This window comes from Panicum virgatum, chromosome 4K (genome assembly GCF_016808335.1).
Source record: "Panicum virgatum strain AP13 chromosome 4K, P.virgatum_v5, whole genome shotgun sequence".
NCBI lineage: Eukaryota > Viridiplantae > Streptophyta > Magnoliopsida > Poales > Poaceae > Panicum > Panicum virgatum.
In genome coordinates this window covers 33,236,830-33,308,532 of record NC_053139.1, presented here as the reverse complement: position 1 = coordinate 33,308,532, position 71,703 = coordinate 33,236,830, and the positions used below count along the sequence as shown (strand labels likewise).

Below are 71,703 nucleotides of genomic sequence, written 5' to 3'. Positions count from 1 at the left end.
TCCGGCCGGTTTCAAACCGGCTCAAATTCAAATTTTAAATTTGTATTAAAAAAATAAAAAAATTTCTAAAAATTTCTAAAAATACTTCAAGTTGCGACGAATCTAATAGTGTCAAATTTTTTCAAATATTCGTTCATTTAGTATACTTTGCGAGCATTTGAAGTTAAACAAAAAAAAACGTGCATACAAAAGTATACAAATACAATGTAAAACATGTTATATATTGTATTGGAGGGTTGGAGGGTTCATTTAGGCTAAAACATATTATACAAACATTCATTTAGTATACTTTGCGGGCATTTGAATTTAAAGCAAAAAAATATGAATTTGGCCGGTTACCAGTCAAACCGGTCGGCTAATCGGTGGAAACCGGTTGAACTGCCATTTTTTATTTGAAATTTGAATTTGACCAGTTTTTTCCGATAACCGGCCAAACCGGTCCGGTTTACTGGAACCGGAGAGCGACGGTTTCGTCGGACCCGTCGGTAAAAAAACCGGACTTTCACTAGTGACCGCCATTGAATGCCTTGACGCCGGCCGTTGGAAATTTTAAGCTCATGCAGTCACGCGCGGACCAGGCAATTTTTTAGGCCCTGTTTAGTCCCAAAAAATTTTCTACACTACCTGTTATATCGAATTTTTAGACACATGCATAGAGTATTAAATGCAGTTGAAAAAAATAATTAATTACACAGTCTAACTGATTAGCACGAGATGAATCTTTTAAGCCTAATTAGTCTATAATTAAATAATATTTGTCAAGTAATAATGAAATGTGCTACAGTATTAAAACTCAATTTTTTTCACAAACTAAACACAGCCTTACTTTGACTGTCCTTTGCTGGAAACGGGCATTATGTCATTGGAGAAGACTCAGACTTGACCCGTACAAGACACGGCGAGCTCCTGCCCCGGATACAGCTTCCTCCGCACATCCCCATTTAAAGCCCAGTCCAGACTTTGATCGAAAGCTCCGCTTTATATAGGCCCTGTTTATTTTCGCTTTTCTAGATCTCGCTTTTCTGAGAATCAGTATTTTGAGATAAACCAGCTGTCTGGAGAATCGGCTGTCTGGATAAGTTGGTTGTTTGGCAATTCTGATTATTTTGATTCGATTTTCTGAGTTGAGTGGTAAAATGTCTAAAATGCTCTTGAAGCTGATGATATCTCATTTTTTTGCTGAATACAAGCAGAATTCAATAATTCTTATATTCTTTGAGTATCTTGATTACATAATTAGATCAAATAGATTAATATCATAAATAGACCACTAGATGTAGATGCTAATTGCTAAACTACATAAATAGATCAAAATAGATAAATATTTTTTTGAGTAGCAGCACTAATTGCTAAACTACAAGTACATAGATGCTGTGGAGTGCTGTCATTTGGGCACGCCAAGTCTGCCACGCTAGGTGTTCGCTTTGGTTGCTAACTTCGGCCCTCTCCCAATTCTAAAAAAAAACTCGTGGAGCACAGTGTAGAACAACGATGTCATCAACCTGATGGTTTTGCCTGATTCGGCTCCTGATTGTCGTCCTCAGTTTACTGTTCCTTGTCAGCAGCAGCAGCGTTACTGCACGTAACCCCAACCCAAGTAGTTGTGGTAAGGGCAGTCCCAATGCAGACTCCACTCATAGAGTTTAAGTCTCAAAGACTCCATCACAAGAAACTATATTTCCTAATGCAAAGTGTATTACTTTGGTTTATATGGCTCATTTGTCTCTCTCACATTCATTCTTAATTTGCGTGAAGACTTGGAGTCTAAATAAGACTTGAAGTCTTGATTTCTCTCCCTCTCTCTTCCATAAATATACTGCCACATCAGCAAAACACAATAAATAAAAAGCTTAGACTCCATGGTAGAGTTTGGATTGGGACTGCCCTAAGTAAATACTCTCCGATCATGTATGGAGCAACTTTGGAAAAATGTGAGCACCAAAGTCCTGGTGGGTTGGGTAGGTTTCCCGTTTCCCTAGAAAAGATCTAACTAAGCTATCTTGATTCACATTTCTTATCAAAAAATGAGCCTGTGAATTCCCTATGACCCTATCTGCTGTCCACTTTACCTGTAAGGCTGTAAATGTTAGAATTTTTAGGACCTCCTAGGAGTAGATCGATGGGTTCTTACTTTAACTGAGGAAAAACCTTGCTGGTGGCCGCTGCCGTCGCCTTCGCAGGTTCGTTGGTGAAGCTCTGCGCACGGGCAGCGACGGTTGATGCAGCGGGTCGTCGGAGTCGTAGGGACGACGGTCTCGCGGTGGCGCTGGTGTAGAATGAATGCGCCATCACTGCACGTGGTCGAAGGGGGTGGTGATGGCTTGCTGGTGGCGCATCCCGCCGCTGGCAGCCTCTCCCGTAGATCGGCTAGGGTTTGGAGGTGGGGAAACAGTGGCGGCGACGAACCTTTTCATAAGCCTCTAATCCCACCTCCACTTTATAGGTCTGCGCGACGGGGACCCACCAGCCTCATCTTGGGCTGGGCGTCCCCGATCAGGACGCGAGTCAAGGTTGGCCCAGTCGTTGGACTGGCCCGATGGAGATCAATACTAACATTCTCCCCCTTGATCTCACCTTTGTACTTTAAAATTTCTCAATTTGAACTTAACTCTTTACTTTCTCTTTAGTCGCTTTGCTATTGGTCTCATCTCATTGCAGATCAGTATGTAGGGCGTGCCTCATCATGACGGTTATTAGTTACCGTCAGACTTAACAGCCACAATGCACCTTTCTGTATTGAAACAAGACCTTAACCTTTCTATGGGCCCTTTAGTAATCCAGAAATCGTAGGCCTCCCGTAAAACCCATGTCGACTAGGGCGGTAGGCCTTTGGTAAGCGGATCCGCAAGCACTTGCTTGATACTTTGGTGCTCCATAATTTCATATGATTCTGGATTTTCTCCTTTGCAACATATAACCCATTGTCAATGTATTTGGCAGCACACTTGACATGTTGCAATAGGAGTGAAAACATTCGAATGGTATATTGCTGTTGTCAACCATTATCAATTCCGAGTAATGATTTCCTTAACCATTTTGCCTGTCCTGTAGCCTCATATAATGCTAAACTTTGGGTACACGACCCACAATATCACAACTATTTTGCTTTGGAGATTTTCCACAATAAAACTCCAAACTCGAGTGTTAGTTACTACTATGGGCTTCACTAAACTCGCCAAAACTTGATTCTTTTTACTCACAACCTTTTGAGAGTAAATGTTTCTTTCTTACTTAGCATGAGGCTGACAATATTTTGCAAAATTGCAATACATTCTATAACTCCATTCCAGTGATCTATTGCTGGACTGGACTTCTGCCAAAATGTTCCGAATACTTGCACTATGTCAGGGTAAATTCTTTTGAGCACTAATTTTACTTCCAACAGCTGAAGCACATGGAACCTTTTTCTTTTGATCGATCATATAACGGTTCCTGGAATTCTAAAAATTCCAAAACTATTACCCTTGACAATAGGACAGGCGTAGGCTTACTCGCATGCATACTATATATCTTTAGAACTCTTTTCTTAATATGCTTTCTGCGATAGTTCTGATACCCCCTTTTTCTTTTATTCCGGTGAATTTCCTTTCCTAGAGCGAATGACTCTTTACCGAGATTATTCTTATCAAAACTAGAGGTCAAAATAACCTTTTTTTTGAATCTTTTCAGGAAAAAGATTTCCCATCTTTTGAATTTTGCATATTTGCAAATTGTCATTTTGCTTTGACCTTTACTTAAAACCCAACTTTTCTTTGTTCTCATAAAACTTTAGATACTACTATTCTATGATCTAATATCATCAAGTGGTATCGCAATATTCTTTTCTTTTCACAACAAAACCATTTGGTTATGTTGTATATACTTTCTTGTGCAAATCTCCGTCGGGAGATATTGCTTTAACATCCATCTGATGCAATTAAAAAGCAGTATGCCATTAATTGCATTATGATTCTAAAAGAATCCTTTTATGAGACTGAATAAAATGTCTCATTATAATTTATTCAAATAAATTTGGAACTTTTAGGTCTCATTTTATCTTCCTTTGCTTCTCGCCACGTCGATGAATGAGACAACTCAATTTATGACATTCATACAACGTGAAAACATATGTTCAGACAATTTCAGTGCTTGAATCATAGGACTGAACATACAGTCCCATTTCTCTTCAAGCCTTAGTTCTTGACATACTTTACTCCCCCAGATTATCACATCTATTGCAAAGATGGAATATCTTCAAACTTTTGTTTGGGTTTGTTCTTTACAAGCCTCGTAAGGTGATTCAAGCACCATCTTTTCTTTTTCGGTTGATTTGAGGCTTAACTATATTTTCTCCCTATTTGGAGCTGAAAACTCCAGAAATTTCACTTACTTTATTGTTGGGGTATTAATATTATGACTGTTGTACTCCCTTTTCGGTCGGTCATATTCATTTTAATAGATCATCTTTGCTTTTAAAAATGCATCGCATTTAACTTTGCGGGGAAATTCTTTCTAAATTTTAATCTTTCTTATCTTTCTAATCTTTCTCCCCCTCGAAATATGGCACAAACTTTGCTGCCATAATTTCGAAACTATTTTTAACACTTGTGAACGAGGAGCATTTCATTACTAGAACTTTATTCATATGACCAAGTCATACAAAGTAATGAGAGTATTATTTCCTCGTTTCTTTTCAAGAGCTCCTCAGAGTTCTTGATTTGTTGCACTTTCAAGAACTCATCAAGTTCTTCATTTTGCTATACTTTTGCAAGTCATTCTTGCAATATTGGTTAGCATACAACTTTCTTTTGTCCTTCGATTCTTTTCAAGTCACTATCCAACATGCCACTATAGTAGTGCATGTGAATTGTTGGAATAACTTTAAAAGCTCTCTTAAATTTCTTCACTTTTATGTGATACTCATGTCGCACGTGAGTCATCACAAAAACTTTTCCTGTCATGCAGGATATGAATGGCACAAGTGTCAAAACTTTTCCGACTTGCAGTAATAAACTTTAAATGCATTGGTAACACATGTTTAATTCAACATTGGTCAAATTGAACATGCGTCAAACTCATTTCAACCATTATCTTTACTATTGTTGAAGGACGAAGAAACTTTGATCACAATGACTAAAACATGTATATCTACTTTATTTTCTGATTAAATCTTCTCGTTGGTTCCAATTTAATCAGAAAATTTAACGAATTACAATATTCACAAAACTTTAGTGAGAGAAACCAAAAACTTTTCGAAAACAGTTGCATCTCTTTTCCATAGCAACTAAAAGTCATAATGGAACAAGCACTTTTCTTTCTTAACCTCAAGCTGAGTAACCTCAAAGCTTTATCCGTAGCGGTAATCGGAATCAACTTTTGTCTGTTAATTTCTCTCTACTTGAGAAAAATTGTATGTCTTAATTTAACGTTGGTCAAAATTAAAACATACAACTTTCCTTTACTTTCAATTCTATATCACCGTTGGGCAGAAATAGAACACATGACTAGAATAAAAAATTATAATATTGACATCATCAACTTTGGTCAGAAAATGACAACATCATAATAAATTTTAAATTTCTTTTCTTTTAAGAGCAAACTAATGCTCAACTTGATACTTACAATAGCAAAATGGTGCCAAAACATTCTTTCTTTGACATACAACAGCCGAAGCTTTTCTTAACCTTAAACATAGACTCCTTTTTCCCACAAGGAAAAACTCATCTGAGTCTATCTTTCTTTATTGCAGCGGAAAACTTTTCTTTCTTTTCAGAAACAATTCTTTGTCTTTCCCTTTTCTCTGAAAATTCGATCATTATGATGCAAAAAGTCAGAGATTTATCATTGAACTTAAAATTATAATATTATTATCATCAACGTTGGTCAGAAAATAACAATATCATAAATTAACTTTAAACAAATATCTTTTTACTCCTCTATTTAAATTTTCCCGTTGGTTCCAATTTAAATGGAGGATGAAACTTTTACTTTGCAGCGGAAACATAAAAAAAACATTCTTATTCAGAAGCTATAAAACTGTAAACTTTAATGTTCTCTAAAACAAATTATCCCGTTGGTTCAAATTTCTATAGAGATCAAAACTGTGCAAAATTCATTTGAAGAAATGCTTATGAAAAAGAATAAAACAATTCTCAAACTTTACTGTTAAGCGGCCTATCTTGCAATTCGGCCCGCGGCCTGCTTGCGCGCAACACGCTCCCCGCGCCCAGCAGCCAGCAGCTGGCCCGCTTAGGCAGCTCGGCCCGCTCACGCCCGCGCGGCCCAGCAGCGAGCAGTGGCAATCGCCTGGGGCGTGGGCCGGGAAACCTCCCCCCGACCTAGGCCGTCAATGGGCCAAAAACCAGCCTGACTTATCCTGCCCGTCAGATCTCATCCGACGGTCACCCGTCATTCTCGCCAGACCAAAAAACGGCCTCCGGTCGGCTCCCCCGTAACCCTAGCTTTGCTTTCTCCCTCCCCTTTCTCTCGAGCATGGAACGGCGGCGGCTGACCTGTGCGCGCGCCGGCGGCGCTGCCCGCTCAGGCAGCTGTGCATGGCCACGTCATGGCCTCGCGGCCCCGGGCTCTTCTTTCTTTCTCTCCTCCTCTTGATCCAAGCCGCCGGCGGCCCGTGGCTGTCCGTGGTGAAGGACCTGGCGGCTCTGCTGCAGGCCCTCTCGCCCGCGCGGTCCAGTGGCGCAACATCGCCGCGGTGCGCGAGCTGTAGCGCCGCGCAGAGGCGAGCGCCGGAGCGACGGCTGCCCTTGACTGCCACAGTGGTGGACGGCGCCGCCGCCGTGGGGTCTCTTGCTGGCTCGGTCGAGCGCCGGCTGCGGCGTCACGCCGCCGTGCCGTTCCATCCAGCCAGTGGGCCATGGCCAATCCATGGCCCCTCGCTTTCTTGCGCAATCGGGCTTGGCTCGGGGCGGAGCCATGGCGCCGTCGTGCGCCCTCGCGGGCCTTCTCGCCGGCGCCGTGTGCGATCTAGTCGCGCGCAGTTCCGTCGAGGGGCTCCACGGGGGTGCTCTTGTGTTAGCCCCGTCGGATTTTGTACAGGCGAGCTTTTTTTTTACTTTTGGATCTTATCTTTGAGATTAGTGTTCTTGCTCTGTTTCTTCCTCAATCCAAGATCGAGTTCTTCTGTTTTCTTTCGATTCGCGACCGAATCCATCTTTCCCCTTTCTGATCTACTCACTAGATCTGCTCTGGTACCATTGTTAGAATCTTTAGGACCTCCTAGGAGTAGATCGATGGGTTCTTACTTTAACTGAGGAAAGATCTTGCTGGTGGCCGCTGCCGTCGCCTTCGCAGGTTCGTTGGTGAAGCTCTGCGCACGGGCAGCGATGGTTGATGCAGCGGGTCGCCGGAGTTGTAGGGACGACGGTCTCGCGGTGGCGCTGGTGTAGAATGAATGCGCCATCACTGCACGTGGTCGAAGGGGTGGTGATGTCTTGCTGGTGGCGCATCCCGCCGCTGGCAGCCTCTCCCGTAGATCGGCTAGGGTTTGGAGGTGGGGAAATAGTGGCGGCGAGGAACCTTTTCATAAGCCTCTAATCCCACCTCCACTTTATAGGGCTACGCGACGGGGGCCCACCAGCCTCATCTTGGGCTGGGCGTCCCCGATCAGGACGCGAGTCAAGGTTGGCCCAGTCGTTGGACTGGCCCGATGGAGATCAATACTAACAATAAACACTATCTGAGATTTCACAAAATTACTATAGGAAATGTGTTTCCATTACTTCAATCGCATCAATAATTTTCTTATAGTTAACTATACCATAGGAATACTCCCTCCATTCATAGATATATTACCAAAATTGAAAAATTCATATATGATCGATATATTATATGCGCGCCATGTTCCTTTCCTCCGAAGCTCAATTTTTTTGCCATCTCCCGATCAAAACGACGCGCCCTATGCCTAGGCTTCCAATTTCTGTCTTCCGCCTATTTTTTCTCTTCCACCCTCACCAAATCCTTCTCCTCTCCGTTTGATTTTTTTGGCATCCCAAGATGAAAACGGCGCGCCCTAATGCCCGGGCTTCCCTTCAAAACTTGAGCAATGCATCTATAAATACTCCACCATGGATTAGAAGCAGTATGCAACTTTTCCCCTGCCTTCTTCTAGCCTCGACCAATTTTCAGTAGCAATGATGCCCGATGGGTTAGACCTCAATGCCGAGCCTCCTAGAGACTGGGATGAAATTAGCGAGTGGGAAGGGCCTGCATATGAACTCGATTATGACTTGGTGTGGACTGATGAAGGTATTGGTTCTTGCTTGTTAGGATTTGGTAGATTCTAGTTTCGTTCATGTTTCTAATGACATCTGATGATTTCTTGTCGTAGGTGCCTCGCAAGAAGAGCAGTCTGGTGGTAATGGAGAAAGTGGTGGACGTGCAAGAGCTGCTGGACAACGGAGAGCCAACGTAGCTGCTGGTGATGGGTCTGCTGGACAACAACGATCTGACGAAGCTGCCGGGGCTGTTGGACATGCAAGAGCTGATGGAGGACCTACTGGACATGATGGAGCTACTGACGATGGAATAGCTGCAGCAGGTAACTTAATTCCAGTGGCAACTCGCTGATTCATTAGGATCGGTTTCATGTTTTAAGCTCGATCATGCCCGTTTCCTCTATGCATGAACAGGTTTTGTCCCTGCTGCTGATGGAGAAGGCACTGGACAAGGACGATCTGACGGAGCTACTGCTGGTGGAACAGCTGCAGTGGGTAAGTACCTGCTGGATGTTCATGTTTTTAGCTTCAAAATGTTTCCTCTTTACGCATGAATGTCTTGCCGACTTATTAATCATGTTCATGCTTTCATGATTTTTATTTCTTGCAAGTTCCAATGGTAGAAGGAGGAGGTACTACTCTGATGAATTAAAAATTGCCATTTATCTAGAATTGTTGGCGAAGACAGATCCTCCTGTCTTGCATCATAGAGTGTCTAGGCAAGTTGCAGAGAAGTTTGGTGTGCCTCGCTTGGTTGTGTAGAGAATATGGCGCTCTGGACAGGACTATGGTGGGATAACAGGTGTTAAAACACAAGCTTGTTAGAAATTGTGGTCGCAAAAGAATAGAACTAGATATGGAAGCGATTAAAGCCGTGCGGGCGAGGCAGCGGCGGCGGCAGCAGCGACGGCGACGGCAGCGACGCGGCAGTGGCGGGAAGGCAGCGGCAGCGACACAGCGGCGGCAGGGACGACAGCAGCGGCAGCGACGGCCGCGAGTCGCCGGTGCACTCCTGAATGGGTCTGGAGGGATGTGGGCAACTGATTTTAAACATCACGGAGCCAAAGCGGAGGGATGACAACGTCGTCTCTTCATTCGAGGCGCCGGAGTTATTGCGAAGACGAAGCGGAACAGACGGTGTCGTGGAAACTCGAGGTGAAGCCTAAATATATCGATCATATATGAATTTTTCAATTTTGGTAATTTATCTATCATAAGTGAATGTAGGGAGTATTTTGATTTCTCTATGACATTTTTCCTTTTAAAAAGAAATTTGTGGTGTGGTTTGACCTTCATTGCAGATCCGAACAACCCAGGTGCACCAGTCACTGTTGGAGAATGGCTTATTAGTGCCGGTCACAGGGCGTATTAGTGCCGGTCCCTGTGGCCGGCACTAAATGGCCGGCACTAACGTGACAGACGTTAGTGCCGGCCACTCTGACCGGCACTAACGCGCGCGTGTTAGTGCCGGTCCGAAATACCAGCCGGCACTAACGTGCCCGACCCCGCCCGAGTCCTCACTGCAACGTTAGTGCCGGCTGATATAACTAGCCGGCACTAAATGTTTTTTCTTTTTTATGTTTCTTTTCTTTTCGTTTTTATACGTATGGCTATGCGTATTTCTACCGTATGTGACTGCATAGTCGTACTATTTGCATTGCACAGTATTATTAGAACAGCATATTACACTAACATTATTTATATATATATATATATATATATATATATTTGTCATGTATGGAACACTTAGGAGTTCAAAAGTACATGAGATATTGCAAATTATTAAGCACATCAACTATAGTAACGTATCAACTTTCTCGTCGTCGGATCTTCTTGGGCGACGCTTAGACGGAGATCGCCATGAAATTCGCCCTTAGGATTTATGACTTCATCGAGTAGAAATCCGCATATAGCTTCTTGAATTGCCCTGATCCGAGCGATTTCAATGAGTTCTTCTTTCATCCACCAACGCTGTCACATTTTTCGATAAAAACATGAGAATAAAAAATAATGAATTAAAATAATGAGCAGATGTGATTGTGCTCACGTACATTGAATGCCTCCACTGTCATTTGCCCTTTTTCACTTGCAAAAGAGTTGATCCACTCGCATACGTAGTATCCACATAAGTTGTTTCCTTGGCCCTGTCTCCAACACTATGGACAAATGTGGGTTACGATATAGAATTTTTCTGATGTTTATTGCGAATGACATTAGTAGTGAGAGTATATTCATACCGGAAAATCAGTCACCCAATGAAGAGGCTCGATTTCACCTATGGGCAAGCCTATGTGTTTGTGGAGGTAGCGACTCCATGCAGTATTTACCACCTCGATGATATCTTGGTACTTTGATATATCTTGCCTTAACGAGTCGTACACCAAGACCTTGTGCTCCTCAATCCGAATACAAAGCAATATCCAATGAAAGCTGTGCATATACATACGCATAACCAATTAATGTTGATCATAATAGTTATTAAATAGTATTATTAATATGAAGGGATTGAAAAAAAGAGGCTAACAAAGAACGACTCACTGATGGTTGTATGGCAAGAGAATGAAGGGACACATGCTATTTTTACGCAACCCCCTGTATATAACATTGACTATGTCTCTAGAATTTTGCGCTAACGATTTCTCGTGTATAATATCGGGGTCGAAGAACCCGACGTTATGGAAGTTCTTCTTTCGGCAAATTTGAATTTTTGACCTACGGGACACAAGAAAAACGGGGATCAGTCAACACACAAGGCTAAAAATAATGAAACGAGAGACAATACTTACATGCACCATACACTCATGAGGGACTTGTGAAGGGCATCTTGATGGTATAAATCGTAAAGTGCTGCAAACTCGATATATACATCATCTCCCCCCCGCCAGAAATGCTCATCTTTAATCCGAGCTGGGAACATCTCTAATTCATTAGCTTTAGATTGCACGGCATACCATTTGTGTAACTCGGCCATTCTCGTTGGTAGGAATGGTAGCAACTCTGGCCATATCAAAGGTTCACCAAGTACAAATTTTTTCTTGCCGCGTGCATTCTGTAGGGCCTCCCCAAGCAATTGAGCCCTTGTTAGATCAGTTTGCAATATCATCCCAGCCATGGTCAATGGATCTCTTGATTCATCGGGACATTCTTCACGCGGCACTATCAACGGAGGGATCGATTGTTTGGACTGCTCTCCGAGCTGGGGAACGGTCTTTGCATTAAGCCGCCGATTCTTGGGGTTGCTGTAGCACTTTCTGATCTGACGATCATAATCCGACTCCCTTTCTTTCTCCTTGGTGGGATCTTTAATGAAGTGTTTAATGAAGTGTGCCTTTGCAACCGGATCTATTTCCGGCTTCTTGTTCGCAGCCTCCCTCAGTAGCTTGCGCTTTAGCAAGAAGGTTTGAAACGATTCTTCTGCCTCTTCCTCTTCTGTAGCCTTCGCTTTCTTCTTTCTTTGCTGCTTATGAGATGGTTGGACCGAAGGTACCGTGTATGCCTTCTGTCGCTGACTCTGATTCTGTTGTGCGGCTGGTGATGATGCCGGAATTGGCTCGCTTTGTGCGGCTGGTGATGGCGGATCCTGTGCGGCTGGTGATGGCGGATCCATGCTGGGGTCCCGTGCAGGCGGTGGAGAAGGTGGGCCAACACTAGGATTCCTGTCAGCTGGCGTTGGTGATCTTTGCCTTGAGCACCGAGCGGAATCTGTGGCTGCTTGCACCAATCTTATGTCGCGCTTTGGCCACGCGATCCATGTGTGTACGGCATGTTGTAGTTCTGTTTCTTTAGGACCTATAGGGATCGGGAGGTCCAAATCTTCCCAGCGTTCTTCAATAATTCGGTCAACAAACACTCTGGCGAATCCTTCAGGAATCGGCTGGCAATGTATTGTCCCGCCTTCTTCTTGGACTTCCGCATAACCCTCAGCACAAACTTTGAGTTTTTTCCCATAAAGAACCAGAAGCTCACATTGGGTCCTAACAGTGATGTCATCAATGGGGTCCCTCGGCCTGTCGGCACCCAAATTAGGGTGCTCTGTGGAAGCAACACTGCTACGACGCTGAGAAGAGGGGCTGATCTCCACATTGGCAGCTGGTTGGTCCGAGCGTTGCCCAACTGCTGCCTCAAGTGACATTATCCGGTTTTCTAAGCTATGGATCTTCTCTGCCACTACTGCCTTGCTTCTGCATCGGCTTCGGTAGGTTTCGAGATCTCCGGAAAAGCCATATTTCCATGGAACTACGCCCACGCCTCGGGTCCGTCCAGTGTGTTCCGCATTCCCAAGAGCGTAAGTCAGCTCGTCATTCTCTCTGTTGGGCTGGAAGGTTCCTTCTTCGGTACGCCTCATTGCGTCCTCGAGTCTTTGGGCAGCCTCTCTTAGTACGTCGCTAGTCACAAACATTCCAGTGTCGGGGTCTAGTGTGCCTCCATGAGCATAGAAGTAATACCTTGCTCGTTTGGGCCAACTCAATGTTTGCGGTACGATTCCTTTTACAATTAAATTATTTTCCATCTTTTCCCATTTCGGAATGGCAACCTTATAACCTCCAGGCCCAAGTCTATGGAAGTTTTTCTTTTTGCTAGCATTCATTTTGCCTTGAATCGAGGCTGCCATGCTGTCAGCACTGTGCTTGTAATTCACGAATTCATTCCACCACTCTCGTTGCTTCTTCCAGACTTTATCAAAATCTGGTGTGAGGCCCTTGTTGACAAAGTTTGCCACTAATTTTTTCTTGAACGAGCCGAACTGAGTTGCCATCTTCTTAAATGCCCATCCCTTTACTTTGTCAGCTTTGCCTGGGGGAAAGTTGAAGTGCAACGACACCTCTTTCCATAACAAAACTTTCTCTGAATCTGGCACGATATCTTCAGGTCGATCAGAGACTTTATTTCTCTTCCAAAGCTTGTACTTTATGGGGACGCTTTCCCTAACAAGATATCCCAATTGATTTACAAATGTCGTCTTAATTTGACCAGGGGCTAGTGGCTCGCCGGTTGCTTCGTTGATCTCCGTGATGGTCGTACATCCTACCATCTTCCTCTTGGAGCCACGTTTCCGTTTATGCTTCGTCGATCCTGATGCCTGAAAGAATCGCAAATTTATCAAACGGGTTGCTAGCAACTAGTGGACGTCGCGGCAGATATGCGTAACCTGCATAACCCGCAAGCAAGGGTTCCAGATCGATAATTATTGACTGAAGCATGCATAAGAATTTTTAGCTGGAGCACGACTGCTTACACAAGGACTGAAATCATCAACAAAGCTAGCAACATAACACAAATAGTTCGCAGCTGGGCCGCTTGTGTCACAAACAATATCTTGCTCCTAACATATATATTGACAAAACGTTTATCCTGATGCCTGAAAGAATCACTAAACTTTTATACCTCGGCTTCCTCGACATTTTCTTCTTCCTCCCCACTAATATCTTGCTCCTCGTCGCCATGATAATGCAAGTTTAAAAATTGGTTGCTATCGTTCTCGTCCTCATCAAACTCTGGAGCTATGTGCCCAGTACTACCACGAATGAGCTCGTGCATTAACTCATCCGTAGGATCCATTTCCACTACCTGAAACAATAAAAAAACATATTGTATCAGAACATGGCTGGTGAATGGAACCACACCTCTGGGAAATGGAATGGAGATGCTGAGGACAAAGGTGAATGCACAATCCCTTTAAATACCTTGGAGAGGAAGATTGGTGATTTCAGTTTATTATGTACTGAACTGTGTTTCTTGTTGCAGGTATCCAGACCTCTGAGGACTACAGGTTCTATGCCATTTCGGCGGTGATGTGGACCAGAAGAAATTCGGTGGCGACACACCTTACAGGTAGCTTTGGACTCAATTCTCGTACTCTTTCACCCTATTTATCTTATAATGTAGTTAACTTGGTACTTCTTTATTGCAGCATTCTCATTGACAATGAAGAGAAGCAAACAGGCAGCGTCTACGAGCACTGGGACATTCTTCCCCCAAAGAAAATCAAGGACCCAGATGCTAAGAAGGTATAGCTATGATATTGGTTGCCCTCTTTGAACTTTCTTGTGTTTCTTCAGAAATAACAGTGGTTTTGTATTATAGCATGTCTGCTGCTACTAGCATTCGCAGCCCTTGTATGGAAATGTAAGAGAAGAGGTCCAAAGAAAATAGCTATTAAGAGACTAAGCAAGGGTTCTGGACAAGGCACGGAGGAATTCAGAAATGAAGTAGTCTTGATTGCAAAACTGCAGCACAAGAACCTAGTTAAGCTTCTAGGTTGCTGTATTCATGAAGATGAGAAGATGCTGGTTTACGAGTACTTGCCCAACAAAAGCTTGGATTACTTCCTCTTTGGTACATTCAGTTTCTAATTTTTCATAATGTTTACAAAACTCAACAAATAAATCTGCATATGTGACTTGTTCCATAATATTCTTATCAGACTCTGCAAGAAAATCAATGGTTCAGTGGCCGACAAGGTTCAAGATAATCCAGGGAGTAGCAAGAGGAATTATGTACCTCCATCAGGACTCAAGATTAACTATAATTCATAGAGATCTGAAAGCAAGCAACATCTTGTTAGATAAGGAGATGAGCCCAAAGATATCAGATTTCGGCATGGCTAGGATATTCTGTGGTGACCAGCTCCAAGCAAATAATGCATAAGTGTTTAGGGGAAAGAATTCATTGATGTTTCTACTAGCAGGCAAACAACAAAAGAAGAAAGTCCAAAAGAAAATGATGCTAGAGTACTTGAGATCTACTGATGAAGCAGGGAACAAGAATATAGAGTTCCCATTTGTTGGCTTCAACGACATTGTTGCAGCAACAGATAATTTCTCTGACACCAACATGCTTGGCAAGGGAGGTTTTGGTAAAGTTTACAAGGTACTAGCAAAAAGTTTCACTTGATTGTTATATTGATAGAAAATTATATGGTTTGTAACTGTCTTTTGATGAATGAGGGATCATGCAGGGATTGTTGGGTGGTCAAATGGAAAGCTAGCATTTGCTCTGAAATAAACTTAGCTGTGGCGATTTATTATGATGTAAACCGTAAATAGAAACCAAGCCAATGAATCCTTTGCTCTGAAACTTAGCTGTGGCGAATGGATAATTTACCGTAAAAAGAAACCGTAAATAAACTTAGCTGTGGCGAATGGATAATCAAACAAGGATCGATGGTCTGCTTACTTTGCTCTGAAACTGAGAGCTGGGTGCAGCAATACTGCTTGAGCGGTACAGCACTATTGCAGGGCGCGGCCGGGACGTCGACGGGGATGAGGAGGGGCGGCAGCGCGGACCGGGCGCGGCGAGGGGCGGCGCGGGCACAAGGACGGCGAAGCCGAGGCGGCGCGGGGGCAGCTGGCCGGCCAGGGACGAGCGAGGTCGGGACCGGGCGGCGGCCAGGGCAGAGCGTCGAGGCGGCCGCCGAGGACGAGGCGCCGGCGCGGCGGGGGATGCGAGGACGACCTCGAGGATCCGGGGCGGCAGGGGCAGGTGTCGCGTCGGGGCTGCCGGGGACGAGACGCCGGCGCAGCACGCGCGGGGGACGCGAGGACGATGAGGCGTGCGGCACCGCGGGGCCGGAGGAAGACGCGACACGCGGCAGAGCTCGCGGGGCGAGGGCCGTCGGGGACCAACGCGCGGCCGGGGATGGCGGTGGCGGCGGCGCAGGCGGGCGAGCGCGGGAGCAGGGGCACACCCGGCCGGACGACGTCGATCTGAAATTGGTGAGGTGTCGTCGGAGAGAAGGAAGGGGAATAGTTGGGCGTGGTGGTAAGGTTAGTGCCGGCTGGCCTAATCAGCCGGCACTAATGTGCCCTCGATGACGTCAGCAGTACAGGTTAGTGCCGGCTGATAAAACCAGCCGGTACTAACGTGAAAAGTTAGTACCGGCTGGTTTTACCAGCCGGCACTAACGTGTTCCATCTGGCGGGAACAAAAAATTTGCCCTATCAATTCCCTTTTACAATAAACTTTTAATATTGATTAATTTATTCGTAATAGGCTTAAAAATTAGAATAATATAGAAAAAAATATATCTTAATTTTTTAGCATATTATTAATTATATCAACACAATAAATTGAAAACATTTCGTTTTGAAGTAAATATACGAATATGAAACCATTATCAATTATGTGTAGCTTATAGGGTTTATATGTGTATATGTTTTTGTTATTCGTTATAAATTGAAAATATTTCATTTTGATCCATGCAAAAATATTCAAAAAACTTTTCAATAGTAGCCTATACAATGATGTAATTAATTCGTATATTACTTGATTATTTATTTGTAATTTTATGTTTCAATGCTTCTAGTAATGCAAAATTAGTGAACATAAATAATATTTATACCATGCAAAAATATAATATTATCTGAAGATGATATTGTATCATAATTGGACAAATAGTATCGAGAATTGAGATAAATACGATGCGGTGCGTTACATTACATCACTGATTGAGAGAATTCAATATATAACTTATATAAAACTACTACTCATTATCATTATCTACTGGAACATTGATAATCTTCCTTTTGACGAAAGTGCCTTGAGCGTGATCACGGCGTAAGTAAGGTGTGTCCTCTTTGGATAAGAGGATGCTAGGGTCAACGTCAACTGAGAATGGAGGAAGGTCATCAATCTGGTCATAATCTTCCGAATTGTCCGAAGTATTCTCAATTCCAACAACTTTTCTTTTTCCGGGAAGAACTATGTGCCGTTTCGGCTCATTTCCAGCCTTGTCTGCTTCAGGCGTCTTATCCGACTTCTTCTTCGGTTTGCTCGACATGTCCTTCACATAGAACACTTGTGTCACATCCTTGGCTAGAACGAATGGTTCATCTTTATATCCAATCTTTTTAAAATCGACTATGGTCATCCCAAACCGGTCCTTCGTTACGCCTCCTCCAGCCACCCATTCACAACGAAACAGAGGGACAACTATGGGTCCATATTCAAGTTCCCATATCTCCTCTATAACACCATAGTAGTTGTTCTTTTCTCCATTACTGTTTACTATACACATACGGACACCACTGTTTTGGTTGGTGCTTTTTTTGTCTTGAGCTCTCGTATAAAATGTATACCCATTGATTTCATACCCTTGGTATTGCTGGACAGTGATTGATGGTCCCCTAGCCAGCCATTGAAGTTCTTGATCAACTGTGTTATTGCCCAATAATTTTCGTCTGAACCAGCCGTCAAAAGTTTTTATATGTTGGCGTGTAATCCAAGCAAGATTCTTCTGTGGATTTTCAGACTGTATAATATTCATGTGCTCATCAATATATGGAGCCACCTTGGATGAATTCTGAAGAACCGTGAAGTTTGCTTGGCTGAATTCACTACAAGGGATGTTCACATTACATTTCTTTCCTAGTGTGCCTTTTCCCTTTAGTCGTCCCTCATGGTGTGACACGGGGAGCCCAATCGGATTGAGATCAGGAAGATAGTCAACGCAAAACTCAATGACCTCCTCTGTTCCATAGCCCTTAGCAATGCATCCTTCTGGGCGAGAACGTTTACGCACATACTTCTTCAATACTGCCATGAACCTCTCGAAAGGGAACATATTGTGTAGAAAAACAGGACCCAAGATAGTTATTTCTGTCACAATATGAACTAGAAGGTGTGTCATAATATTGAAGAATGAAGGTGGGAAGACCATCTCGAAGCTGACAAGACATTCGACAATGTCTTTCTGTAGCTTTATTAGATTATTTGGATTAATTGCTTTCTGTGAAATTTCATTCATGAACGCACAAAGCTTTACAACTGCCAATCTCACATTTTCCGGTAGAACACCCCTCAGTATAACCGGAAGTAATTGTGTCATCAGAACGTGGCAGTCATGGGACTTCAAGTTTTGGATTTTCTTTTCTTTCACATTTATTATGCCCTGTATATTTGAGGAGTACCCAGACGGGACCTTGATACTGTTCAAACAATCGAATATACTTTCCTTCTCCTCTTTGCTCAGATTATAGCTGGCAGGTTTTAAATAGTGGCCTCCTTTGTCTCTCTTCTCAGGTTGCAAGCCTTGTCGCCCAGCTAGCTGCTGCATGTCGCGCCTTGCTTCCAATGTGTCTTTTGACTTACCATACACTCCCAGAAAGCCTAGTAGGTTCACGCAAAGATTCTTTGACAGATGCATCACATCAATTGCATTGCGAACTTGTAAGACTTGCCAATAAGGTAGGTTCCACAATATAGACTTCTTCTTCCACATTGGAACATGTCCCTGGTCATCCTTGGGAACAGGTTGGCTACCGGGACCCTTTCCAAATACTACCTTCACATTCTTGATCATCGAGAACACACGCTTTCCATTACGGAACAGAGGCTTAGGACGAGTTTCGGGTTCTCCTTTGAAATGCTTCCCTTCGGTTCTTAGGGGGTGATCGGTAGGAAGGAATCGGCGATGGCCCATGTATACGCACTTCTTACAGTGTTTCAAATAAATGCTATCGGTCTCATCATAACAGTGGGTGCAGGCCATGTATCCCATGTTCGACTGTCCCGAAAGTTTTGCAAGTGCAGGCCAATCATTGATGCATACAAAAAGCAAAGCTCGGAGGTTGAAAGACTCCTGTTTATACTCATCCCACACATGTACACCTTCTTCTTTCCAAAGCAGTAAGAGATCATCCATCAAGGGTTGCAGGAACACATCAATATCGTTGCCAGGTTCTTTTGGCCCTTCTATAAGCACCGGCATCATGATGAACTTACGCTTCAGGCACAACCAAGGAGGAAGGTTGAACATACATAGGGTCACGGGCCATGTACTATGAGCGCTGCCAAACTCACCGTACGGATTCATTCCATCCGCACTTAGAGCAAATCTTATATTCCTTGGGTCGTTGTCAAATTGAGGATACTCTCGGTTAAGGTTTCTCCACTGGGACCCATCTGCTGGGTGTCTGATCATGTGATCCTCCTTACGGTCTTCTTTGTGCCACCGTATCAACTTAGAGTTATCCTTGTTTTTGAAAAAACGCTTCAGACGTGGTATTATAGGGAAGTACCACACCAACTTTGCGGGAACTCTCTTCTTTACCGGCTGCCCATCAACATCACCTGGATCATCTCGCCTGATCTTATACCGCAATGCGCTACAAACAGGACAAGCTTCCAAGTTCTCGTATTCGCCGCGATACAGGATGCAGTCGTTAGGACATGCGTGAATCTTCTGCACGTCCAATCCAAGAGGGCAAACCATCTTTTTAGCTTCGTATGTTGTTGACGGCAGTTCATTACCTTCAGGAAGCATGTTCTTTACAATCTTTAATAGCTCACCAAATCCCTTATCGGTGACACCATTAGTTGCCTTCCATTTCAGCATCTCCAGCGTGGTACCCAACTTCTTCTGCTCCGGTTTGCAACAAGGGAACAATGGCTTTTTGTGATCCTCCAACATCTTCTCAAATTTTAATGCCTCCTTCATAGTCTCACTGTCTTTATGTGCATCAAGCAACGCCTGACCTAGCTCGTCAGGTGGCTCCTCTTGTGCAACATTTGCTTCACCCTCGTCCATTGGTTCATCTTGAAAGCCACCTGCTTCATGAACCCATGCCCAATCTGGAAGATTGTTATCACCATCGTCATCTTCTTCATTATCTTCCATCATAACTCCAACTTCGCCGTGCTTGGTCCAAAGGGTATAGTTACTCATGAATCCATTCAAGGCCAGGTGATTCCATAGAGTATCTCTTTTTCGGAATTCCTTTTTATTTTCGCAAACACTGCATGGACAACACATTAAACCCTTTGGCGATCTATTTGCCATTGCCGCCTTGAGAAAAGAATCTAAACCCTGAATCCATGCCGAGGTGCTCCGGCTTCCGTGCATCCATTGCCGGTCCATCTGTACAAATTAAAAAAATCATGCTCATTATCCCTAAAAACAGGTTACTATGAAGTAATTCAAAAAAAATGTAAGTGTGTCATAGGCCACATATCTAGTAAATTTAAACTAAATAGCAAAATAAATTGGCACAATAACATATACACATGTCACCATAAAATAATTCAAAAAAATCATTCTAAATGTGTGATAGTCAAACTATATAGTAATCATTCTCTAAAAAGCAACAAATAAATTCTACCTTGCTCAAATTAATGAACGAATTAATAAATCATGCTCATTTTCCCTCATCCTTAAAATTCTTAAAATTTTGCATTATAACATGTACACATGTCCCCGTGAAATAATTCAAAAAAATTACTCTAAATGTGTCATAGTCAAACTATCTAGAAAACCTTATCTAAAAAGTAACAAATCGATTCTATTTTGCTCAAATTAATGAACAAATCGGAAAATTATGCTCATTTTTCCTCAACCTTAAAATCACTATTTTCTTTATCTAGAAAGCATGAAACAAAGAATAAACACCGTGAAAGAAGAGTGGAAGAAGCTACTAACCTTTGGTGCACTTGGATGGGTGAAATCCTCACAAATTTGGAGGGAAATGGGCAGCACCTCCCCTCTAACACGCCATGAGAGAGAGGAGGAGCTCGGCCAAATGAAATGGTCGGGCTGGGGAAGAAGGAGTGCCTGATATACAGGGCAATTTAGTGCCGGCTGGTGGTTCTAGCCGGCACTAAGTGTGGACTTTCAGTGCCGGCTAGAACTACCAGCCGGCACTAACTTGTAATTGACCAAGTTAGTGCCGGCTAGACTTTCCAGCCGGCACTAACGTGTCTTATGACCGTTGTGGCATGCGAGCGAACCGTTGGGGGATGGCACGTTAGTGCCGGCTGGTGTTGCTAGCCGGCACTAACGTGCCCGCCTTGTACTGTACATGCACGTTAGTGCCGGCTCCTATTGGACCGGCACTAACGTGCTGGTACCAATATGACATTCTCCAGCAGTGAGTGTGCAGTCCGTACTCATCTTCTTGTCGTCATTAGCACCTGATAGCGCAGCCCGGGAGGTCAGAGTGTGGTTTTTCCAACTGTGCCGACTCGGGCAGGCAAGGTCTCCACCGTTGATCCTGCTTCAAAGTTGGTGCGCCCTGATTCTCCGACTGAGGCCCCGTTGAGGGCTTCACCAGCGGCTTCACGAGTGGCCTCAAGTGAAGCCCTCCCAAACGTTTGTTTTGTAACCGGCTTCACGTGTGAAGCCGGTCCTGAAGCCATCGGCGGCTTACACAGGCAAGGTGAAGCTATGAAATCGTGGCTTCACGCGGCTTACACATCAATCTAACAAGTGAATCTGTTTTGCCAAACATTTTTTAAAACGGCTCCAACTCCACCAGAGAAGCCGCTCCATATGAGGAGGCAGAGTCGGACCTGTTTTTGGAAGAGTCGAAGCCCTGCCAAACAGACCTGAAGCTGGTCCCACCAGCACCGGCTTCCAACCTGTTCCCAGGCAAGTGTTGTGGTCCTTCAGGAGAGACGTCAGGCACAGAGCGAGGCAAAGTTGGTGGGACCCACTTCTGTGTCTGGATTCTACTTCAAGGGCTGTGTTCACTTTCCACAAATTCCTCCAAACTTTACATCACATCGAAATCAAATCGAAACATTAAATTTAGCAAATGATTCATGTATGGAATATTAAATGTAGATAAATAAAAAAAACTAATTGCATAGTTTTGATGTACGTTGCGAGATGAATCTTTTAAATCTAATTAGTCTATAATAGGACAATATTTACCACAAATAAGTGAAAAATACTACAGTATCCGATGTAAATTTTTTTTACCAGATTTTCCCGGATATAAACACAGGCAAGGTACTTCCGCATCTGTTGGGCCAGAACCTTTTTTCCTCACGAGCTCAGCCATGGAGTCGGGTTCCTCTTCCTAGATCCGGTTTTCCCGGAACCTGTTGACCAGCACCTATAGCTGCATGAGAGGCGCGTGGTGACCAGGGCGTGCGAGGAGCACGACTTCTTCAAGGTGACGGACCACGGCATGCCGCCGTCGCTCCTGGCGCGCATGGAGGCCGCCACCGCCGCCTTCTTCTCCCGTAGGAGGAGAAGGAGAAGGGCGCCACGGCGCCGTGGGGCGGCAGCCCGTTCGGGTACGCCAGCAAGCGGATAGGCGGTAACGAGGACCTTGGCTGGGTCGAGTACCTCCTGCTCGGCGTCGGCGCTGCCGGCGCCGCGGCGTTGCCCGGCGCGCCGTTGTCTGCCGCGCCCGCGGGGTCGTCGCCCTGCTCTTTCCGGTGAGTTCCCTCGTTAGTTGGTAAATCACTCGATAAATCAAATTCGACATTGGCGGCGGCATTGGCGCTTTGCTGGATTCCTCTTCGGGCAAGAGGGGCAAGAGGATCATGAGCTGCTCTGTAACTGCTTGTGGATCCAAAAACACACGTATGAGTAGGTACTAGTTCGTGGTGATATTTATTTACTAGAATTTACCAACGTATGATTTGCCCGTATTTTTCTTACTTGTGTACTAAAAAAGTGGTCGATGTTGTTAACAATGGAGAAAATGAACCCTGTAAAAAATTCAACCAGAGATACATTTAGCATTACTAATAATTGTGGAAGAATACTAGAGAAAAAAAAATGATTTTGAAGTTCTTGAACTTCAGCTGTGTGGAGCACTAGATAAAAAAAAGATACAAATAAGAAATATGACATTTTTGTGAACCAGATGTGAAATAAGAAATATGATTTCCAAAGATTTCAGCATGTAGCATTGCACTTTCGAAAAAAAACGTAGCATTGCACAAAAAAGCAGAGAGCCTGATTGGAATTGGGATTGGGAGATGTGAGACATAAACAGCACCTGAATCACAACCATGGACAAAATGGTAAGTACCACATTCCAACATATTGTTTAGCTTACCTTCTCGCAATCTTTTAGCAATTGATTCAGATGTTTGTCGACATGTTGATTGGCCAAAATGATAAATACGACATGTTTGATGCAATTTTGACCGTCTCACATTTTTTTTTTTGCTATTGGTTCAGATGTAAGTTTTATAAAATCAACTGAAATCATGGAACTTTATGCAGTGTATGATAATGCTTGAAATTACAAATCGAGTTCCAAAAGGTATTGATTCCAAGATGTTGCAATGGTACAGTGAGCTGCAATGCTATATTCTTGGCAGGAAAAGGTGGCCAAATGATGCACCTGATGGGCATTGAGAAGGTACTACAGACTTCATCAACAAGGAAGACTAAATATTTGAGCCAACATAAGAAATGGAATTTGGTTGTGTTGCTGAAGCCCAAAATCTTTGTAATATCTATTTTTGGGGAGCTTGGTTTTGGTACTGAAAAGGGAGATTAACATGGGAATACAATGCAAGAATTTCAATGCCAACAGCAGGTAATAACATAGATGCCATGTATTTGCAATTTATAGAATCACAGTTCATCTTGCAATGGAATCTAACACTATAGTTATAACCAGTGAGTAGAAAAGATGCTGCAACTTGCAAACCATTCTAACATGGTTAATTATGTACAATGTAGGCCATGATTCAGCCAGGCATTTCTATAATCTAGCATAGCAGTTCGGCACATAGTAAGTAAAATGTGAATGGCAATGGACCAACAAATAGAAGACGCATCTTGACATAATTAAAGAGAAGATGAAGAATAAAGCAGGGAAGAGGGGAGGCAAAGAAGAAAGATAGGCATCACTTGCGGCCTTGATGATCATAAAACATCAGAAAGCCTCACTGAGGGTGGTGTTGTAACCGGCACTGAGTAGGTTCAGTATCTTGTAATATCAAACTCCGAATGATAGCTTCGTTAACATGTAATATGCATTGGTTGTGCTAGTAGGAAAGTGTTGATATGAGCAACGCTGAAGTGAACCCTGACATTGTAACCTTGCCATGTATGTAGTGTGAGAAATGTTCTGCATGCTGTGGCCTTTTTCATTGGTTCTGTCAGCATCTGGTAGAAATGCATCTCGTTTCAAACCAATGATTTGATTGTTCTAAGTCAGCATTAATTTTTTTTTGTCCAAACATGCATCTAAATTCATGGGTGCAAACATGGAAATCATCTGTCTGAAAGCAACATTTTTCTTTTGCTTCGTGATGAAAAGTGTGATTGAAGACAGATGGTTCTTGGGCATATGAAACCAACGAGCAGAACACAAACAAGCTGAAGCCTTTAGTAAACCTGAGGTCTAGAAGATCCTACCGCAGAAATATTAGCACAGCTGTTACCAAAAGCAAATTGGTAAATAGTTTGTGTTTTGATTGATTAATGATAGCTGAGTTGGTGCGAGGATCTGCTGTTATATATGCATGGGAGATGGTGGTACCAACATTACTTAGCAGTACTGAAGGAACTAGCATGAAGCACCAGCTGGTCTGAACTGGTTGCCCAGCTGCTGATAAAGGAAAGGTAGTAACAGTTCAATGAGTCAAGCATAGTTGTTGACACTTATACATTGTTCAATAAAATAGACCAAAAGAAACCTAACTTGAATGGTGCTGAAACAAGAGACCTAAACAATTCCACTTGCTTTCCCACAAAAACAAAACAACCAAGTAGACATTGTGCATGGTCTCTTGTGTAGAGGTGACAACACGAAAGCATCATCTTTCAAATTTCCAGGAGGACAATCAGCAATTCTGGTATGTATCTCTAATTCCCTGCCATATTGAAAAGTTGGTACAGTAACTCAGCACGATTCCGTCCATGCTCAGGCTGTGTAAGCAAGAAGAAATGTTCAGAATGTGTCCCACAAAAATGTTATTTAAGAACGACTATTGTTTAGTTTGTTGGTTACCGTCTTTAGTTCCCATATTAGTTGGTACCCATCAAAAGCTGGTCCCACAAATTTCTTCCAGAGAACTTTATCTCAAATTGTCAGAAAATACAGGGAAACAATACATGCAGAATAGATTTTGATAGGGGGATCAATAATATGATTAGTTCCCTTATCAAATAGGTTTCGAATGGTGAATTTTTTGGAGATAGAGTGATGCAAGGTGAATTCTGATGAGTCCGGTTGGTGCTGGTCTTGGGCTCTTGGCATGCAGGACCTACTGGAAAAACATGGAAGAAACCAGTTCATATGACTATGTAGGTGCACACCACATATACTATGTTGTTGAAATTTTTACATCGAATCATACCATTAATGCAGCCAGCTGCATTTTGTGACAAGTCTATCGCTATGTCCATTCCCATGATGCTGCTCAGTACCAAAATCAAGGTAAACTGGCGCTGTATCAGAGAATGTCTATAGTTAAGCCACAATATACAAGCACTGGAGAAGGATGAACTTTATAAGCCTATTTAACTTGTTGATCAAAGCAACCGACCAGGTACAAATGTTTCATTGCTATATGGAGAGGCGAAAGGCTGCGAGGCAATCAATGGCAAGGGATTTGTATCTGCAAATTGGGGAGTTGTTTCTGTGATAAATGATAGACAAAACAATCACAGGGAAAAACTAGTGCTAAAATGCATGAATATGTGCCAAAGGGAGAATACCATGTTGTTGAATTCTTTTTGTCCAATCGTTACCATTAATGAAGTCAACTGCATGGGAAGGCAAGCCTATACTCAAAACACTTGGTCCATTAGGAGAATAATCATCACTTCCATAATCAAAGTTGCTGGCATTCGCAAGAGCACGTTGGGGAGTTGTTACTGTCAAAAATTAAAGATAAATTCATGGTCAGTGTTATTTTTTGTGCATTAGAAGAATAATCATTACTCCAATATAATATGCTACTTTTTTTTGAAACGAATATAATATGCTACTTGATTATAAGGCAAAAGAAAAGAAGTTAATATTAGGACATTGCCTGCTTCCATATCAGTGGTGATTAGCTGTATCATATTGTTTTCTAAAATCGTGCCAAGAAGATCTTCATGCACAGCACCAGTGCTGGCAACATTGTTGCTTTCTTCATATTCTTCAAATCCAGGGAATTCACCTCGCCAACAAAGTTACATTGAGTAGGTAGGATGGGTTGAAATTGGAACAGGATGAACTGCAAAAGATAAGTGGAAAAAAAGATGCAACTCTTATCTCGATGTAGAAAATATGTAATTGAATGGCCAAAATATAGTACTTAAAGGGAAACTAGGCTGACCTATTTTCCTCCGGCGTGCTAGAACCTTCCATCTCAAGCCCCGCCGTGCATGCCTTTGTTCTTGGTCTGGTACCAGGCAAGAATTCAAAAAATGGTGAGACAAAATATATGTATCAAATTGTGCTTGGAATATTAAAAAAATGATGAGGCATGAAACAGCAAATCATGTTTAGCTCCAGGGGGATCTGCACCAGTACCTTCATGGCAAGGGTTGAGCAAACTAATTATGCTCTCCATCAAGACTTTGTGCTGTGTCTCTATGACCTGATCAAATGCTTTAGAAATAGAAATCTAGAATGCCAAACAGAGTGCGGTAACTACCTCCAAACTCAACTTTTCTTGGCTAGCATCCGAGCAAACCTCCTGTAAAGAAAAGCAGCGATTCCGGACTTCAAAAGACCAAGTTGGTTGCATAGCTACATAACCCTAAACCATGCGTACATCTGCATTATTTTGGGTGGTGGGAGCCTTCATTCTCCTACACCTGGAGTAACACACTGATCCAACATTTCTTGGCTGCACATAAAAAAAAAATCAGCCAACGTGCAAACAAAGGTGTGGTACGAAAGCTGAAAACTGCACAACTAAAGCTGAGAAGTGAACCATAAACATGACTGCAACTGCAAGGATTACCCATTTCAATTATACTGCAGCCATTTCAAAAAGCAATGCAGGATTATATACACATGAATCCTTTGTTGCAGGCTCTCTTTTTCTTAGTTGGATGATGCTGGCCTAGCTAACCAATAGGATAGTTTATTTAAATAATTTGTAACTAACAAAATACTAGTTCAAGAAACCAACAGGAATCATGTAGGCGAGCTAACAACTGCAAGCCTACAGGTATCATTTAGCCCAAAATGCAGAATAAGGACCCCATGTGAACTGCTAAGGAGTGAACAAGGTCCCCAAGAAAAGTACCTTTGATTGACCAAAGCAATCCCAAGGCTATTTGTCAGCTTCAATTAGTTGCCTTAATAATTGATCCTCATAACAACAAACACGGGGCATTGGTAAGTGTATATGGTCCAGAGTTCCAAAATCCATGTTGTCAAGGTACAACACCTGCAGCAGACACATGCCAGAATTCTAGACAAGAGTATTACCTGCTTCCGTGCACGGGATCTAGCTGCAGAGATTCCCTGTTCTTGATCATCCTCCTCTGCCGCCGCGGATCATGGAGGCGCCATTGCTGACCACCTGAATCGGCCGCGGAGCCACCGGCTTTGCAGGGACCGCCGCCATCGCCGCGGCGGCGGGGTTGTCCCGGACGACGATGGCCCTGACCAAGAACTCCTTGAGCGTAATCTCCCCGAGAGTCGGCTGCTGGCTGGGCTGCGGCTCCGCCCCAGCGGCTGTCCCGATGATAGATGGGAGAAGAGGAAGAGGGTTTGAAAGGGAAGATGTGGTTAGAGATGGGATCGAGGATGCCAGCAAGTCTGCAATTCGAGGAAGAGGATGCATCTGACAACTGGGCCCGGCGGGAGGGGATTCTCTACCTCAGACGCGAGGCATGAATTGGCCATCGAGGCACAGTGCCGGGCAGACGCACACATCTCGAAAAAACAATCCGACGGCAGCAAATATACCTGCCCGGGCCGGCGCCGCTGGAAAACATTCACCCGGGAGGTCATCCTCTGATTTTACAAAATGCATAGAATTTGAGAAGATTATCTGGTTTCCAATATATGTGCTCATCCTAATTCTGCATATTTGAAAGAGACTGCATTTAATTTTCCATGTCAGTAAACTTGAATAAATGTAATAGGAATTAGTATATCAAGGCCTTTTAGTGAAATTTCGTAACACTGCATTTGTTTGACGGATTAGTCCATCCAGTTCATGTCACTTCCGCTCCTCATAATGTTATTGCCCGCCACTTTTCTAATGGATGGCTTGGATGAATAAAACGGGTTGTCTTTTGTCCATTGGACACCCATACTGTAGTACTAAACATCAGAACTTGTGTGCGGCACACTTTCCTCATCGAATTAACTAGTTCTAGGAAAAATTGGCTGGGGACACAGTTAGAATGTGTCTTTTGCTGTGCCCTATCGAGAAAACGTGACTATATCAAAAATACAATACAATTGCGGGAAAGCTATATGATAACCGAGTATTTTTTCTCCATCTCACACCCAGATTTTATTTCTTCCTCTTCCTATCAATTCAAGACTTCATCTGCATCCTTCCACCTCCGACGAGCTCCTTCCCCACCTCCGGCGAGATCTCCGACGAGGTTAGGGTTCGGGGTTGGGGTTTGGGCTCCGGCGATCTCCATTGCCGGGTTTAGAAGGAAGGCCGGGGGTGGTAGGCCGGTCCGGCGGTGGTGGCGGGCGCGGGGGCGGTGAGGCCAGCGGCGGTGGCACCACCGGCCGGGCGGTGGTGGAGGGCGGTTGGGCCAGGCCGGGGCGGGGGCGACGACGGCCATGGCGGCGGCGGCGGGTTAGAAGGGGCGCGTGGAGGAGCCGCGGGTGCGGGAGGGTCTCGCCGGACCCCCGCGCCGGCGCGGGGGTCCGGCGAGACCCTCCTGCACCCGCGGCTGGGAGGCGGGGCGGCGGCGGGGGCGACGGCCGCGAGGAAGACGGTTGGAGGAAGAAGATGGCCCAAGGAGAAAGATGAACAGTTACCGTCAGATCTTGATCTAATAGCAAAAAAAATCGGGTACAATTGTAACCAAATTGATATTGGACATCGAACATATTATTATATTTAATTTTAATAGGAAGCACACGATATTGATAGCGGCCTCCATTCCTAACAGCACGCAACCGTGAGTTGTGATTTGCACGTGTTTATAGGTGGCTCCGCAGGTTTAAAACTTTTTATAGTTTTTTAATTATATAACTTTTTGGAAAAGATACCCCCATAATTACCAAAGCGGTACAAATGTACTACCTATATATATGGTAATCGTTTTTCATAGGTGTTCACTTTGCACATGTGAAATAAATAGGCCAGGGATCACAGCTAGACGTGTGGCTAAACACGTGTATAAAACGACTTACCACTTGTCTATAATTTTGGTTTTGTAGTAATGATTGCAATCCATATATAGTGTTCATTTGACAGCTAATCTTGGTTAAGTCAAGGTATCTTACCCGCATAGACATCTGAAATTGTGAGAACTTCTCATCTATGATTCTTGTCCCGCCTGCACATTGAACTTCTCATTGCAATACTCTCCTCAATGGCAGAAAAATTGTGAGGAGAAGTGGTGGCTTCGGGTAGATCGAGCCGAGGGAGGAGGGATATATAATGTACAATTTTCACTGTGGGACTGGGTGGCTAGGGTTGGTAGTGAAAATTATTATCACTGCCGGTTCGTGGTTAGGACCGGTGGTGAAAATGGCGCCGGTGTGTGGCACGAGCCGTTTTCACCGCTAGTTCCTTTTGAAGCCGGCGATGAAAATTTATCACCGCCGGTCCTTTAAGAATTGGCGGTGAAAATAATTTAGGTAGTAGTGAATGGCCACTCCACCAAGTTATGGCGAAAAAGGCAAGCATATGGTACAATTGTCTTCCATGAGTGTTTAGTGACCAATTTGAGTAGAAAATATTATTACATGAGCCAGCAAATCCCCATTGAATTGTAGCGTCTTTCAGCAAAGCCAACTTTTTATAGTCTATAGAAAAGGCACCTTCTAACGCTGCCCTCCATCCGATTTTACCAAGTCAGTCAAACCACGAAAATGTCTGGTAATTGGTGAACTGTCTTAGCAAGGTATCAACTAATTAATATACAAGTTTCTTTAATAATTCAACGGTTGACATCTATGAAGAAATTCGAGAACAGTTGGTGTAAAAAAAATACTTTCGCATTGTTGTCCGTGTCATGCTTGCCAGAATGACGTGAATGGAATACTTTTTTCAAAGCGTGCGTGAACGAATCATGTGAATTGTGCAGTGGAAGAACCGGGTGACAAGAATCTCAAAAAGAAGAAGAAGAAGAAGAACCGGGTGCTTGAGTAGTGACCGCCATTGCCTTGGTACCGGCTGCCGTCGGAAATTTCCGGGTCATTGAAGCACGCGGACCTGCCGTTAGCCCGTTACTTAGCTTTGAACTGCATGTCCTTTGCTGTGGGCATTATTAATTATTGGAGATGACACAGAAGTCAGAAGTGATGACCCTTCACTTGCAAGACACGGTGAGCTGACCGCCCGGAGCGCTACCGGAAACCGCGAGTTCGCCGTGTGGCTCAATGTTTGCCGTGTATCTCAATATTTACCGTGCGCTTTTCCTCGAGCATACGGTGAACAGAATTTTTGCCGTGCGCCGAGAACTAAACACACGACGAATAGAAAGCACACGGCGAATCGAGAATTCGCCGTGTGCACCAGGCCCAACACACGGCGAATCAAGACTTCGCTGTGTGCCCATCAGACAGCCCACGGCGAAATGGGCTCCATGTTAACGGTTGTTCGCTGCAGCTCAACACCGTCAACATTTGCTGTGTGCCCACAGCCCAGCACACGGCGAACCTTCATCTTTGCCGTGTGCCTTGGGACAGCACACGGCGAAGTCATGGCCCCGTTAACCGATCCCAACGGCCGTGCGTGAACGAATCATGTGAATTGTGCAGTGGAAGAACCGGGCCCGTGTTCAGTTCCAAAATTCAAAATTCCAAATTTTTTTTCCGGCACCTGCATGGAGACTTAAATCTAGACGAAATAAAAAACGCATTGCGACTGCTGTCTGTAAATGGCAAGACGAATCTAATGAACCTAATTAGGCTGTAATCAGACGCTAAATTGCTACAGTAATGCTACACTAAATAACCTCTAATGACGGATTACTTAGGCTCATTAGATTCGTCTCGCGATTTACAGACGAGTTCTGTAATTATTTTTGTGATTAGTCTATATTTAGTACTTCAAATGTAGAAAGATGTCTTTTCAAAATTTTTACAACGCGCAACCAAACGGGACCCGGGTGACAAGAATCTCAAAAAAAAAAAAAAAGAAGAAGAAGAACCGGGTGCTTGGGTAGTGACCGCCATTGCCTTGGTACCGGCTGCCGTCGGAAATTTCCGGGTCATTGAAGCACGCGGACCTGCCGTTACTTAGCTTTGAACTGCATGTCCTTTGCTGTGGGCATTATTAATTATTGGAGATGACACAGAAGTCAGAAGTGATGACCCTTCACTTGCAAGACACGGTGAGCTGACCGCCCCGAGGCACTTTCCTCCGCATCTCAGTAATAAAAGAACAGTTGACTCATTGACCGAAGCTCCTCTATATATGTGATGGAGCTGCTGCAGGAGAGCGATGTTATTATTTGAGCACGCCGAGTTCAGCATCTCCAACTCGCGGAGCACACTGTAGAACGGCAACAATGTCATCAAACATCTGCCCCTGCCGGCTTAGTCTCCTCATTTTCGTCCTCAGTTTATTGGCACTCCTATATAGAAGCAGCTTTGTTGCAGCTCGCCCACCTTGCGCCCCTGGCCATGGTAAGTACTGAGGACAGAAGGTATTTTGTATAGTTCAATACGCCTGAAACTATTTGTGGAAATACTTCTATTTTATGGATCAGTCACACCTTAGAACCAGATCTAAAAATAGTGCATATTGTGAGGACTGGTCCTCTTAGATGACCGACCCTAGAAATGGACCCATTTGCAAGCCGGTCGGCTAAGAGGTCGGAACTATAACCATTTCGAAAATCCTGCATCGAAAGGCCTCTGGATTTAAACTAAAGCAAGAGCCCCTCCCATACAGTAGGAAAACAAAGGGGAGGGAAAAGAAGGTTACAAATGGGAAAAGAAAGATAACAAGACGGACTTCTCCGACGAGTACTCCATCACTGGCGAGTTGTGGGCGGAGCAGCCGACGGTGGGTCGCCGCCGACGCCGCCGGACACGGGCGGCGGTGGAGGTCGGCGGCCTTAGGGTTTGCGGGTTCGGGGTTGAGGAGTTTCCATGGCCGGCGGCCTTAGAGGGATGACCATGGGAGACGGACAACCCTACGGAGGAGGTGGGGTGAGGGCGGCGAGGCCAGTTGGCGATGGCGCTGCCCGGTCTTAGGTGGTGGAGGCCTCCTGGTGGGTGTGGGGTCGATGGCGAGGGCGAGCAGTGGAAGTGGTCGGGTGGGCGGGGTGGTGCGGTGAGGGTGGTATGCGAGTGGAGCGGCGGGGTCGCCACCTGCCGCGAGCGGTGGAGGTGTGTGTGGGGGTGGGGGTGGACCGGAGGAGGCGAGGAAGACAAGATGGGGAAGAAGAGAAAGGCGGTGGAGAAGAAGATAGTGTGGGGCCCATGTGAAATTATATGGAGAGATCTCTTCATGTAGTTGCCTCCTAACTATTTTCAGAACCAGTTGCCTAAATCGATGGTAAATAGTTTAAATGCAAGCGGTGCACTAAAAACTAACTTGTCTGTCTTCTGACTTATCAACTCCTCATCTTTTACTGGCCTCTCCCTCCCATCTCTCCCCATTGCCCTCTCTTAGGCTGGTGGAAAAAGCTAGGGGCACGTGGTAGAAAAAGCTCTAGGGGCTGGCAAAAAGATGACACTGCAAAATAAATTCCCAAACTTTTTATCAACCTCGTCTGAAACACTACATGAAATTTCACAAAATAGCTCCATTAAAATAAAAGATTTATTTAAACAATAAACATGTTTCTATATATTACTTCAACCGCATCAATAATCTTCTTGCTGTTAACTACTAATAATTGGAATATATCTTGATTTCTGTGACTTTTTTTTAAAATCCGCGCCATGATTTTTGCCTTCATGCAGATCCGAACAACCCCTGTCCACCATGGTGCAGTCCGCATTCACCTACTTGTCATTAGCACCTGACTCCTGGGAACCCGGGAGCTCATCCTGATTAATGCATAGACTATCTGGTTATTTCCTTTGTTCTGTTAATATAAATATGGACGAGATTATTGCATTTTCCATGTCAGTAAAGTCGAATCAATCCTTATATTTTTCTTGTAATAGGAATTACACTATATAAGAAGAGGTCTATAGTGACGGGCGTCATCTCCCTAAAGTGACGGACATCGCGCCCGTCACCTAGACATCGTCATTGATTAGAATAGAAAAGTGACGGGCAAAAGTCCGTCACCTATATACATAAAAGGTGACGGGCATCAGTATGAGCCGTCACCTATGGTACTCTTAATCTGTCACCTATGTCAACACATAGGTGACGAGTATCATTCTTTTGCGTACTAAAATAAAATATTTGCAGTGTGAATAAAAATCAAAAAAATATTTTCTTTTACATAGTGGTAAAAGGTGACCAAGAGGTAAAAGGTGACGTATATCTTCTTCACGCGTCACCCAGATAACAAAGGTGACGTCACTTTTGTGCACGTCACTATAGGTCATTTTTTACATAGTGTTAGTATATCAAGAACTTTTGATCAAATTTCGTACTTATGTAACAGTGCATTTGCTTGACGGATTAGTCCATTCGGTCGCTTCCTCTCCTCGCAGTGTCGACTGCCACTTTTCCATGGATGACCTGCTGGATGAATAAAAGAGTTTCTTTTGTCCATGTGACACCCACAAACACTGAACTTCAGCACATGTACAACACACACTCTACTCATCGAAGTCCTAGGGAAAAATTAGCTGACGGATCTGTAGGCCGCTAATAAAAAGATGTGACTGTCAAAAAAAACACTGCAATTGTGGTCGATTTGTTATATTATGACATCATATCCATTGTTATATTTAGTTTTGATGATAAGCTGAAGGGCGACCAGAGGGGTGAATGAGATTCTTTAAAAATTCTCTAAGAGAAAAAGGTCTATGTCTCGAATTCAACCCGACGTATCTCTTCTAACCGGCAAGGTGATACAAGCCAACACATGAGGAGTTCACCCTAGAAACGGTTAGAAAAAGTTTGACGCAAAGCGGAAGCACGCGAAAAGCAATCGACTCAAGCAATGCGGATGCGATGCAAAGGACGAGGCTCAAATCAACGATGATTAGCAAAGCTCAAAATTAAGCGGAAGCAAAGTATAATAAGAAAACCAATTAAATGACTCACCAAAAAGATAGGAACTAAATACTATAAAAGAGTCATTTTAATTAAGCATGCAAAGACTAACAAATTTAGCTAATTAACACAAGCTAAAAGGTCACGCTAAAAAGCTCAAAGCACTGAATAGCACGAGAATGATCAAGCACAAGAAAGGATTAAATATGAGCTAATTCAAATACTAATTAGTTAATTAAATAAGCAAAATAACTAAGCATGCATAGAAGAATAACAGACAAGTCAAAATGCTCCCCGGGCCTTCTCACTGCTTGCTCACCTTTCACGCATGAGCTGCATGCAGCGGTTTTTTCTTTTTATATTTAAAAAAAATTAAAATTTCAAAAATATATGTCGGTTTTGGAAAATTTCAAAAATATACCCCGGTCGCCCTATGGGGGCGACAGGGGTCAAATGTAATTTTTTTTTCTTCAAATTTGGAACGAAGTCCCTGGAGAAAAAAAAAGAGGGGGGCCTGTCGCCCCCCCAACGGGCGACAGGCCCCTGTCGCCCACCCCAGGGGCGACAGGGGCCTGTCGCCCGTTGGGGGGGCGACAGGGTCCCTCCCCTGTGTTTTAAACCCTGGCCAACAAAGCCTATTGAATTGCATAAAATTCCTCCAGCGTCCGAAGATTTATTGTGATATATTTGCAGAAGGATTTGGAAATCGAGTTCGAATTATCATGAAATTTACGGAAGGTGTCGGATGTCAATTTTGGTGGGCGATGCGGCCTCTAAAGGATGACACTAGAGAAACTACTTTTCATGTGATTTCGAACTATAAACTTTTTTGTCAGCGCGGATGTCTGGTAGATGCAGATTTCACGTTGATTTGCACAAACCTATAATGATTAGAAACTAAAAATGAGATCTCGAAGCAATTCGGACGATTTCGATTATCATTTATTTGTACTTATTAGTTACTTCTACCAATAGAGCTTAGAAGTTCGAAGTAATAATTTCTTGGTTGATTGTATCCTTAACCATTTCTTTTTTTTTTGACACGAGGAACTCAACAAGAATCCACTAATTGCTGCTGCTTCCGTTATTGCTTAAACCCTGGCCACCATTCGTCGCCATTTCCTTTGTCATTTGAGCCTAAAAATTCAGAAAAAAAGAGAGGGGTGAGGAGAAGAAAAGCGGCGAAGCTCTGCCGAATTGCGTACTCCTGATCTACAGGTAACTTAAAAGCACACATGTAATTAATATAACGATAAGAAATAAGAACTAAGAAATGCATTACGTAATGGGAACCACCAAATTTTACATCATAATACAACGATAATGAAACACACATCACACATGCAGTGGCATGTCAGAACCCGTTGCAAACTACGGTAAACAGATTCCGGACTAACCTAACATGCCTTAGGTAATTTAAAAAAAAAAATAGAATAAACACAATGATGCAGCATGTCACTAGCACTAGGGTAGTCCTAGTAGCCGTACCCCCACGTAGCAAACTGCGTTGAGCCTTCTCCGCAGTATCCACCCATTGCAGGTGGTGCAGGCGGTGACGCCGGAGGCGCATGGCCCTTCTTCTTGTGACAAGGGCAGTTGTAGTAAGGAATAGTGCATGGTTCATCCTGTGAACCGGCTGCATTGCTGATATCATCAACTTCGTCGTCTTTGTTACCCTCGCTCACTTCCTCATAATGGTTCACCTTACATTCCAGATCAAAGATCTTTATCTGGAGGTACTCGATGAACTCCTGAACAGAATCAATTGGTGCAGGATCTACCCACCTAGTAAAACCACAGTTTTCTGGAGCATCGGAAGACTGCAAAACAAATTCCATGTAAGGTGTCTCATTGAAGATAAAGAAATGAAACAACCGAGTATTACCCATGCGTGTGGACATTTAAAGAAACGCCGACCGCCATCCATCCCGTTGGTGCACATCTGCACTAAGCAGTCCTCACCATGTCTGCATTTTGGCCACGGTTCTCTACGGTTATCGTATTGTCGAAGAGGAGTTTCATTGGTAAATTCACTCTTGTGCTGTGGCGGAAACTCAAACACTGGTTCCGGAAAGGAATTAGGTCCAAGAGGCCCCTCTCATATTATGGGGTCTCCCTTTCTTCCCCCTTTTCCTTTCCCAAAACCATAGTAAATCTTCCCGCTAGACCCACCTCCAGACATTGGGTATACAATGAGGTTTGATGTTTGAGTTGTGCTGGGAGTTCACAAACTCGGGAGTATTTATAGGCGCACAAAGGTCTGATACCCGGAGTGTGGAGTGTAAATGCACCTAAAAAACCTACATGACAACACAGTGAAGAGGCTAGCTGACCTAACACTGAAAAGGCTAGATTCGATTCTCGAAATGACTACTCGATGCATCTCTGTGCATGCCGACTCACAGCACTGCATTACTGCCGCTCGGTCGATCGCGCCTAGATGCCGCCTTCCCCACTACACGCCACAGACCTTCGCTGTAGAATGACAGGTCCGTCGTCCTCGCCAGAGAGACTGCTTTGAAGGTGAGCTGGTGTGGTTGCCGTCTTGTCACATCTTTTTGAAATGTTGGAAGAGCACTGCTATTGGGTTGTCGTCTTTTGTCACGTATGTCTGGGCAAAGAATACGACATTTGGGAAACCCGTGATCGCCGTGCTGAGCAGTGGCAACCTGTGATCTCGTACTCGTAGCTAAATACACTATGGTTCCTATTTTGAGCTATTCGAGCTTTTTAGCAGCAGACCCTGATGTATTTCTTAGTTCTTAATTCTTATCGTTATATTAATGTGTGTTTTTTAGTATTCTATTGACATGAAAAGCTCCGAAAATATTAAGGAAAAGCACAAAGATTTCATAGACTCCCGGCTACAACTGCAAATTAATGGTAAAGGCTACAACACACAGAGTTAAGCTCTCAACTTAAAACATAAACAACTAATTGCAGTGGCATGTGCACGCGACAAGATAATTTCTTGTTGCATCTAAACCTACCATGCCTTATGGAATATAAAATGCCGGGATTACATGGTACTACTCTACTGAGTGCACCTAGGATATTTGCCCTTCCTAATTGCTTCGGGCCCGGCTTCCTTCGCACGGCGTGCCCTCTCTCGCTTTCTCTCCCTGTCAGCTTCACGTTCGGCCGCCGCCTTACGATCCACCTCCTCCATCCTCTTGCGGATCTCTTCTTGCTCTTTGTTGTGCTTCTCCTCTTGCTGTTCCTCGTGCTTCATTCGGCGCCAACGTTCTGCAGCCCATCTTGCTTTTTGTTCCACAATGTCCTTTGCCTGCTGTGACTGCACGGTGTCAAACCACTGCATAAAATCACAAAGAGGCGGAGGAGACTTTGTCCAACACAAGTTAGAATCATAACTCAATGTTAGGTCATATAGAAAAATAGCGTATATTGTCCTGCTACCTTGGCCCGGTCTTTGCCATATCGCTTAGGTGGATCATATTCGTAGTTCTCACACATAAAGAACCTCATGCCGTAGTCATCTCCTAAAACCTCAGATTGCATGAACTTGCATAACGAACCGCAGAAGCACATTGGCACATCAATTCCTTTGGGTACGGTGGCTTTACACTTGCTCCACGGAATGTAGGTTGATCCTGACGAAGACATTGGCGCTATAGTGTGGTGCGCCAAATAACAAACCATAATTTAAGCAATGCACATATCGTATACCAAATCGATGCGTGAAAATATAGGTACAGTTATAATTCTATTGTCTTATACTGCAATATCAATAAGGTACTATCATAATTCTATTCTAATGTATAATTATTTTATTTGAAAAAGTCTGTAATAGTACTCAAATTGTAATACTAAACCAGTGTTCTAAAGCACCAAATCTAATTCAGCTAATCTGCTAATTAAATTAAATTGTTATACAATATCAACGAATTTATACGAAAGTTACCGGTAGATCACAAGTGAGGAATTCGGCAGAGCTTCGCTGCTTCCCTTCTTCTCACCCCTCTCTTTTTTCTGGATTTTTTTTGGATTTTTTGAGGTCAAATGAGAGGCGGGAATGAGGGGGAGGCCTTATATCCCTCTCTTTTTTCTGGATTTTTTTGGATTTTTTGAGGTCAAATGAGAGGAGGGAATGAGGGGGAGGCCTTATATAGGCGGCCTGACCCGGTCGCCCGTGGGGGGGGGGGGGGCGACAGGACCCCCCTGTCGCCCGCAGGAGGGGCGACCGGCCCCCCTGGCGGGCCCACTGGCCTGTCGCCCCTGGGGTGGGCGACAGGGGCCTGTCGCCCGTTGGGGGGGCGACAGGCCCCCTTCTTTTTTTTTTCTCCAGGGACTTCGTTGCAAATTTGAAGAAAAAAAATTACATTTGAGCCCTGTCGCCCCCATAGGGCGACCGGGGTATATTTTTGAAATTTTCCAAAACCGACATATATTTTTGAAATTTTAATTTTTTTTAAATATAAAAAAGAAAAAACCGCCTGCATGCAGCTGCCTGCACTGGGCTGCCAATCCAGGGAGCCGAGTGGCCTGCTCGCCCAATGCAAAGGCCTGCGCCTGCGCCGTGTGCACCTGCAGCACTGCCGGCCTGCTGGCCAGAGGCCTGGTTGCCTCGCTCGTGGGCTGCTGCCCTCGCTCGCCGGCCCACCTGGCCTGCGGGCAGCACGAGCGATGCGCATGCACTGCTGGCTGCGCAAGCGCCTGCAGCAGCCGCCGCCTCGCGCTGCAGGCCGCCGTCGCCGCTGCCGGCAGCTGTGCTAGCCGCCGCCGGCAGCCCTGCCCTTGTGCCTCGCGATGCGGGCCAGGGCGGATCCAAAGGGGGGCCCTCCAGCCCCCTAGTGCTGATGCATCAATGGAAATATGGGGAGGGTGAGGGAGAATAAGAGGTGGAAGAAAGAAGAAAAAATAGAAAGATAGTAGAAGAAGAGATCAGGCCCCTTCGATTCTATTCTGCATCCGCCACTGGCTGCGACCACTAGTACAGCACACCGCGCGCCGCCGAGAGAGCTGCTGCGCGCTGGGTAAAGCCGCGTGAAGCTCCTCGCGCACGCGCTCCTCCGCTGGATGCACGAACAGAGAAGGACAAGAGCGGAAGAAACGAGGAGACCGGACATCAAACGGAAATTGAAGTCGCAATACTCAACGAATCCAAACTAAATTTCGTCCATAGATGCGCAACCAAAAAAACTTGTAGATCCAAGAGAAAGGTTGCAAAAATATTGTGTATTCGCTACGAATCTAGAGAAAAGCCGAACGCTCCGTCCAAAAACATGATCCGCTCTGTTCGCTGCAACCAGCCAACAGTATTTTTTTCTCACACAAAATCAGCACCAGCCACCAGTCAGCCAACAGTACTTTTCTCTCACAACAAATCAGCATCAGCCACCAGCCACAGCACAGCGAACGGAGTGGGGAAATCTTCAAATTCGAAGCAAATCCATGAAGGATTTGATGGGGGTCACACCAAGGATGTTCACAAGGATACTAGCAACAAATCCCCCCCTCCAAATTCGGCTCAAAATGCACCCAAAAGTGAAGAACGAAAAGATCACCCAAAATAGCTCCGAAAATAGAGAAAAAGAAAAACGCTTGGGATTGTTAGGATGAAAACATGATTCGACTCAAATGAAGGAAAAAATTTATATCACCCCTACCTATGGGGTGAACTACATAACCTCCAACCTATGAAATGGTCTATATAACCTCCTGAACTTTTCAAAATCGGTCAAATTACCCCCTAAAGTAGTTTTGAAAAAATATAGTAAATAAAAAAATCATAAAATAAAAAATCTAATTATGTTGGACTCCAAATGAGTAGATCTACACAGTGAACATATAATATAGTATGCTTTAGTATATTTTTTACAGCTATGAAGAAAAAGCATAGATATAAAGCTACAACAAAAAAAATATACTAAAGCGTACCATATTATATGTTCATTGTGTAGATCTACTCATTTGGAGTCTAACATAATTGGATTTTCTATTTTATGATTTACTATAATTTTTCAAAACTGCTTTAGGGGTAATTTGATCGGTTTTGAAAAGTTCACGGGGTGATATAGACTGTTTCATATGTTGGAGAATTATGTAGTCCACCCCCATAGGTGGGGGGTGATATAAACTTTTTCCTCAAATAAAAATCTCATAGGGCACGAGGAGGGAAGAGCATCATTTCCCATGAATCCGTAGCATAAATATCTCAAAAATCTATCTCAAATCCCTAACCTTAGGTAGAGAAGGGGAGGGAAGAAAAAGAGAGGAACCTAGAGGGAAAAGAAGGGGCGACTGGAACTGATCGACCAGATTGGATGGCTGCCCATCTCCCTTTTCTTATTCTCCAAGTCTCCTCCAGAATACAGAAATACCCCTACACTATTAGTTACATAACCGCCCACGTAGGGGCAAATTCGTCCAACTTTTTATATAAACACCGGACGGACATGCTGCTTTCATGACTTCGCTTCGCCTCGACGCAAGCTTCGCGATGGCACCACGTGCTCTCCGCCCCGACCTTGACCGCGTCAAGTCCGCCCCCGATTTTGAGGCACAAACCGGTCAAACCCGTCTCCCCCGATTTTGAGGCCAAACCGGTCAAACCCTCTCGCACGCCGCCGCACGACGTGACTGACTCCCCGATTTTGAGGTCAAACCGGTCAAACCGCCGATGTCGACGCGTGTTCGACCTCCCGCCGAGCCTTGACGCCTTCGAGTCGTTTGTACGCGCCCGCCGCACGGGCCGCCTACTTGACTCGCCATCGTCCTCGCCGACTTGGCCGATGTCATCTTCATCACCATATACTCTTGCTCTTTCGTGCACCATGTGGATCGCCCATGGCTCCGCACGGCCTCCTCGGGTCCCTCGGTCCAGTCCTACTCCATTCCCACTTCACCGTCTTGGTCCCTCGGCATAAACCTTTCGCTTCTCCGAGCCTAGTTGCGTCCATCTTTCACCACGGTCCTTAGCATGAATCTTTCATGTGACCTTCACCTCTGTCATGTTACTTCCTACACCTGCACATCACGAGCCAAGAGATATATCAAATTCACACGATGTTGTCAATCATTCATCATTCAAAGATGACCACCTTAATGTCTCATATATGTTTCAGATAAGAAATCCACCTGAATGTCTCGTATATGTTTCAGATTCTGGTGCATAAGCCAACTGTCATGATTATGTTTTGCATGATCCATATATAATCAGAGCGACATGGGCCAATTTATCGCTTTTATATAAAAAGAAAGTCCTTTCAGAAATAGATAAGTTTTTTTACATTCATCTTTCGTCTTTGGCACACAATGTAGTGCTTGCCTCTCTTTTTATTCCGAATTAAGATACTTCCTATATATTCGTATGATGTGGATCTTTAGTCTTGTGATAGTTTTTTAATTCCAAATTTGGCTATTTACTTATCGCAGTTGGTAAGGACTCTTTGATTGTATCCTAATTTTCTTAATTTTTTAATTCCAAAATTATATATTTATTAATCATATTTGGTATGGATTTTTTTATTTAGTCTATACCATTAGATCTTCATAAAATCCAACGGTACAAACTCTTCTTTTTTTTAGATTAATGTGGTAATTAACGTGGCAATTTGTAGCCGTTCTCAGTGAATGTGGTGGCTTCTTGTAACACTCAAATATATGTATAATAGATAGAAGATGTTGTCGTCCATGCAATTTCAACAAGGGATCGTTACACCACGAAAATGTGGCTTCCTGAACATGTATGATAATGTTAGGTATGATCTGTTGTCCCAACTGTTGCTATTGTCATGTGAGGCTAAGGAGTAATAATATGAATGATGAAATGAAAAAAAAATAGGTGACATGGATGATGCATATATAGATACCAAGCAGAAGGACTAACAATATAATTAATTAGAAAGGTTTGAACCTCTATGAAACATCTTATAATCAAAGTATAAATTAATTGTTTAGCTGTTGTAAAAATAATACCCCGCCGCCTTGCTGCCCCTCAGGCACGAGCAATGACCAAAGGCCGCGCGGTCCATGTCGAGCTTGCTGGAATGACGTGAATGGAATTGGGTTTCTTATTAAAGACTGGTGCCCCCTCCGGCCTTCTCCGCGTTTCACGCACGCGCGCTGCTCTCCGTGTCACGCACGTCAGCAAGTTGAGCTCGTGATTTCTGGATGCTGTGCAGTGGAGGGAAAGAGTAGATGTGCTCATATGTTTTGATTTCCGTGCATTCTAAATTTAAAATACTCTACTTTCCAAACCAGTTATCCAAATTAAATTTGGATTACACCGTAATGTTTCTTACGACAAGATCTTTAAAACTAGATCACACTTGATTATATTTAGATGATATTTTTTTAAAAAAATATTGTTATTTGTTCTGGAATATTTTCTATCTTGGGGATAATTTTATTCTGATTTGGAACATTTTATTTGGTTCTGGAACAATTTGCATTTCTGGAACATTTTCAACTCCGACGGATTTGTGCGATGGTATGACGGTAGTCGCATATGCTACGAGTAGACGCCCTAGGCGGAGGCCTAGACAAGCTTCGAGGCTCCAGGCATCAGGACCATAACGTGCTAGACACGGGAGGATGGACCACACAGTTAGCGCGGAACGGGTTCAGCTTGGCAGACAACGGCGGACATGGAGGAAAACATACGCCAGCATTCATCCGTATCGTATGCCCAAGTTCCACCCACATAGATTGATGGGTTCTGAGCTGTGACTACCCCCACCTGCAGCGATGGGCAAAAGCAATAGATGGGGCTCAGGGTGCGGTAATATATCACTTCAGATGACATTTCCATCTATCATTACCTGGAGGATATATTAGATACTCATAAAAAAAAGAAGATATATTAGATGGACAATCATCAGCCCAACTGCAAAACTGTTTCCATGCTACGATGGGCCGTCATCAGCCCAGCTGTGGAACTGTTTTCACATGCATGTAAATTTAAAATTAAAAAAACTATAACTATTAAACCAAGCATCCAAATTAAATTTGGATTGCACCAATATTTTTCTTATGGCAAGATATTTCAAACAAGATCCCAGTTACCTATGTTTGCATGATATTTTGAAAAAAAACATTTTTTACACTAAATAATTAATTTCAGCAGTGGGGAATAAATATTTTATTAAAAATTAAATATATCGAATAAATAATAACATACTACGAACAAAATATTAAACATCACGAACATTTGATTGTATATGATAAATAATAGAAAATAAATATCGTCCGAAAAAATTCTGGTACAAAGTGAACAGATGATTGTGCATTTGTAAACACTTAGTTACACATAGATAAATAATTTTATGTGAAAAACAAATACATCTACATTGAAAAAATATATTCTATAAGTATATATACACGTGATGAATAGCTTAGCTCATAAAAGGAAATAAATTATTTCACACCCCAACTTATGAGTCCATAACACAAATAAATTAATATAAATTAAGCATGGCTCATTCTCAATTGTGATCAAATAGTTTGATACTATAGTAAAAAAATTTTTAGATCATAGTAAAAGGTAAGTAAGTATAGATCTACTAATATCTTATAAAGAAACAAACCTGGTTGATAAAAATTATAACAAAGATAAATTATATACTCAAACAAAGATTATGTACATGAGATTTATAACGAGGAAAGGAAGAAAGAGAGAGAATAGATAGATAAATAGATACAAAGGATTGGGAAAAAGAAGGGAAATATAAATAGAAGGAAAGAAATAGGAAAGAGAAGAAAAGAGCAAGAGAAATAAACGAAGGAAGAAAATAAATAGAAAAGAACAAGATTTGTTACATTCTTATCACTAATATAGTGTAGATGTTAATTGGGAACATGCAACTTTATTTTGTAGAATTAATAGCTGATAGTCTGATTTTTTATTCATCATCATAACTCCATCAAAGATTTTACCAGATGCTATTTAAAGTAATTGTAATAAATTGATTATTGAGAATAAGAAAAGGGAAGCATAGGCTTAGCAAAGCACGCTATGTTAGCAAAGCATAGGCTTTCTCCAACCATTCCCCCCATCCAACTCCCCCCAAACGTACTATTTACTATATTTTACTACCTCCCTCCAAAAGATTCCTCCCCCTATAACTCCTTCTCTCCAACCATTCCCCCCATATCTATTCCCCTATACACTATACCTCACTCTTTAACTATTTATTTATCATTTTTAAATTCCGAAAAAATAGTACTGTATTTGTACTACTATACAATATACGAGCAATAAATTGAGACGGCAACTGTTTCGCTCCGACCGCACGAGAGCAACGACCAGAGCGTAGGGGGACGGATTCCTCCCCCACATTTGGGGACACGAACGTGCTCACCGGACAGGGGGGGAGAAAATGGGGGGTGCCGTTGGATGCGATACGGGGAGAACTGTAGCCGCTATGTAGGGTGAGAGGGCCGTTTCCGGGGTTCCGTTGGACATAGCCTTAACATTCTAGTGCTTTCGCAAAAAGCTATAAATCGCTCGGGTGTTTCTCGCGGCGCCAGCACTCGATTTTGTAGCCGTCCATTCCTGTGTTGACTTTTGTCGTGCGCGTTGGATATAACCTGGTTTTTTTTCTTTTGTTACTGTGCTGTGGGGCCCTTTTGTCAGCATCTATTTTATTTGTTGATTTTCTGGAGACGCTCCAGTTTACTATGGAGTGTAGTTGGGGAGCCCTGGTTTCCACTCTCTCGTCGCAGTCGCTGAGGTGAGGCGCCCAGGTGAGACAAATTCCTCCATATTTTGCTCTTGATCCCGTAGAATCGTTAGGGTTTGCTCATTACAGTTTCTATTTATCTGTAGTTTTTGGTTCGTTTGATGTTCAGATCTCATTTTTCCTGGCGGATTCATCCTTTAGGGTTCGCGATTCAATTATTCCTCCCATTTTCCTTCTCGATCTGTTGTTTGAATTTGTTTTGGTATTTTGGAATTCGCTATATCAGCTGTGCTTCATGGTTTAGGTATGTTGATTTTAGGTTCCCCATTTCTACTCCTCGAGTTGTTTATTTGAGTCGGATCTTACATTTCTCAATCTAAATCCATTTGGTTGGTTTTGTGGCTACAGATCCAGCTTGATTTGTGATGTGTGTGTTCATCCACTTGAATCATAGTTGGACTTGAATGTTTATGGTTCATTTGAGGATCATCTTTTATAATTCTCTTTTCCTTTTGTCAAGTCGTTGCTTGAGGGCAGGGTGGTGCTGAACTGCTAGGACCATGCTGACAAGAACGACTTGCAGGTCTGCCCATCTCCAAGGGCACCGGTGTTTCTGCAGTTTGGCCTGGTGAACATCAACTTCATCACTTGTGGCTCCGCTGCAGCAGGAGTTGCTCGAGGGTTTGCTGGGAGGCTTAGATGCCAATGCAATTTTGGTCGGCTCCCGAGGATGTTGGCCTGTAGTATAGGTTGAGGCCTGATGTACCTGTGAGTTTCTTCATATTTTGTTAGGCATGTGAGCTATTTCATCTCCTCTTATAAAGTCTGAATGAGTGTTATTTCTATATTGGAATGCAAATGCAATAGTGAAGTAATTCTTGCTCTGAACTTCTAGTCACTTTAGCTTGGTCTGCTAGTGGTTAATTGCTCCAACTGCTTGCACACGAACCTGTCCATTTTGTAGTCAACCAGAACATTGCTTAGTTAAATCCTTTAGCTCTTATTTCACTGGATTGACACAACAATAGCTACCGTGTTTGTCCGACCACATCATTTCACAAACCTTTATCTCAGTTTGGCTCAGCAAATTAGCAGCTCAGCGTTTCAGCTTGAATTGTCATCCTGTTCTGACCACATCATTTCACAAACCTTTATCTCAGTTTGGCTCAGCAAATTAGCAGCTCAGCGTTTCAGCTTGAATTGTCATCCTGTTCTGTGCTTTTGTGCATGTCGACATAGGAGCAACAGCTCACTCTTTTTAGTGTCTCATTTCCCCTTTTTGCCATCTCGTGCATTCAAGATCGACTATTCAATAGCTATTGGCTAATCATTGCATTGGATTAGTTTATTCACTTGTGCTAATTCTTCTTAAATTTGTGCTATCTTTTTTATATATGGAAATATAAGTAGTATAATCCTTATGTATTGGAAAATTTTAAATCTTAAACTATGCAATCAAGTTAGTTATTATAGAGATGTTTATAATTGTATTTTAGTACTTACAGTTCAATCATATAAAAGTTACAATGACTTCAAACTGTAATTCATATGTAATGGTGGTGTAACATGTTCATATATTTGCAAGGACTATGAGATCCCCTTGATTTGATATATTTGTAAGTTATGTTTATGACTATATGAATATGTATATTTGTCATTTGCATATGTGGGGTTTCACACATTTAGATAAACTATTTGTTATTTGACTAACCATAAAAATATTTTGAGTATTTGAGTTTTTTTTTCATTTGATATTTGTATCAAATAGAATAATCTGAAAAAAATCATATATGTTAATTGTTACTTGCATGTTTCTTTCTCAAGGTATGTTTTGTGTCTATCTTTTTCATTTATTTTGTTCCAGTGCTACTCGTACCATCATTTGAATTCTAACAACCATATTTATTAAATACATTCCAATTTCAAAATTGCTCAAGTACTTACAGTTTCTGGATTATAAAATTACAGTAATCAGTATACTGTAATTCCTATTGAATCAAGGTGTAAGCCTTATGATTTGGTAGTTTTAGATTAAAAAGTTGTGACCTTGGTGGTTATTGTGGAGATTATGTATAATATTGATCCAAGTGAAAATTTTATCCTTTGTGTATACGTGACTCCGGACATATTATATGTTTATCTTCAACTTAAGATAATTTATTATTATATATATTTACATAATGACTTCAAAATTATTTGAAGATAGTTTGTGCTCGAGGACTATCGTCTATGACTCTGCATGTCAGGATTTGTTCATTATGTATCCTGTGTTTCTGTACTGATAGCTTATTTAGATTGGACAAGGCCAGTGAACTTTGATTATCTAGTGAACACCTTTTCTGCTACCATTTGAGTGTGACTGGTCAACAATGAAGGCTTGTCAGGACATGCTAGTTGATGGAGTATCTGCTCAAGTATGGTTCTATGGAACCTTTTTTCTGAATTATATATTTCAACTATGAAGACTTGTCAGGACATGTTAGTTGATTGAGTGTCCTATTGATACAGTGTGCTTTTGTGGTGCTGCACTTTGTGAATACATAAGAAATCTTGTGTCAGGGGATACCTGTTACATTGTTTGTAATGTAGTGCTTTGAGGTTGAACACTTATGAGCTCATGTCTATTCGATCATGCTCTGCAAAACATGAATACAACTATTGTATATGCTCCTCTGTCCATGTGATTTGTGGTTGATTAAATTTCAGAATATTTGTCTCATTGGATGTCTGAGATATGAAATCTAAAATCTAAGTGTCACAACTACAATATACTAGGCGAGATGAGAGGACCAGCTGCACGTACCATTAGTATATATGGTGGTTCTAAAATCAGGTGCTAGCTTTCTGAGAAACACTCGATTTTTAACTTGAGTGCATTGATGTGCCCAGGCAAACCAAAATGCTCGGGTGTTCAATCCTTCCAAAACACCCGAGTTACAGATAGACAGTCTTTTGCAAAGCATGCCATGACTTTTGTGAGTCGGAACAGCTAACAAGATAACAAAGGAAATAATCAAGCGAAAAGATTGTGCAATTAACGAACAAAGTGATAAGAGCTTCGAGACCTTGACTGGTGACTTCCATTTCCTTGATGCTGGCATTAGGAGGTGTCACTGTCATGGTCATTTTCAGCCACACTGGCATTACTTATTAGCTTTGAACTGCCCTTTAATTTGCTATTGCAGGCATTACATTATTAGAGATATATAACTCAGTGATGACTCGTGCAAGACACGGCGAGCTGATGACCGCCAGGAGGCACCTTCCTCCCTATCCTAGTAAAAGCTAGCCCATTACCCACTTTGAGTCTTTGACCGAAGCTCCTGTTAGTCCTGTATACGGGAGCATGCTGCAGGAAAGCGCGCTGTAATTTGAGCACGACAAGTCTAGCATCTCAAACTCGCGAAGCAGACGAACTGTAGAACAGCAAGAATGTCATCAAACATCTGCCCCAGCCGGATTCGTCTCCTTATTTTCGTCCTCACAGCAAAAATGCTGCGAACGGATCACCTAGTTGGAGATGACTCAGAAGTCATAAGTGATGACCCATGCAAGACGCGGCGAGCTGACCGCCCGGAGGCACGTACGCCTTCCTCAGCGTCTCAGGCCCACACCTCATAAATCCCGTAAACACAAAAAAAAACATCATATCGAATATTTCGACACATACATGGAGTATTAAATGAAGTCTATTTACAAAACTTTTTGCATGTATGGGCTGTAAATCGCGAGACGAATCTAATGAGCATACTTAATTCATAATTTGCAACAGTGATGCTACAGTAACCATTTGCTAATTATTGATTAATTATAGATTAATTAGCATCATTAGATTCGTCTCGCGATTTACAACCCATCTATGCAAAAAGTTTTATAAATAGACTTCATTTAGTACTTCAAATTAACAAGATTTCAACGCAAAAATTTTTGCGCGTGGAACTAAACACGACCCTCAGTGTAAAAGCCCAGTTCACTTTTGACCGAAGCTCCTCTTCTATATGTGAGCATACTGCAGGAGACCGCAGTCATTTGAGCACACGCCGAGTCCAGCATCTCCAACTCGCGGAGGACACTGCAGAACAGCAAGAATGTCATCAACCATCTGCTCCTGGCGGATGCGTCACCTCATTTTCATCCTCAGTTTATTGGCACTCCTATGTAGAAGCAGCTTTATTGCAGTTGCAGCTCGCCCACCTCATTGCAACCCTTATTCCCATGGTAAGTACTGAGAACAGAAGGTATTTTGTAAACTTCAATAGGCCAGAAACTATTTATGGAAACACCTCTCTTTTGCTCCTTCCATCCTCCATCCTGACATTTTGGTTGTCTAGATCAAAGTAGTCTAAGTTTGATCAAATTTATAGAGAAAAATGTTAACATCTAATACATCAAATAAGTAAATTAAAAATATATTTCATAATTGATCTAATTGTTCTCATTGGATATTCAAAATATTATTACTGTTCTCTATAAATTTGGTCAAATTTAGAATAGTTTAACTTAGGACAAGCCTTAGATTTCAGAAAGGAGGCATTAAGGATCAATCACACCTTAGAACCAGATCTAGAAATGGGGCATTTTTTTTGAAAGCATCCAGGAGCACTAGGGAATCATGTAAGAATTCAATTGGACACCCACGCTGACCACGCGCTCAACGCAGATGGGCTGCCGGAAAGTTCGAGGACGCGCCTGCTGGGGTTTACACACGCACACACACCACACACCTGTACACACGCACGCACACATGCACCCCGGTACCCCTCAGGGGATAAATCCCCGGTGCGACACCAGGTTGTCCCCGACGGGGATCGAACCGTGGTGGGCTGCCTGGGCACCGCCAGAGCTAGCCACCGAGCCTTCAGCTCGTTCGCAATGGGGCATATTTTCAGGATCAACTCTAAAAGCACCCATTTGCAAGGATCAACTCTAAAAGTACCCATTTGCAAGCCGGTCACCTAAGAGGATCCGACCTGTAACCGACCACGACCAGTAGCCTAAATCGACGTTAAATAGTTTTTTCAATGGAAGCGCGGGGGAGGGGGGGATCCCATTGAATGCGAGGGGTGCACTGAAAACTAAGGACCCGTTCGGTTAGCCCGTTCCAGATATGGAACGAGGGCTGGAACTAATCCAGCTGAGGGCGTGGAAATAAGACTGCTATTCCAGCTGGAATCTTTCCAGCCACCCGTTCCATAAGTAAACGAACGGGCCGTAACTGGTCTCTCTTCTGCCTTATCGATTAACTCCTCATCTTTTCCTGGGCTCTCACTCCCATCTCTCTCTCTCTCTCCATTATCCTCTGTTTGCTAGGCTGGTAGAAAAGCTAGGCGCTCGAGAGTCGGCTGAGCTTGTTCGTAGTCTCGGCTTAGCTCAGCTCGACCACTCAAACAAGCTGAACCGAGCCTTAGTACTCAAAAAAAAAAAGCTGAACCGAGCCTCGATTTTATGTTTGATTGGTTCACTAGGCTCCATAATTATGATAAGATCAAATATATATTTGTATATTTGTATATCATTTGGCTAAAATAAATATATCATTTAGCTTGTAATATATCAAATATGAACTAATTAATTTTGAGTCTAAAAACATCTATGTTATCCCAATTTATTGGTCTGTATTATTATTTTCATAATATCATCACGGGCTATACTTTTGAATATTATTAGCATGCTTAGATGATCATATATTGGTAAATATCACATTTGATCTTAATATTGTGTTAACACTACATGGCTCATGAGCCAAACGAGTCGGCTCAATAAGATGTTTCAAACGAACCAAGCGAAACTTTGATTTTCAGCTCATCTATATAACCTATATATACGGAACCCACTTAGAGCATCTCTAAGAGCTCTTATATCTTGAGTAAGTTGGCTAAAAAAAGAAAAGAATACAAAAAAACCCCATCCAAGAGCTCTTGTATCGACCTCATTTTCTATACTCATTTTGTATCCATGGGCGCCGCTAGGCAAAAATGCAAGAGCCCATCGGCTTTGTATCCTCCCCGCACGGCCCCACCCTGCCTCCTGCCCACACCCGTAACCCGTTGGAGCGCCGTGCCGGAGACGCTCAACACTAGCCAGCCGCGTAGGCCGCCGCGAAGAGGAGCACGAGGATCTCGTCGGACATCTGCGTGTAGTCCCGCGCGGGCGGGGCGAATAGGCAGGAGGAGGAGGAGCTGTCGCTGCCCCGCGGCGACCTGCACAGGCACGGTCGCCGGCGGCGCCATCGGGGAGAGCGACCTGCTGCGCCGCGGCGGGGAGTTGGTGCTGAATTTGGAGAGGGAGGAGGAGGAGAGGCCCATGCTACGGCGGCCCGGGGCGAGCGGGGAAGATGGTGGCCATCCGGGAGGTGCGCCATGCGTGGGGGGTAGGTGAGGGCGGATCTGCGATCTGCCTGTGATTGGAGCTCATCGGCGACGGAGCGAGAGGTGAGGAGGTGGGGAAGAAGATAAGAAAATGAGTATGACACGTTGGGTCCACTGGCAAAATAACATATAGAGAGTGCAGATTTAAAGAGTTTATTGGTTTACCCATGCTATAGGAGATCTTCTATATTTTTACAAAGTTTATAAAACTTGAAATTTAGATAAGATTATACAAGAGCTCTTGGAGATGCTTTAAGGGTCATTTACTCCTATTTCTCTGCGATGACGTTAAGCCATATCACTTCTATTTTTATTACCGTCAGATCATCGGTGTCCTCTAAAAATCTATCCGTCCATGTATCATCCCCCTCATCCTCCACTAGCATCAACTATAATGATCATAATCCTCCACTAGCATCATCCATAATAATTATAACTCGAGTGCCACTATTTCAGCTCATCATCAGACTTCTGTACTCTCTTCCTGCAACTATAAAATATGCCCAGCAATCTCTATCAAATTCCGCAGCAATGCGCGGAGAATCACCTAGTTATCCTTACAAGTGAAGCGTCCCCTCATAAGAGAAGACTTAAAAGTAATACAATATCAGTCCCAGGAGGCTGATAACACTTTTATTACATCAGATGGTACATCACCGTACAACTCTACGCGGAAGTGGGCAGTGAAGCGCCACTATCGCGATGATAACAACTAACACCCACACAACAATATTAACTACGAAAAGGGGGTCATCAGAGTCTTGCGCCAAACGGAACTTCCTGCGGGTGACCCTATCCACAGGCAAGGTTGGGTGTAGGACGGGTCCTCTACTCAACGTCTTCTGGAACGAAGTATGGATCCTCTTCTGTAAAAACTAAGAATGGGGTGAGTACAAATGTACTCAGCAAGTCCAACCACACCCACGGAGGGGGTATAAACAGAATATAATGCACATGGTAAATCAAGGATAAGGTTAGGGCTTAATTTGCAGAAAGCTAAGTTTTATGCAAGGGTTCATTTGAAAGAAAGGATTTTCAAAGCAAGTTTTCTTGTACCGAGTAACACGTAGTGTTGATCCACACAGGATCCAAGTTTTAAGTCGCTACCGGACTCCTCATTCGCCGTAGCATACAGCACAACTGCCGGACACTTTTCCAAAACAACTCACGCCAACCCATCCATTCCCAGAAGAAACACTAGTTATGTGACCACACCGTAACTCGCCCAGTACCGTGGGCACGACTATTCGAATAGATTTTAACTCTGCAGAGGTGTGCAACTTTACCCACAAGCGGGGTATCGCAACTCGATCACCTTAGTGTCGGTGCAGATCCCAACAAAGCCATTACCCACCTTAGCTAGACCTGACTAGCCACCACGGATTTCACCAAGGGGCCATTGACCAATCACTGAGGTTTAACCAGGGCATAAGTCACACAGAGCTAATCCCTTCTCTTTGATCACCCGTTGCTCTCAGCTCTCCTGATGGCTATCAGACTAACTAGTGGGTTTATGCTAAGCCGTTGCCCATTCAACGGTCGAGTGGTTTGCACGATAGTGGAGTTAGGTGAGATGACACACCAACTCGGTCCTTAGTTGTGACAAGATAGATATCTCCCTTCCTCGCTCTACCACACAGACACGAGCACACCAATCGGCAAATCACACAGAAATGCCATCCATCACGTCTAAACTCATCTTTCGAAATTCCACATTTTTCCCTTCCCACATACACTCACACATTTTCTTTATAAAACAAGTTGTACCGTGTTCAATGTCCTAAGCGTTCTAGCAGCGATTAACGTCCAAACAAAACACATTCAGACATTAATCTAGGTGGTCAAGGAATGGTTATAACAAATCAAGGGGTGGCTATCCAACCATGTTTTCAGCAGTCAAAATATATGCAATTTTATAAAACAGGCCAATAGGTTGTGTTTATAAAAACTAGGACAAAACATGCATCAAAGGGCGGGATTGAACTTGCCGTTCTCAAAGCCTTCCGGGAGGTCCTGATCGAAGTACTGTCCTTCAGGCTCGGGGTCGCAGAACTGGTCCTTGTTCGCTTGCTCGCAGTACTGCTCGTCAACGGGTTCTCCCTCGTTCACACCGTGATCAACGACGCATACAAACAAACACACAATCAAGAAAAAGAAATAAAAGTTTTATCGTTGAGCTCGAATCGGAAATAATTAAGATATTGAGATAGGAGTAATATTTTTGGGCGGGTTCCTAATGGCATGGTCAAAACTATGTTAGATATGGTGTGGTAAAGTTTCGGGTCGATCAGAGGTTGTTTGGCGCATGAAATGATAGGTCAGAGAGGGGTTTAGGGTTAAATAAGGATCCAAGGGCTCATTTGTAAATATTTTTGAGAAGGCAGTGGCTTGATTAGTATTTTAGGAAATATCCGGGTTATTCTGAAAAAGGTCAGGGGTTTATTTAGAAATAAGTTTATATGGTGGAAGGGTTTGTTTTGAAATATAATAAAAGGGAGGGTTTATTTTGCAAATAGGTTAAAGAGTGGGAGGACTCTTAAATAAAAAGAAGAAAGGGCAGGGGGCTCAGCACAAATGTGCCCTTCCTCTTCCTCCCGTCACTGGAAATAGAGGAGGGGGGGCGTACGGCGGCGCTCGTCGCTGGCGAGCTAGGGCAAGGCGGCGCTAGAGAAGAGGGGGAATACAGAGAGGAGAGTGAGAGGATCCGATCCCTGGCCGTGGCTCGGGCGGAGGTGGTCCGAGGCGGCCCGGCCATGAGGGCGGGCGGCGGTGAGCGGCGGCGGCCGTGGTGGCGCCGCTGCGGAGCTCGGTGGTGGCCAAGGAGAAGGGGGAAAGTGAGAGGGGGCCAAGAGGGTCCTATCCCCTACCTTGGCTCGAGCTGGGGCGTGGCGAGGAGAGCGGTCCGCGGGAGCCGGCGGTGGTGAGCAGAGAAGCTTGCGGCGGCGGCGCTGGAAGCTTTGGGGAGGGAGCGCACGGGGGCGAGGACGGTGATGGTGACCGAGAGCTGCGCGAGGGTCCTACTTATAGACTAGGGAAGGCGGTGGAGAGGGCGAGGCAGGTGGCCGGCGGGTGAGCTCCGAGGACGGCCATTAATGGCGCTTGGCGGTGTCACGAAGTGGTGGCGCAATTCGCGGCGGACCAGGGCGATGCGATGGCTCGGGCAGGCGCGCAGGCACGTGGAGGGACCGGCTGCGGAGCTCGGCGTCGGGTTGCGCGGCACGAGCAGCGAGGCGGGCGCTGTGCTTCTACAGTGTGGCGGCGCAAGCGACGAGGCTAGCACAGGAAGGCGGTGGCGATGCTCCAGTAGACGGGCGGCATGGCGAGTGGTGCGGCCGCGTGGAACGCGTGATGCGCTCGGGCTCGTGCGCGTGCGGTGCGTCGACGGGACGAGTCGGCGGCGAGCGGGCGGCGCGACGCGTTCGGCGCGTCGCGTGTGCGTGTGGGCAGCAGGCGCGTGCTGCGCATGGAGGGAGAGGCGGCCGGCGGGCTGCGCGCGCGCGAACTGGACGCCGTGGCGGCGAGCTGCTCTGCAGGCAGCCGGGGGCAGGCGGGCGCGCGCGCGTGTGGGACAGAGCAGGAGGAGGGAGAAGGAGAAGGAAGGAGAGAGGAGAAAGAAAAAGAAAAGAAAAGGAAAATGGAAAAAGGGAAAAGAAAAAGAAAAGGAGAGGGAGAGAAAGAGAGAGAGCGAGCGTGCGCCGGCGGCGATTGCGGCCCGGTCGGCCACGCGCGCTGCGACATCTGATCGGACGACGCACGCGGAGCGATGAGAAATAGAGGGGATGGGACAGCGGTTGGGTTCGGGTGTCGGGTCAGTTTTTCGGGAGATCGGGCGGGGAACGGTTTTTAATGAGCCCAACATTGAAAAAGTTTTTGAAGTTTATTTTTTTAGCGCGTGATTTAATTTGATAGATTTTTCAGGATGTCACAACAAGCCAACCCGATCGAGTTGGGACGGAATCGTCGGCACCTGCATGTGGGATAGCGCCGCATAAGTGGCAGCACCTAAACATGTTTCTATTAATTCAATCGCATCAATAATTTTCTTGCAGTTAGCTGTATCATAGGAACACTGCTAGAAAATTGCACACTAGTACCGGTGAGAAACCCCCATTAATACCGGTCTCCCACCCGGTATCGTTCCGTCATTTAGTACCGGTCACTCTGACTGGTACTAAATGGAGTGTTTAGTAAACTGCTCGCCCGCCACACGTAGCTTTTTTTCTTTTCCTTTTCTTTTCTTATTTTCTTTTCCTTATCTTTTCCACACGGCGCCGACCACCACTGCATTCACAATCACACACATTCATAATCACAAGAATCACAAAAAAATCACAATCACATGAACCAGTTACAGATTTCACAAGAATATATGAACCAAAATCAGAGATTTCACATCAACAAGCTAAGGTTTCTCAAGAATCAAAAAAATTATCACAAAGACACATGGAGCCCGCTGCACGCCCTTGGTGGCCGGCGGCCTTCGCATCCCCCGCGCGCCGCGCCGGCGGCCCCACTCCCTTGGTGGTCGGCGGTCTCCGCGCCAGCAGCGGCTGGGGAAGGCCTCCGCGCCTCCGGCGCGCCGGCAGCCACCGGTGAAGGCCCCCGCGCATTGCCCCTTGCTCCCTGGCGGTTGGGGAAAGCGTCGCCCCTTGCTCCCTGGTGGCCGGCGGCTTCCGCGCCACCCGCGTGCCGGTGGCGGCCCGGGAAGGCATCCGCTTCCCCTGCACGCCGGCGGCGGTCAAGGAAGGCCTCTGCGCCCTTGCTCTGAGCAGCTGCTGCGCCCCGCCCGCCGTCCCCCCGCCGCCGCTGCCGTCGCTCGCTCGCACCACGGCTCGCTGCCGCCGCCACTCCGCCCCGTGGCCACGCGCTGCGCAGCCGCCGGGGGCTCGCGTCGGAGCCGCGCGCTCGTGTCGCCGCCGCCGCAGGAGAGACAGAGAGAAGCGGAGGGGATGACGGGGGGAGAGAGAGAGTGAGAGAGATAGAGAGAGTGGTGGGGAAACAGATAAGGAATGAGAGGAGATAAAGCCTGTGTGGTGCTCTTGATATTAGTGCCAGGTAGTCTCTACGCCCGGTACTAAATTGAGATCTTCGGTACCGGCTGATGCCACTAGCCGGTATTAAATCTCTTCGAGGCCATTTTGTACCGGATCATGCCACAAACCAGTACAAAGTTGCCATTTAGCTGTTGCCCCTAGCGTCGGTGACTCACTTTAGTGTCGGCCGGTGGTTATGGCCGGTACTAAACGGCTCTCAAGGGCACTGTATGCACCACCCGGTACTAAATGGAGGCGTTAGTACCGAACCAAAGTGCGACCGGTACTAACGTGCAGGGACGAATGAGCCGTTTTCTGGCAGTGAAATATATCTTGATTTCTCTATGATATTATTTCAATTTTTTAAATCCGCAGCGTGATTTTTGACCTTCATTGCAGATCCGAACAACCCCTGTCCACGATCGTGCAGTCCGGACTCACCTTCTTGTCATTAGCACCTGAGAGCCCGGGAGGTCATCCTGATTCTACACTGCGTAAAATTTGAGAAGACTATCTGGCTGTTTCCTTTGAAGTGTGCTGGTACATTTGAAAGACGCTCAATTTTTCATGTCTGTAAACATGAATAAATCAAGTAGGCTATGTTGCTTGTAATAGGAATTAGTGTATATCAAGGACTTTTGGTCAAATTTTATGAACTGCATTTTCCATTTGTTTCACGGATTACTCCATCCGGTTACTGTCGCTTCCGCTCCTCATAATGTCATCGGCCACTTTTCCAATGGATGGCTTGGATGAATAAAATGAATTTTCTTTTGTCCGTGGGACACCCACAAATACTGAACTTCAGAACTTGTGTGAGGCACACTCTACACATTGAATTAGTCCTAGAGAAAGATTGGATTGGGACGCCATTAGAAGGTGTTTTTTGTTGTACTCTAATTGAAAAAATGTGACTGTCAAGAAGACAATATGAAAGTGATAGGGTGCTTGTAGCCTAAGAGTGAGAGGATGTGAATTAGACAACTTAAAAATCTTAACCAAAGGCTCCAACTAGTTTGCACATAAATTAAACTATTGCATACTATCTAGATCTGCAACTATGGTTCTTCTAGTGTGAAATTCTCATCCCAAAAGAGTTATGCAACCTATAGCCAATCCTAGCTTGATCTATTCTAAGAAAATAAAGACACACAAGTTACAATAACAAATGCGAAAACGTAAAGAGGGGTTGAAGGGAAGCGAACTCTTGACACAAGGATGTATCTCGTGGTATCGGTAGGCAAATGTTACCTTTAGTCCATATTGTTGAAACACTTAATCAACAGTTTCGCTTCTCGGCCACCAAATCTCTTCCGGAGACACCTTGACTTGCCATCAAGGCAATGCCACCAAGGCTTACCCAAGTTTCCGATCATCTTGGCCCCATTTTTTCAATAAGGAGCTTCTCCACGAATGATGGGGGTTTCCTCGTCCCCCGCACAAAGTTGTCGATGCTGCTCCACACCAAGCCGGAGGGTCGAAGACGTGCCGGCGTGCACCGAGATACACGAGTGGTTCACTCTAGAACTAGCACACAAGGCTCAACACCTTGCTCTCTCACTCTCTCAAGAGCTAATCCTAGCACCAACACTCGCAAACATGGCAAGACACGGCGAGCTGACAAGTTACATCCGTTCCTGAAAAAATTTTATAAATAGACTTCATTTAATACTCTATGCATGCGAGATTCTCTATAGAAAACATGCCAACCACGGCAAAGGCACGGCGAGCTGATGACCGCCAGGCATCACATTATTAGAGATATATAACTCAGTGATGACTCGTGCGAGACACGGCGAGCTGATGACCGCCGGGAGGCACCTTCCTCCCCATCCTAATAAGAGCTAGCCCATTAACCGAAGCTCCTGTTAGTCCTGTATACGGGAGCATGCTACAGGAAAGCGCGCTGTTATTTGAGCACGCACAAGTCTAGCATGTCCAACTCGCGGAGCAGACGAACTGTAGAACAGCAATAATGTCATCAAACATCTGCCCCAGCCGGATTCGTCTCCTTATTTTCGTCCTCACAGCAAGAATGCTGCGAACCGATCACCTAGTTGGAGATGACTCAGAAGTCATAAGTGATGACCCGTGCAAGACGCCGCGAGCTGACCGCCCGGAGGCACGTACGCCTTCCTCAGCGTCTCAGTAAAAGCCCAGTTCACTTTTGACCGAAGCTCCTCTATATATATGTGAGCATGCTACGCAAAAATTTTTGCGAAAGAATCTTGCTAATTCGAAGTACTAAATGAAGTCTATTTATAAAACTTTTTGCACAGATGGGTTGTAAATCACGAGACAAATCTAATGATGCTAATTAATCCATGATTAATCAATAATTAGCAGATGGTATTGTAGCATCACTGTTGTAAATCATGGATTAAGTATGTTCATTAGATTCGTCTTGCGATTTACAGTCCATCCATGCAAAAAGTTTTGTAAATAGATTTCATTTAGTACTCCATGCATGTGTCAAAACATTCGATGTGATGTTTTTTTGTGTTTACGAGATTTATGGGGTGGGAAAACAAGGCCTTAGCACGCCGAGTCCAGCATCTCCAACTCGCGGAGGACACTGCACAGCAAGAATGTCATCAACCATCTGCCCCTGCCGGATCCGTCTCCTCATTTTCGTCCTCAGTTTATTGGCACTCCTATGTAGAAGCAGCTTTGTTGCTGCTCGCCCATTTTTTTGCAACCCTGGCATGGGTAAGTAACAAAAGGTATTTTGTAAGCTAGCTGTAATCACTACCGGAAATCGATAGTTTGCCATGTGTCTGCAATTTGGCCGTGTGCAAATTCACGGACACACGACAAACCCACTCTTTACCGTGTGCCAAACGTGGTACACACGGCGCACTACAGACACACGGTAAAAAATCTTTTTACCGTGTGCAAAGAAATAAAACACACGGCAAAAAGATCTTATTTGCCGTGTGCCTAACCCCAAGCACCCGACAAACAGCTGACAACCCAACAGACGTTGGTCAGCCATCATGGTTTGCCGTGTGCCCCTACTAGCACACGGCAAAGGTGATGCTTTGCCGTGTGTCTGAAAGAGCATCTAGGCCCCTAGTGGGTTTTGGTGTATTGATTGACAACACGATTAAAAAACTAACTTGTTGGTATGAGATTATGAGCAGGTATTTAATTTGTGGAATGATATAGCTCATGTATTGCAAGCAAATGTGTATGTCCCATTGGCAATCATTATATGTGACAAACTAGAATGAGAAAGAAAAATGGAAGAGCAAGGTATTCATGTTTGATATGAAAGGCTCTAATATATTGTTGAAGTTTTGTTAGTTAATATGGGACTCAAAGTGGCAAGTAAAGTTGTAAAAGAAAATTGAGAGCAAGGTACTCATGATTGACATGAAGGCTCCAGTATCAATTAAAGGCTTGTTCGACTTTTGATGGAATTCATATGACAAGTAAAGGTTATGAAAATGAGACATAATACGTTGTTGCATAGTCTCAAATTAGAAAGACTTGTCATATGCGATGAATAATTATTGTCAAGGGAAGCAAGCAAGAGAAAAGTAAATGAGTCATGAGTTGATGTGCATATGTTGTCTCAAATTGGAAAGCTTGCATATGAAAATTAAATGGTGAATTTATTTTGGTAAAGAAGATTTCATGCATGACACAAATCAATGTGAAGTTCAAAATGAACGGCTAGGATGAAGGTAGAGAGGACCGAAAGGCGTGTTTCAAGAGGCTACGCAAGCGTTGGCTTGGGGGAGTAAGGAAACCGATACGGGTCAAAATACCGGAGATCCTAGAGTCATGAAGAGCTCTATGTTGAAGAATGTCATCATTTGGTAAATGGATGTGACTTGTGAATCAAAGATGGATTTCATTTTTATATGAAGGAAGATTCAAAGTCAACAGCTCAAGCAGGCATGCTCACTGAACTTGAAGATGTTGTCAACCTCAAGATATTGTTTGAAGAAGGTCGGCTTGATTAAGACATGAAAGCTCAAGTGTTGTGTGTATGTCATTTTATGTGAACTTGAGTATAGGATGCCGTACTATTAAGGGGGATGCAACATCAGTGGTTTGACATTACCAAAAGTGCTCATAGCCATCCCATGTGAGAGAAATCAGAGAGAAACACTTGAGCAGAAAATACCTAGGGGGACCGGTCTGACCGGTCCAGCAGACCGGTCTAACCGGTCTGGTCCAACGGCTAGTTTATTTGAACTGACCGGTCGACCGGTCTAGGGGACCGGTGTGACCGGTCTGACTCTGACAAAGCAACGGCTAGTTTTTTAGAGAAGGGTATTTATACCCCACACCTTCACCCATTCGTGGGTGCTGATGCCATTACATTCCAAAGCCATCTCTGAGCCATGAGAGCACTTGAGAAGTCCTCCCCAACCTCTCTTTGTGAGATTTGAGTGATTAAAGTTGAATCCTTTGAGTTGGGTTGAGTGAAACTTTTGCTAAGAGAACATTTGAGCAGTGAGAGCATAAGCCCTAGCTTGAGCACTTGTGGTTGTGTTGCCAACTTGATTGAAGCATTTGTTACTCTTGGAGGAGAAGCCTCCTAGACGGCTAGGCGTCGCCGGCTAGCTCCCAAGTTTGTGGTGAGCAGCGGCAAGTTTGTTGCAGCATCAAAGGTGTGCCACAAGGGCACATGGTCAAATAGTGGAAAGGAGGAGATAGTTTGACCTTGTGGTCGCGATAAACTTCCTCAACGGAGACTAGGATTCACACGTGGTGAACGTGGTGAATCCGAACTTCGGTGAAACAAATCTCTGTGTCTTCTTGCATTATCTTTATTTAGTTTGCCTCACACTTTGTACTCTAGCTTTATTTGTGCTTCCGCTTCGATCTACTTGGTTTTGTTGTTTCTGTGTGTGCAGGGTTAAGAAATACATTAGTAAGCACCTAAAGAAGCACCGCACCAAGTTGCATTTGTGCTAGAGCTCGTAAAGGGGAGGATTAACACTTTTGTGCAGGTTCTGCGTAGTACCGGTCTGACCGGTCTGCTCAACCGGTCTGACCGGTCAGAGTGTTTGAATCCTGTTTCTAAGCCTAGTACTGGTTTGACCGGTTGGTTGCTGACAATTGTGTTAAGTGCTTTAATCTGCAGGATTAATATTAAACGCCTATTCACCCCCCTCTAGGCGACATCACGCGATTAAGGTCCTTTCAATTGGTATCAGAGCTACAGTCTCCGGATTGAAGCTTAACCGCTTGGAGAATCGCGATGTCGACACCACGTGAGATACTGTTTGAGCTACTTCGTTGTGATGGCTCAAACTATCCTTCTTGGTCTGCTCATGTACTTAATATTCTAAGGACCATGGGTCCTTCCTTTGAGCGAGTTGTCAAGGCAAGTGTCCTTCCCAAGGACGTTGATGATTTGTCCAAATTGTCAACCGAGGAAAATGAATGCTTGTCTTGCAACCACCGTGTCACTAACCTCTTGTTTGAGTATATGGACAAAGAACTTTCAGATTCCATACAAGAGGAGAAGTTATTGAGAAAGACACGAAGTGAAGCTCATCGTCTTTGGAAGTTCTTAGAGAAGATATATGAAGATGAGAGTGAAAATGAACATGAAGAAGAGGAGTCACTAGAGGTGTATTCTACTGCAACAATAAATACTCATCCTCTTGTGACTTCTCACGATGATCAAGGAGCAAGATCAAAGAAGTCTGCTAGTTCCCTGTTGGAACCGGTCAGACCGGTCTTCAATACCGGTAAGACCGGTCCTATCAGGGGGCAGCACAAAGAAAGCAAGAAATGCTCCCGTAGTCGATCAAGACAAGTTTAAGTTGTATCAGCATCCTCAAGTGATGTTGATCACCAATGCTTGATGGCCAATGGCAACAAAGAACACGACCAAGAAGTTGAGCCAATAAAAGCTATAAGAAAGGAGCTTGAATGCCTCAAGCTCAACTATGACTTCTTGGTAAGTAAATCAGAAGCTTCCTCTGCAACCTCTTCACCTCGTATAGATTCATTGCAGAAGGAAAATCAAATGCTCAAGGCTAAATTGGAGAAGCTCTCTAGTGATCATGTGACTCTACAAGGAACTCATATGGAACTTGAAAAATCCTATGAAAAGCTTGTGGAATCACATGTGATGATTGAAATGGCTCATGAGGTTGTGTTTAACACGGTAAAATTCTATGAACCTCTAACACACACTTGCACATGCTCACAAGTTCAAATTGATTTGACTTGCACTAAACCATGTTGTTCTCAAGCAAGCCAATCTAGTATTGAGCAAGTGTTTGTAGAATCTTGTGATGACTTCATAGCAAAAGAAAATGAAGATCTTACGTGTGAAGTAAAAAGACTCAAAGAAGAAGTGACCAAGTTGAAGGGCAAGGGGCAAGTGAGACCATCTCAAGATAACCGCGATCCCGTGGTGAAGAAGCTTGAGATGGGCTCAAACTTCACTAGCTCAGCTCATCAACTAGGTCAAAAGAGCATCAAGCACAAGATTCCAAGAAAGAAAACTCTAGAACACATCAAGTGTTTCAAGTGTCTAGAGAAAGGGCACTATGCAAGAAATTGTCAAATCAAGTCTGAAGAGTAAGCTCAATTATCAAGAAATCAAAAAGGGCTTCTAGAAAATAGAATGTGCCATGGATGCAAGAAATTGGGGCATATGGTTCACTGCTGTCCACAGAAGTGCAGGTCTGACCAGACCGGTCAGACCGGTCGTACCATACCGGTCAGACCGGTCCAGGCCAGTGCAGCTGCTGGACCTCTCAAGAAGCCCACAAGAAGCACCCTTGCACCCAAAAGGAATACTGATGCCTCGAAGTCCAAAATACAAGTAAAGAGCACCTTTGTCAAGCTCAAACATCGAATTTGCTATACATATCGGGCAAAAGGTCATATGAGTAAGGACTGCCCAAATGGTAAAATACTCAACTCTAAACTTGTTCAAAATGACTTTTCTAGACTTGGAAGGGACAAAATAAGTACTTATGCTACTAAAATAATACAATCACCGAATGCTAGCATAAGAGCTATTTGGGTTCCCAAGTCGATTGTAACTAATGTGGTAGGGTCCAACGAGAGTTGGACACCAAAGAATGCTTGAAAGAGTTTCAGGTACATGGAGATGCATTGGAGAGCTTGGTTCTTTGAAGATTATTGTGTAGTCATGTCATTGACCAAGTTTAAGGAATAATCTTGCATATATTCATCCAATGCTATCTCGGTAACTTGTTTTTAATTTCAAAATGCATTAGTCATTTAACTCTTGGTGAGTACTAGTGTGTCACTTGTGTTGAGCTTGGGACATTCTAAATAAGTGACTAAAGCATTTTTCTTTGAGTTACTCTCTATTTGCCGTGAGATGCGTTTAATGGCTCTTGTGTAGAGCAATGTCTTGTTTTAGTGCAGGTAATCAAATACATCTAGTATACATTCATTGAAGCAAGACATGAACAAATTGAAGGTTACTGCAGTTCGACTGGTGTGACCGGTCTGACCGGTCCATCAGACCGGTCTGGACCAGAAAACTACAGCAAACTAAAGAAACGAGAAAGAAGCTATGTGAGAAAGAGTCCTTCTCAGTGCATATGCTTTATAGGTATCTCTTGGGGTCATGTATTTCAGGCAGTAAGAGAATCTAACACAATTTCAATTAAATATCCTTCTATGTGCTTTATGACCAACTTGTTAAAATAGTCTCTCCTAGTCTCTTAATATGGATGAAGTGCATATAAAAGAAATTCAAAACACTTATGCACTTATTTAGGGGGAGATCACTTTACAATTTGTGTCTTTGAGACTAACATTATCTTCGAGTGAATGTGTAGTCTCTTATAGTGTTGATTATGCTCTTTATGGATCCAATATAAGTTAATATGAGTTTATTCTTTAATTGGATCAAATATTGATTGACAAAGCATAATCATGAAGTACTTGTGCAACATTGCACACTTTTTCTCATCTATGAGAACTAGTGAGTGTTTCTAAAAGTTTAAGCACAAGTTTAAGTGGCTAAGAGGCAAAGGTATGTTTTCTACTCATTATGCTTTACCTTTGAGCATCTAGGCCACGTATTAATGCTAGTGTGTGCATTTGTATGCATCAAGCTCAAGAAATCTTGTCACCTAGATATTTAGCTAAAACCTTCCTAATTGTGACTAAGTGTCAATCTTGTGTAAAATTGAGTAAGGTTTGCGCTAAGCTCTCTAGTGTGGTGATAGCTTGTCTTGTAGCATGCTTTGAGTGTTATAGGATAGATGTTTTCTTCAAAAAAAAACTCAACTAGCATGATAGGTTGTGTGTCAAATTTGAAAATATTTGGATCTTGGTCTTTGTGACCATATCAATCTACTTGTGACTATAGTTCTCATTGATTGTTTGATGGCTAGTCACAAGTAGTGAGACCTTCTCAAGTCCATAGATCTTTATCCTAAACACTTCTCTCATCCAATGACCGGTTATATTTGGAAAATCATCTCTTCCTTGGAAGTGATAAGGAGCTCTTGATTCGGAATTATGTATTCATCAAATACTCCTTACTTAGTCATCCACCTATCCAATTCATGGTTTGCACATAAGGTCAGAAAATATGAATTTTTGGAAGTGCTTAACCATTTGATCAAGGAATTATCATTTTAAAACTTTTTTGTGATCAAAGTCCCGGATTCTCTGGATATTTTCCCGGATACTCTGGGCTGCACCTGGATACTCTGGAAATTCACCCGGATAGTCTGGATGGGATTTTTCTCGCACTTTAAGTGCGACCGGTCTGACCGGTACATCATACCGGTCTGACCGGTATAGCCTGGCAGTTACCCATTTTACCCTCCTCACGGGTTAAACGGTGAAATCTTTTCATTTTTACCCCTCCACCGACACTTCCACCCTCTCCTTCACCGTGCCTTCTCTTCTCACGCGCTCAAAGGGCCCCCATTGGCGATTTGGAGTTCTAACCAAGGAAGAAGAGTTTCCTCTTGGGGATTTGGTGCACATCACCGGCCTGACCGCTCTCCCAAGGCGGTCCTTTGTTTTCCTCTCAAAATTTTCGGCTCTAAAGGTACCCAATGGCTTGTTTTTCATCGATCTATCTATCTAAGCCATAGATTTGAAATACCTCTGGTAGAACAACTCCTGCAACATCCTAGATCCTGCCCCTAGAAGATCTTTCAGTTTTGTTGGATATTTTGGAAGATATCACAACCTAGGGTTAGACTGGCCCGACCGGTCTGACCGGTCGATCCGATCGGTCTGACCGGTCTGCCAGTGAAACCTTAGGTCGTGAATCAGAACAATGTGTTCAACATCTCTTTGCTAGGATGGATCTGGATCTTCACAAAAAATTGTTCATGATCATATCCTGGCTTAGGAACTAGCATTGGAGCCATTGGCTCTGTTCTGAGCTATACCAGTTTGACCGGTTTATAATACCGGTCTGACCGATCTGACCAGAACAGACCCAATTGCTACAAATTGGTCCCTAAACTTTCTTCAATCCAATGCCAATATATTCATGTGGTCTCATATCTTTCTAATCCATATTTTTGGACCCAGGATCTGCAACAAAATGGTAGGGGGCGTGAGAGGAGAACAAAGCGTAGATTTGATAGTGGCGGTGCAAATCAAGATGAGAGCGGTTCTAGTGGCACCAATGTGATCAGCGGCAGAGAGTTGAGGCCTAGGGAGAAAAAGAGAGCAGCAACAACAACTATTGATGACATAGTGGAGGAAAGTGAGCACACCTCTAGTGATGAGGATAATGTGGAGGACTCTCCTTATAGGGTTGAGCAAAGAAGTGGGAAGGCTCCAGCAGAAGAAAGCAGCAGTGAGGAAGAAGAAGAAACTGCTGGAGATGATGAATTAGAAAAGGAAAAAGACAGGGAGGAGAATCTCATCTATCCTATTATACAAAGGCCTATCAGACTTGGCTTCAGGAAATGTGTTGATTATTATGGAAAGGGAATGACAAGGGATGTGAAAAGGTGGAGAAGCATTGATCCTTATCCCGAGCCAAAGAACTCAGTTGATCCCAGATTTCACACCTTGTTCCAGCAGGACTTCTATGAGTCAGTTATTCTGAGGGACAGAAAGATTGCCATTGAGGTACAGTGTGATGACTGGAGGAGCGTGGAAAAGACTAATGATCCTTTGTTTCAGCATATTATAGATGCATGTGAGAGAAAACATGTCAGGGATCTCATGGGATTTCAGAAGGATTGGAACAAGGAGTTTATTGCCCAGTTTTATGCCACCGTGCATTTTGGATATTTGAAAAGTGACAGAGCCATGTTCTGGATGACTGAGGGAAACTACTATAGAATTACTTTTGCTCAGTTTGTTCGTGTGCTTGGACTTGACAGACATGATGCAAATAGGCCCAAAATTCATAACCAGGTGGCTCTCCCAAATGAGGAAATGAAATTTATGTATCCTAGGAGTGAGACAGGAAATGCAGGGAAAGCAACCGGACTCTACACCTATTACTCCATTCTAAACCAGTTGCTCAGAAACACCATATCTCAGAGAGGTGGAAATCCATCGGACATATCTCTTCATGAAAGGAATTTGCTGGCATGCTTTGGGCCAAATGGAGAAGAATTCAGTGTGGCTGATTATATATGGGAGGAAATTAAATACATCTCAGAAAACCCATTGAAGATCTATGCGTATGCGCCATACTTGATGGAATTAATTGAAAAGGCGACAAAGACTAAATATCAAACCGATGTAAAACATGAGTCTTTTCGTCCTAAGATACCCAAGCATAGAAGGGAGCCATCACCTCACAGATACTCAGAGCCTGAGGATGATATAGTTGTAGAAGAAGAAGAGGAAGGACAGCACGCTCAGCAGCAGCAGCAGCCATCCCCTGGTGGACTGACTGGGACCGGTCTGACCAGTGCCCAAGACCGGTCTGACCGGTCTCGGCCTGAGCAGCACAAACGCAGGCACGGCTCCACCTCTCCCATTAAGAAGCTAATTAATTTGTTTGTGGGGATGTGTAAGAGCCAGAGAGATATAGAAGTTGAGCAGCAGAGGCACTGGAGGGCTAGCAAGAAAGAAAGAGATTCAGTTAAGATGATGCATAATGCAATGAATCTACAGCCGCCTCGCTCACCCGTTTCTCCTTCATCTCCCGAGGCTGTAATACCATCAGTTGAGGACCGAGTTCAAGGATATGTGGACTCTGGATACTTTGAGCAGTATGGTCATATCTTCTACCCAGATGTTAGTGGTCCTTCTCATGCACCTCCACCACCTCCTGGAGAAGGAGTGTTTGGCACGTATTCAGGGCACTTCTATGAAGGAGAAGGACCTTCACATGAGTCATCTCGACCTTCTGCAGCAGATCAGTTTGCTACTCGATTATCCGATGCTGTGTTTTGCCACCACTGGGATGATCACTCCTCTTTAGGTGGAAATGGAGGAAATGGACAGTGATGGGCAGTCTGGTTTCTTCTTCTAGCCCCTTTTATGGTGATGGATGACAAAGGGGGAGAAGAACAAGATTAAAGCTTAGGAAGAGAAGCCTGAAGCAGAAGACAAAGGGGGAGAAGAACAAGGACTAAAGCTTGAAGAAGAGAGAAAATTCAGAGTTTTTTGCTTTCTGTTTCAGACAGACCGATCTGACCGGTCTAATGGACCGGTCTGACCGGTCTGTGCTTTGGAGCTCTGAATTGTGTAATAATCTCGTACTTTTTATCTAGTCTGTGGACTTGAGGACATTTGTATTGTGTGTTAATGAGTGTAATAGACATAATCATTCTATCTAAGTTATATTGTGATAGTGTGATGCAAATTGTTTGATGTATTGTTTTTAGCTGGCTGTCTGGGAAGACCGGTCTAACCGGTCTGTGAGACCGGTCTGACCGGTCGGCACCAGACAGAGCCACTTTCTTTTCTTTATGATGAACTGAGTTATCTTGTCATATGCATCACGTGTAGAATTTTTGTGTAGGCGCACATACACTTTTTCACCCCACGGATGCTGAGATTTAGGGGAAGTTCCATCTTTCTTTGATTTGTGCAACATTGGCATGTGAGGCCAAATTTATTGAGTTTTATTCATTTGCACAAATTAAGGGGAAACTCAAATTAAATCTGAGAATTCATAAAGAGTTATTGAATATTTTTTTGTAAGCTTAATCGGTTTGTCATCAATCACCAAAAAGGGGGAGATTGAAAGAGCATCTAGGCCCCTAGTGGGTTTTAGTGTATTGATTGACAACACGATTAAAAAACTAACTTGTTGGCATGAGATTATGAGTAGGTATTTAATTTGTGGAATGATATAGCTCATGTATTGCAAGCAAATGTGTATGTCCCATTGGCAATCATTATATGTGACAAGCTAGAATGAGAAAGAAAAATGGAAGAGCAAGGTATTCATGTTTGATATGAAAGGCTCTAATATATTGTTGAAGTTTTGTTAGTTAATATGGGACTCAGAGTGGCAAGCAAAGTTGTAAAAGAAAATTGAGAGAAAGGTACTCATGATTGACATGAAGGCTCCAATATCAATTAAAGGCTTGTTTGACTTTTGATGGAATTCATATGACAAGTAAAGGTTATGAAAATGAGACATAATATGTTATTGCATAGTCTCAAATTAGAAAGACTTGTCATATGCGATGAATAATTATTGTCAAGGGAAGCAAGCAAGAGAAAAGTAAATGAGTCATGAGTTGATGTGCATATGTTGTCTCAAATTGGAAAGCTTGCATATGAAAATTAAATGGTGAATTTATTTTGGTAAAGCAGATTTCATGCATGACACAAATCAATGTGAAGTTCAAAATGAACGGCTAGGATGAAGGTAGAGAGGACCGAAAGGCGTGTTTCAAGAGGCTACGCAAGTGTTGGCTTGGGGGAGAGCAAGGAAACCGATACGGGTCAAAATACCGGAGATCCTAAAGTCATGAAGAGCTCTATGTTGAAGAATGTCATCATTTGGTAAATGGATGTGACTTGTGAATCAAAGATGGATTTCATTTTTATATGAAGGAAGATTCAAAGTCACCAGCTCAAGCAGGCATGCTCACTGAACTTGAAGATGTTGTCAACCTCAAGATATTGTTTGAAGCAGGTCGGCTTGATTAAGACATGAAAGCTCAAGTGTTATGTGTATGTCATTTTATGTGAACTTGAGTATAGGATGCCGTACTATTAAGGGGGATGCAACATCAGTGGTTTGACATTACCAAAAGTGCTCATAGCCATCCCATGTGAGAGAAATCAGAGAGAAACACTTGAGCAGAAAATACCTTGGGGGACCGGTCTGACCGGTCCAGCAGACCGGTCTGACCGGTCTGGTCCAACGGCTAGTTTATTTGAACTGACCGGTCTGACCGGTCTAGGGGACCGGTCTGACCGGTCAGACTCTGACAGAGCAACGGCTAGTTTTTTAGAGAAGGGTATTTATACCCCACACCTTCACCCATTCGTGGGTGCTGATGCCATTACATTCCAAAGCCATCTCTGAGCCGTGAGAGCACTTGAGAAGTCCTCCCAACCTCTCTTTGTGAGATTTGAGTGATTAAAGTTGAATCCTTTGAGTTGGGTTGAGTGAAACTTTTGCTAAGAGAGCATTTGAGCAGTGAGAGCATAAGCCCTAGCTTGAGCACTTGTGGTTGTGTTGCCAACTTGATTGAAGCATTTGTTACTCTTGGAGGAGAAGCCTCCTAGACGGCTAGGCGTCGCCGGCTAGCTCCCAAGCTTGTGGTGAGCAGCGGCAAGTTTGTTGCAGCATCAAAGGTGTGCCACAAGGGCACATGGTCAAATAGTGGAAAGGAGGAGATAGTTTGACCTTGTGGTCGCGATAAGCTTCCTCAACGGAGACTAGGATTCACACGTGGTGAACGTGGTGAATCCGAACTTCGGTGAAACAAATCTCTGTGTCTCCTTGCATTATCTTTATTTAGTTTGCCTCACACTTTGTACTCTAGCTTTATTTGTGCTTCCGCTTTGATCTACTTGGTTTTGTTGTTTCTGTGTGTGCAGGGTTAAGAAATACATTAGTAAGCACCTAAAGAAGCACCGCACCAAGTTGCATTTGTGCTAGAGCTCGTAAAGGGGAGGATTCACACTTTTGTGCAGGTTCTGCGTAGTACCGGTCTGCTCAACCGGTCTGACCGGTCAGAGTGTTTGAATCCTGTTTCTAAGCCTAGTACCGGTTTGACGGGTCTACCATACCGGTCTGACCGGTTGGTTACTGACAATTGTGTTAAGTGCTTTAATCTGCAGGATTAATATTAAACGCCTATTCACCCCCCTTCTAGGCGACATCACGCGATTAAGGTCCTTTCAGTGTCTTTCTTGGCACACGGCAAACATGTCATTTTGTCGTGTGTAATATGGTCGACACACGGCAAATTTTTGCACAAAATTTCAATTCTACAATTCCTAACATTTTCTTCTACACATACACTATTATAGCTGTTCCGTGTCAAGTTTTCATATTGTTTAGTATATTTAGTCATTTTATTTCGTTAAACAAATTTTTTACCGATAAGGCAAATTTGAACTGTAAGTGTTTCGAATAGTGAAATAAAATGAATTGAAAAAATAATATTTATGTTAGTGAGTTCATTTTGAGTTTGTTTCAAGGAAATGGTAAGCAATTTTGAATATCTTAGTCAGGAACCGTGAACATGACTGTGTGTTCTAATTATTTTAAAATTCTAGAAAAAGCAAATGAAGTCTGAAAATTATAATTTTTATCATGATATCTTGATTTCAAACGTGGATGTTGTGGTAAAAATTTGAGAAGGTTTCGCACAAATTGTCACGCAGGCTGCTTACAAACTGAAGAATCTCCGGAGAAGATCAGTAGAGTTGAGAATGAGTCCTTCACATTTCTAATTGAATTTATACTATAATTTATATTATACATCAATTTTTTTTGTATGTGCACCAGATAACCAGAATTGTTCTATCCCAAATTTGAGTTAATTTTTTGTAACTTTTTGAAAATTTTAAATTTTTTTAAACAAAACCATATAAAATTGAGCTATATACGTTCAATTGACTTCGGATGTAAATAAGTTCCATACTAAAGTTGTAGAGATCGACAAGAATTTAAACTTTGGAGTTATTAAATTTTCTATTTGAAATTGTTTTGTCCTTTAAAATATCATTATAATCTTTCCAATTTCCAATTTTAAATTTTAAAATGTTCAAATTACTTTGGATGTAAATAAGTTATATATGAAAGTTGTAGTGCTCGATGAGATCTAAAATGTTCTAGTTTACAATTTTTTTATTTGAGCTCATTTGATTGTATTAAAATGCATTGGAAGGTAGTTAAAGAAACACGCATGCCACGTCATCAATTCAAAGCATAGAAATGAAGCTCTCCTATTGGTCCAAAGAATATGAGCCGGATCCCCTCTCTCTCTCAAATCAAACTGCCGGCCTCATCTCTCTCATTTTTTCTCACCGTCTCTCTCCTTCACTCTCTCGGGTGCGAGCCAGTGGCCAAGGGCCAAGCTGAGCAGCGGGTGCGGAG

At 43.6% G+C, this 71,703-nt stretch overlaps 1 protein-coding gene and 6 long non-coding RNA genes across 11 annotated transcripts; 5 read left to right on the top strand and 2 right to left on the bottom strand.

Moving 5' to 3' along the window:
* The first annotated feature begins 8,114 nt into the window (after positions 1-8,114).
* Positions 8,115-8,791, top strand: LOC120704791 (circumsporozoite protein-like). The gene is made up of 3 exons (XM_039989318.1): positions 8,115-8,244; positions 8,327-8,536; positions 8,628-8,791. Exons 1-3 carry the CDS (start codon positions 8,130-8,132, stop codon positions 8,765-8,767), a joined length of 465 nt encoding a protein of 154 aa, XP_039845252.1. The 5' UTR covers positions 8,115-8,129; the 3' UTR covers positions 8,768-8,791.
* Positions 8,792-14,127: 5,336 nt separating this feature from the next.
* LOC120704790 lies at positions 14,128-15,187 on the top strand. The gene is made up of 3 exons (XR_005687681.1): positions 14,128-14,351; positions 14,902-15,083; positions 15,172-15,187. It is a non-coding gene; the product is annotated as an uncharacterized LOC120704790 (long non-coding RNA).
* Positions 15,188-21,949: 6,762 nt separating this feature from the next.
* LOC120704789 lies at positions 21,950-24,033 on the top strand. Of its 2 annotated transcripts, XR_005687680.1 has the most exons (3): positions 21,950-22,373; positions 23,173-23,491; positions 23,638-24,033. It is a non-coding gene; the product is annotated as an uncharacterized LOC120704789 (long non-coding RNA). The 2 variants fall into 2 exon arrangements; XR_005687679.1 differs by lacking the exon at positions 21,950-22,373 and having other exon boundaries at positions 22,380-23,491.
* A 428-nt stretch (positions 24,034-24,461) lies between these two features.
* Positions 24,462-25,782, bottom strand: LOC120704788. Of its 2 annotated transcripts, none has more exons than XR_005687677.1 (5): positions 25,624-25,782; positions 25,452-25,523; positions 25,263-25,353; positions 24,914-25,172; positions 24,462-24,831 (listed from the first exon to the last, which is right to left on the bottom strand). It is a non-coding gene; the product is annotated as an uncharacterized LOC120704788 (long non-coding RNA). The 2 variants fall into 2 exon arrangements; XR_005687678.1 differs by having other exon boundaries at positions 24,914-25,169.
* Positions 25,783-25,941: 159 nt separating this feature from the next.
* On the bottom strand, positions 25,942-27,771 carry LOC120704787. Of its 3 annotated transcripts, none has more exons than XR_005687676.1 (5): positions 27,338-27,771; positions 27,153-27,218; positions 26,429-26,747; positions 26,232-26,297; positions 25,942-26,129 (listed from the first exon to the last, which is right to left on the bottom strand). It is a non-coding gene; the product is annotated as an uncharacterized LOC120704787 (long non-coding RNA). The 3 variants fall into 3 exon arrangements; XR_005687675.1 differs by having other exon boundaries at positions 26,429-26,594; positions 26,673-26,747; positions 27,153-27,768; XR_005687674.1 differs by having other exon boundaries at positions 27,153-27,769.
* Positions 27,772-31,462: 3,691 nt separating this feature from the next.
* Positions 31,463-33,207, top strand: LOC120704786. Its single transcript, XR_005687673.1, has 2 exons — positions 31,463-31,684; positions 32,972-33,207. It is a non-coding gene; the product is annotated as an uncharacterized LOC120704786 (long non-coding RNA).
* Positions 33,208-44,797: 11,590 nt separating this feature from the next.
* LOC120703698 lies at positions 44,798-45,718 on the top strand. Its single transcript, XR_005687155.1, has 2 exons — positions 44,798-44,881; positions 45,414-45,718. It is a non-coding gene; the product is annotated as an uncharacterized LOC120703698 (long non-coding RNA).
* Positions 45,719-71,703: the final 25,985 nt, after the last annotated feature.

Coding starts and splice junctions, on each gene's coding strand:
- LOC120704791 (XM_039989318.1), top strand. CDS start 8,130: ATGATGCCCGATGGGTTAGACCTCAATGCCGAGCCTCCTAGAGACTGG. Junction 8,245..8,326: donor CTTGGTGTGGACTGATGAAG/GTATTGGTTCTT, acceptor TTCTTGTCGTAG/GTGCCTCGCAAGAAGAGCAG. Junction 8,537..8,627: donor CGATGGAATAGCTGCAGCAG/GTAACTTAATTC, acceptor ATGCATGAACAG/GTTTTGTCCCTGCTGCTGAT.